A 72,089-nucleotide genomic window follows, 5' to 3' on the forward strand; every position below is an offset into this window, starting at 1 on the left:
ATGAATTTGCCTCTCTAGCATGTGCATTCGAAATGCAAAGGTTCCCCCTCCCACCTTTGGAAGTGGCATTATAACAGCAGAGAAGGGGGTAAGTGTGTTTGTGTGTCTAAAATAAAATAAATGCTTTAATACATTTTAATACATTTTAATGGGTTTTTAAGACTAAAACCAAAACAGCACTTTTTGGTTCGAAAAGCCTTCGGAAAAGAAACAAAAGGTAGCTACCCTAATACGATTTTGACAAAAAGTTGGTGGTAGGGAAAGGGCTGTAGCTCAGTGGTACAGCCTCTGCTTTGCACACAGAAGACCCTCTGTTACTCCCCAGCAGCTCCAAGTAGGGCTGGGAGAGACCCCCACCTGAAATCCCAGAGAGCCGTCAGTGTAAACTGTACTGAGCAAGGTGGACCCAACGGCCTGGCTTGGGGTAAGAATGTGAGAATTTGAGAATGTAGCAAAGATTTTCCATGGGAAAGGTGGCTGGATCCATATTCTTTATGGTTCTATGCTGCAGAAATGTCCCTAGCTCCATTGACAGGTTGCGGAAATCAGTGGTGGCTGCTTTCTACATTTTGTTTTTTTTTAAAGCAGTCAAATGACTCATTTTTGTAACCAAAATCACAATGTTCTTCTGTGACTTATGCAGGAGTTTCCTGGTTTCACAGTGTGCTTTTGTCTGGAAGCATGATTAAAACATGGGTACAAATGGAGGAGGCCTAACCTTTCAGCATCTGGGTTTATGTATGTTCCATGGTCGTGTAGAAGTGGAATTCCAGCAGGTATAGTTTATTGTCATGTCACAGTGCTGAAGGGGTCTAAAAACCTGCACTTGTTGAAATCCCCACCTATGTACTTGCTAAAGGTATAGATGACCTCATGTTGAAAGGTTGGCCATGTATTGTATTGTATTGTATTGTATTGTTGTGTTGTGTTGTGTTGTGTTGTGTTGTGTTGTATTTCATGTTTGTGACTCTCATCCTGAAAATTACTTATGCTGAGAACAAAGGAACAAAACAAAACTGCAACTTGCCCAAAGGCCCTTAGCTTGGTAAAATACAGTATTTATCAAATCAAGCCCTTAGTATGCTTTAAAAAAAGCCTGCAATTTTAAAACCACCATGCATATATTTGTAGCATTTAATCTGCAGCCATCTTTGTGTAGTAGGACATTAACTATGGTGGCCTGAATCAATTTGTGTCATTTCTTTGATGTATATGTTCCTTAGAGAATAGTGAAGCCAAATCATGGGAAAGTGGGCGAGGGGCGTATGAAAGACAGATGCACAAATCTATAATAAATACAGTGTGAAGATGTATAATGCAGAAGTGAAGCAATATGAGTAGAAAGCAGGGCTGATTATAAGGAAATATTGTACCACTCAAATGCTACTTGACAGGTCAAATTAGGCTATAATAGGAAAAGACTAGGAATGTGGTTGTTAGGTGAATAAACTATATTTTCATCATAAGGAAGAACAACTGAGGAAAGAGTTAAAATGCAGTTGGGAGACTTGGAGCCACAATCCAAATGTGGAAAGTAGTGCCTCTCATCTCTGCCTTAAAATTTCCCTAGTAAATTCAGGAAAAGGGCCTAGACTAGAATACCCTTTTTGAGTCCTCTGGGTACCTTCCCCACCTTTCTTTGGCCTTGCCTCCAAGTTAGTCATCCCCTCTACCCCTGTTAACATTAATGAATCTGAAACATCCATTCCAACTGGCATCAGAAGTGCAGTATATCACTAAGGAAGTTTGTTTCCTTGCACTTCAGGATGGAAGCGTGCATCCCCAACACTGTCAAAGACATATGCAGTGTCAGAAGTGTGTGCTGTTAGTTCCAGATTAGAGACGAAGTATGAAAATGTGTTTTGATGTGGACGTCCATACAGCAAGGATAGGAAACTTGCGGCTCTGCAACTGTTGGGTTCCCAACTCCCACCAGCCTCAGAGAGCATGGCCATTGAATAGAAACAATGAGAGTTCGAGTCCAACAGCATCTCGGAGGCCATAGGTTTCCAGTCCTCACCATACAGGACACAAAGTTATTAGGGAGCTGGGCTAGGGCTGTTGTTTTTAATGGCAGTGGTGGTTCTGAATCTCTGAATGCTTTATCCAAAAGCATGTTACATACAGCTACATGTTTAGACATGGTACAGCAATTGTGATGATAATCGCATATCACAAAAGGTGCTGTAATGTCAACACTATGGACACTCTGGGCACATTCCTCTAGCATAACCGTTTCAATCAGGTGTGTAAGATTTCCCTGCAAAATTAGTAGCTGGAGATTTGCCATGTGCAATCCACCTTAGACTGTTACATGGATAAGGAACCAGATATTTTTGAACTCTGATTCCCATCATCCTGCAATCAGCATGACCAGTTGCTAGGGATGATGGGTGTTGTTGTCCAACAATGTCCAACGCGCCACATTTCCCATCTCTAGTCTATTATTTACATTAAGATTTATTTCTTAGTGAGATGTCACTTTAAATAGTAAAAGGGGCGATATGGAAAATTATGTGGATAATAATTATATATATATATATATATATATATATATATATATATATATATATAATAACCATGGCCAATTTTGAGGATAACTTCAGTTCAAAATGGAGGCCTGGATAATGTAAAGAACTAAAATAAAATAAAATAAATCACCTTCTCTTAAAAACAAAGGAAAGAGGACTGAAAAACAAGATGGAAGCATGCATCATGTCACTAGCAAAAACCAGCCAATTATTTCAGCAAATGGGAAAGGGCTGTGTGTGTGTTTTATTGCTCTGGCTTTACTTTGTATTCTATCAATTTGCTCCTGAGCTATGCATGAGCTGAAATGAGCACAATCCACTTCTCTTGGATCTGTCCTGAAATGAATGGGTATTAAGCTTTAAGTAATCAAAAGAATGGTATCCCTAGCCACCTGCTCTAGCTTTTTTGTGTCCTACAAATCAGTGTTGAAATCAGCAATTGGATATTGGCTGGCTGCCCGCAGTACATAAGATTCACCCTTCTGTAAGAATTTAGGAACTGCCAGAAAATAAGAGTGAAAGGGGAAACTACATTTTTCCATTTAGTGCATCTGGCTGCAAATTAACATGATTTTGTTTCTAAAGGGGTGGGGGATGAAACAAATGACCATACAGAGCAGTTGTCATGGTTTATGTGACATTATGGTCAAATAAAGATTGTTCTTTTCAGAAGGCTTCTTATGAGCTCTGTGACAAGGTTACCAAACTTTCTCTGCAATGTATAACTACAGGTAGGGATTATTGGATATAGTCTAGAATTTACTCTTAGTTTGCATAGGTTGACTGGCCCAACAGGCTTCTCTGGAATCCATTGTGGGCCCTAGAATGTGTTCCAGAATCTTCTGCAACACTCACGTGTTCTGCATCAAACAAATCAATACAGAAAAGGTTTTCTGAGGTAGGAACTTTGAACTCCGTTGGATTATTAAAAGGCATCACCAATTGTATATTTTGAAATTAAGATGTATGGATATAACAAAACCACATATTTAAATTTAGTTATCCTACTGTGTATCCTCACAGTAAAGATGGCCGCTTACTGTGTCAATAGAACTGAGGTTTCCATTATATGTAGTTTGGCCTATCAAACTAAACTTTTCTTCCTATTATTTAAATTGGGGCTTACTCATGTCTCTGAAATCGTATAGCAAAGACATCAATGAAACACTGTGGAGACCTATTTTCCCCCCTTTAATGTTTGAGATGGCCTTGACCATCCATTCCAAACAGAAACAAGTTTCTCAGTTAAATGAGACTTATTTTCTAGATAGTGTGTTTAGGCATCTGACTTCAGTTTCTTCTTTACTGCCTAGTCAGGAAGGGTCTACAGCTGCTAGCAGTACACAAAAACAAAACTCATTTAAATGTGACTGGGAAAATAAATCTCTGTCATGTTGTATGATTGCCATCGAGCGCTTTAGCCTTCCTTGCTTTTCTTTTTGTTTTTAAGTGCAACTGACTAATTACATTATTACTAAACAAATCAAATGAATGTCGAGGTGTCCCTTCCCTATGCCATTTATTGCAAACATCCCAGAGTATTCTCTGCCAGTGAAATTCTACCTCATTCTCATTGACTTCCAGTGGTGGGCAAGAGCTCCCTCATGGTTTGTAGCTCAGTGATAGGCTTGGCTATGGTTTTCTCCAGAGCACAGGCCTTGGCTCACTTTGCCTCCTCAGTGCCCCTCAAAACACTTGGGGACTTTGACAAAAAATATTGCTTAAATATATTTATATTATATAATTGTACGTATGTAACAGTATTTACAAGAGAACAGGTCTAAAAGAGGAAGTGAGTTACAAATGGCCACTCTCACTTTTCCAACTTGTCATCCACACCGTGCTGTGTGGGAGTATCGCAGTATGGCCGTGCCATTGTTCAAAACGGCCACATCCTGAAGACTGGCTTTCATTCTGTTATATAGCCAAGCCAGTGGCAATCAAGTCCTTTTTCCTTGACCAAAAGGCAGCAGCTAGTTGCAGAGTATGATTCACAAATTATGCTAAGGTATATCTTTCTTTCTTTTTTAAGAAAAACAAAACAGCAGTTCTATCAAGTTCGTAAATTTCTTTAGGACATGCAAATTTGTATCAACAGACTCATACATACAACGACAAAATACCCATCCGAATCAAACAGTTCTAAAACATGTGTTTTTAAGGTAACAACATTGTTTGTTTTGTCCCTGAGTCCATGCTGTAAATTTTCCTTATACAAATAAAAAAGAAGTTAGAACTCAACTGATCCCAGGGGTAGCCAAGCCAACACAGTGCTTTCCAGATGTTTTGGCCCACAACTCCCATGAACTGGAGTCAGTATGGCCAATGGACAGGAATCATGGGAGTTGCAATCCTGCAACATCTGGAGAGCACTACATTGGCTGCCCCTGGCCTATCCCATAAACAATGCCATTGCAACACTCTCCCAGCCATTCATTCAGGAGCATTACAGCTAGTCACAACTTTTAAATGGTTGAAGTTTTAAAAAAATGCTTGCATCCTCTCATTGTTGTAACATATTTACAAATGTGAATGCACACCCACATACACAAACACTCACAGAAGTTATTATTTTAAGCACCTTTCCTTCGGCTTAACACAGGAGAGCACTATGTAGTTGGTATTTTTGAACACCGTTCTTGGGACTGATCACTGACTTGCCAGGATGAGAATGTTAAGATGGCTTTCCTGAACTGCTAGTGACAGCAAAAACAATGCAGACATTATACAGGTGTTTTAAATTGCAGTGTTTATAGGATGTAGACAAAGAGCAGGTTAACATTTTATCATTAGACTTTGGAATTCGCTCTGCAGTAAGGAGGTTTTTGTGTTTACCATAAGAACTCTAGATCCTGTTTTATTCTCAGAACATGGCTATGAGGCTCTCATTTCGCAGATGGGAACTAGATCCAGGTGATCTGAGAGAGAGAAAATAGCTTGAATTTCTGTTTTCAGCTATCGCACACTCAACCATTGCACCTTTTTTCCTTCCCAAAATTTGTACTGTTCTACGAGCTTAAGAAATTGGTTACATTTCTGTACCTTTGAGAGATTACCCCCTTAGCTTTGAAGTGATGTTGGATCATGGCCAGCATGTGAAGGAGAAAACATGGTTGAATGGTTTTTGTTATGAAACCGATCAAGTTTTGAAAGGGTGACAGGTGATGTCATCCAGCTCTTTATTCACCCTTCAGCAAAGCTATTTATTTTTCTAGGTAGCATTGTTGCCTCATAATGCCTTTTTTTTTTTTTTTTTGCTTCTCCTGCATTGTAAGAACTGTTTTGCTGGATCAAACCAAGAGTCCTTCTAACCCACCGATCTGTCTCTGATGTTAGCCAGGAAAATCCCACAGGGAAGCTCACTGGCAGGGCATGATGCAATAGCCCCGTTTGCCTTTAGCATGATGAAACTCTAGTGCTCCACTTGTCAGCATATTAAAAACATTAAAAACCTGTTCCAGCATTTTTAAAAACTAAGCCTGGGGCATGGATGGTGTCACGAATCTGGTCAACATAAACTACACAGGGCATATTTTGGGCTGAGCTCGCAATAGTCTTCAGAGTGGAAGCAATAATATTATGGGATAAGGACTTGTTGTTAGGGCTGACACTGCCATTAATTAGGCAGAGTGAGGCGACTGCTTCAAGCAGCTGATTTGGAGTATCATTAAAGGGCAACAACTTGTGAGCTGTTAAAGTATTTATCATCATCATCATCATCATCATTATCATTTTACACTCATTGTGAAAGGAATGCCACTACCCTAGGAGCCTTTTCGAAGGCCAAGTGCTCAAGTATAATTGAAAAATGGTGGAAATACCTGCAAAATTGTGCCAGTACAATACTTCTTTTTCCTGTTAACCACTGTCTGCATTTCTTTGTGTGCACTGCTAAGGCACCAAACCAGCAGAAACAATCGAAAGGTGCAAGTGCTCACATAATAAAGTCACCCAGTTATACGGTATCACCAGAGGACGTTATCACGCAACTTACTGTAGCATGTTTAAGGTTGTAGTCAAAGATACGATGCTAATTTTAATGGGGCACGAAGTAAGAAGCCAGGCCCCTTTGCTCAGAGTGAAACATTGCCATAATTTTTGACCCCCATAGGAGGGCAACATCTCTAGAAGGAATCTAACACTGGGACTGCCCCCCTTCCCCGAGAACACCTGCAAGAATATCCCATTGAAGTCAATATAATTTTTTCTAAGTGTGTTAGTTTTAGGCAGGGATGGGGAAACTGTGGCCCTCCAGATGTTGTAAGACTCAAACTTCCATCAACTCTAGCCAACATAGCCAGTGTTCAGGGATTATGAGAGCTACAGTCCAACAACACTGGTTCCCCATCTCTGTGTTAAGGTGTCAGAACCTCTTGGACATGTTGCAGAGGTGGGGACAGAAAGTGGCATTGGAGGCAAAGGTAAATAAGTGACCTAATCCAGTTTTTACTTAGAAAAACGGACTTTCTAACGTTCCTTTGGAGAGATGAAACAGTTTGAATTCTTAAGGACATGGGGAAAGAAGGAAGGAGATCTTCCAAACTCATCTACTCTTTGAAGCCACTGTTTGGAATACAGGTGTTTTCAGAAGTCTCTCTTTCTTTGCAAAAGTTCAATTACAATGTAAATCATGATTCACTGACAATGAAGCATAGATGGTGGGAATAAATTTCACCTACAGCTTGTAAGACTAAGTGGTAGTAAGAGGTGATATCCACATTTTAAACAGATCAGGTCTTCCAGCCCTTTCAGAGCTTTGAGGTGTGGTTTCCCCATCACAACCAGACATTATGGTGTGTCACAGGGCTGTAGAGCTGCAGACTTAAAGGGACAGAGGCCCTATTCTAGTGAGATGCCCCCTCCCAAAATTGATTTCTGCAACAATGAAAATAAAGAGTACCCAGTGAATCAAAACAGAAATTGCTAACATCACTCTCTTTCTCATAAATGACATTTAAAAAGCAGAGATATTCAATATTTGTGATTTTTTTTAGGGTGGGGAGGGGGATGTCAAAAGTCTTATTTCCAAAATTTGAATATTAAGCTATATAGACTCATCAACATACAAAATCCACCCCAAAATTAACCCCTAATGTTCCATATTAAATTATCACATTCAAGATGCAGCTTTCAATATCTTTGAATTGTCAGATTCAAAGCGGATCTGGGCATTTGTGTGATAATTCCCACATGCAAAACTCATTGAATTTGCACTCCCTGCCCCCCACCCCCCAATGTGTTTCAGCTCTTCAAATAAACCACCTTGATTTGTTCAAGAGCTGCTATAGTGGTAAAAGGCATTTAATGTGACGTGACAGAGGCAAAAAGATGTAAACACTTCACAAGTTTAGAGAAAGTGTTAATCTCCCTATTTTAATCAGACACAAATGAAACCAACATAATCTGTGGCCACCACCATACAGGTACATAGGACTCATGCTCAGGCCTGCCAGCTCTATCGCCTTCCTGGTAAGTTAAAGGAGAAGTGGAAGAATCAGTCATAAATTGAATTGCTCTGCTTTCAGTTCCAGGTCAAGTGCATTTGCCCCAGAACTAAAATTAAATCAATTAGCTTTGACATTCTCTATCTGATAGGTCGGCCCCACGGCTTTCTGCGGAAGTGTTAGCACTCACACATAAAACGGAATTTGGGCAACTGTCTAGTGTTATCTTCAGAAATGAAGAACCAGGATTTTGGCATGTCTTTCTCAACTGCTACTCCTGGAGGTAACATGCAGCTGGTGACAAGGGATGCCAGCAACCAAGTTTTGAGGTTCTGCCCTTGTTAAGGTGCTTGCCAAGTCCTCTGTACCAATAACTGGCTGAAACTGATGCCTCTTCAGCAGCAGTTAAAAGGCACAAAGGCTGATCCTATACGGGGGTTTTGCCATCAATTTCATAAGGACAAGGTGATGAACACCAGCTCTTCAAGAGTCATGAAGACAGCAAATAGGCAAATGCAGGTGGGAATTGCAGAAGAACAGGAAGAAGTCAACATTTTAGGGTGAGATCTGGTCTTTATTTACCTTCTTCGCCAGCAGGTCAAATGTATAGTAAATGTAAGTTTCCAACATCTGTTTGGATGAGTAGTTTAAATTTTGGAAAAACATTTAGGGTGACTTTTTTTTTTTGCTCATCTGACAGCAGTGGAACAGGCAGACATTCAATAGGGGCAACTTTCCCAACATTGACATGGCTAACAAAGCTGGATTTCTACTATGCTGTTCTGCCAAGGTATAGTGCCAGTATCGGGTAGGTGGAAGACAATTTTAGTCTGATTTGAGCTCAGATGGAAATCTTCCGTTCAGTTGTGTCATGTGAATATAAAGCTATTGACTTTAGAAACACAGCCCAGGACCCCCAGGACCACACAGCTAATTCCCTTAGCCAAGAGGCTTTAGGCTTATATTTCTTCAATAGCAGCCCCCCTTCTCCAAATTTCACATGGAAAGCCATTTTTGAAACACATGCAGAATGTGATATTATACAGTATAAGGGGTGGGTGGTTCTAAAACCTAGGGTTGCTCAACAACTTTTCACTTTTTGAAGTATGGCAACCCTATAAAACCACAGCACTGAAATGCTACCTTTTTCCCCTTTCAGCTGAGTTTCAGTACATAATTTACTTTCTTATTCTAAACATGTATCAACCTTATTTTTTAAAATGTAGGGTATATATAGACAGTACCAAATGATCATTATGAGGTTTTATATAGGAAATTCCTAAGCTCAGTACAGATTAAATATGACAGAAAATTGCAGATCTCAACCAGACTGAGCAAGTGTTTAAGAATCAATGGTCATTGTGACCATAATCAGGATGTGAACACTGTGATTAACTTGATAGAAGGGGTGGGTGGGGAAATGAATAAGAATACAGTACAAATGTTTTAAAAATTACAGTTTTGCTGCAGGCATTTCATATGGGATTGTTTTTAACAGGACAATGCTTGTCTAAAATAATTAGAGTGAAACCCAGTTATTCCTGAAATGGTCTTGATCAGGGGAGACCTCCTCCATGCATCTGGCTACCGAATCAAAGCTATTTATTCTCATAATCTATGTTTATTGGGTGCTCTAGATTGTAAAAGACTTTCTTCAAAGTGTGGGTACTCATGCTGTTCTCTAGAGGGTATTCATTCTACTCTCCAGGGTCCAGACCTACATGTCTTTGGCTTACACCTGGTCAACAACTTCAGATACCTTCTTCACTGACACACAGCCTGAACCTATGTATCCACTGAATTCAGTGGTGCTTACTCTCGAGAAAGTGTGCATAGGACACTTTATTTTACCTTCTGTCTTTGACCTACTTACTTCATCCCTCCAGCCTCATTCAATCTCTTATCTAACATCCTTCATTACTTCCTCCAACATACTTTATTACCTCTAAAATTATGTGTAAGCCCCTTTCTTTGCTGAGGTCCTTGGCATTAGCATCAACACCAGAATAAGATAACATGAATGAATATGAAGTGCTCTGCTGTTGGCAAGGATCGAAAAATGATGTTTCCCCACTAAACATAATATTAAGGCATGAGCCTACCATCCCACTGAAATCAATGGAAGAAATGCGACTATTTACATATCTGTTTCCCATTGAAAGCAATTGTCATGGACTTATCTGGTTGGTGCCCTTAGAACTCAACCTGATAAAAGTCCTCAGAACAAGAGTCTCTGTCAAACGTCTGTTTTTATTTTATTCAGATTACTTTTAATAATTTCCTTCCTTAGGACAAGGAAATATTTTCATTAGAGGAAGTTTGCCATGATCAGCCTCAGGAAAAAATGCATGGGGTAAAGATGCAAATTTAGGATTTTAAAATGTGTTGGTTTTTTTCCTTTTTAGAGGTTATTTTACACTTACACACATACGGATGTCCTTCTAAAACGTACCACATCCAACTGTGATCTGTACACATGGGTTTAAACACTTGCTCATGAAGTTATGGGGCCATGAATGATATTGCAAGAAAAACTAGGATAGCTTTTATGCAAGTAATCAGAGGGAGGAAGAGCCCACTGCATTTCAAAAAGGCCATGTGTGATAAAAAACAACGTTAATACAAGCTTGACCTTTCAATATCTGTGAACCTCTGCAGCACCGACAAACCACTGCTGGCAGTTACAGCTGCTCAAAATGAACTTTCAAAGGGTCCATTTCACATCACATGACACTACTGAACTGAAGATTCAGACACAATCCATCTTCTATTTGAAGTCAATGGCAAAACTCCCATAGATTTTCATGGGTCTTACAGCCCCAGTAAAATTAAGGATATGCCAGAATGCCTCATGACTAGCCACTACATCAGCCCAGTGAAAGGAACAAATATGCAATTTGTGTATTTTTAAAGGAAAGACATCTGTCATAAGATATAGTTTTAAGTAGTTCCATTGGGACTTGTTTGGTTTATTTGTTATTTTTGTGTTCCAGTTTGCACATGAACCTGGTATCTCAATTTGTGACACCACACTGTAGAGAGTGTGATGTCATAAAGAAAGGCACTGATGTCATAGGCTCCCTAGTGCAACAACAAGGGACCAAAGGAAATGACAAGGCCATTTGGCCCTACTATGTACGTAACTCACTGGAAAGAAATTGAAATGTGATATATTCACTGGAAGCACCAATTAGTCTAACACTGGTCATTTCTACAATAACCAGTGTGTGATTTCATGCCGCTTGGTGACCAAGAATATAACCAGAGATAAATGGCCTTTCTTGGTAACTAAGAGGCATGCTTATTTCTCCAACACTTCTTTAAAAACAACAACAACCCACATTGGAGTTTCAAAATAGACCTGCAGCCTAATTACTGGGACATTTTACTGGGTCATGTTGGGTTTCTCTCACCTTCAGATCCAAATCAAAATCCACGCTCGTGGATGGAGGGATGGGAATGGGGAAGATTAAACCCAAAAAGAAAAGGAAGCTGTAGATCAGAAAATGTATTTCTTGCTGAAAAAGGGGTGTGGGGTGGAGATATAAAGCCCATGAAAAGCCCACAAAAGAACAACTATTGAACGTTGCCAGTTCAGGAAGAATGTAGGAGGTTTTCTCAAAGGGGTGAGGGGAGTGGGTTTATTTCAGAAAATGGACGAAGATGACCCTCTTGGCTGAAGAAAGCATTGTGAGGAACTGGTGAAGCTGAAAGTTAAAAGGATAATGCCCCACAGTGTAGACTTCCTGAAGTAGCTTAGTAGTTGTATCGGCGCTGGCATGGCTGGTAGACAAAGCTGCCTTGGTGTTTGGCCCGTCGCGGGCGGCACTCTCTGGTGCGGTTCTGCCGCTGCATGACTTTCTGACTGAACTTGTGCTTCTCCGACAGCTGCTTTGCCCTCTGAATCCGACGCACTTGGTTGACCTTCTCCAAGATGGCGGCCTTGGTGGCAAGAGAGGTGGAGTGGTGAGGGGCATGACGCTGCAAACGGCGTTCAGGTACCTCACTGCAGAAACAAAGGTACACAAGACTCAGGGTGGTTCAAGGCTCTTGACAGGATTAGGCCTACTTGAGAGGACCTACAGTTCTCAGAAGACTTCCCCTACAGTTGCAGAAGGCCTTCTTCATCAAAGCTATCAAAAGCAGTCCACTCATAAGTGTAGCGGGGAAGCAGAAATAGTTTTGCCCTCCCAATGCGCCTGCCAAAAAACATGGAACCAGTTGTATGCAGAGACAATTCATGCGATCTCCCTCCTCTCTGCAGGGATAGGGATGGAATGAACTGTCTGTGCATTTGAACATGTTACACATTACACTGTATACATGGTGGAAACATATGAGCTTCACTGCCATCCTCCAGGTCTCAGGACTATTTCTACACCTTAGTCGCTTAAATAATAAAAAAAGTGTGTGTAGGAAATCAGCTATATTTGAATGCATTTGCATTTACAACATCAAAACAGTCAGATGCAAGAATAACACACCCAATTCTTTTAAAATGAAGTTGTCATGTTCAATGATGGAGGAAGTAGAAAAGGCACAAGTACAGAACTCATCAACATTCTGCTTCAGTGGATGTTCCTGAGTTATTCTTATTTATTAAATTTGTATACCACCCTTCATACCAGGGCAGTTTACAGTAGAAAAATGCAGAATAAGAACACAAAATACATAATAAAACAAAAAACCAATAACCCCCTCTCTCACATAGTATTATGAGCAGGGGGGGACACTATTTTTTTCCACACAGGTAAAAAAAGGTAAAGGTAAAGGACCCCTGGATGGTTAAGTCCAGTCAAAGGTGACCATGGGGTGCGGCACTCATCTTGCTTTCAGGCCGAGGGAGCCGGCATTTGTCCACAGACAACTTTCCAGGTCATGTGGCCAGGATGACTAAACTGCTTCTGGCACAACGGGACACTGTGACAGAAGCCAGAGCGCACAGAAACACCGTTTACCTTCCCGCCACAGCAGTACCTATTTATCTACTTGCACTGGTATGCTTTTGAACTGCTAGGCTGGCAGAAGCTCCGACAGAGCAACAGGAGCTCACCCCGTCGCGCAGATTCGAACCAGCAACCTTCTGATCAGCAAGCCCAAAAAGGCTCAATGGTTTAGACCACAGCACCACCCACACAATACTTAATTTCATGGACATCTATATTTCTAAACATTGTGGCAATTGTTACTTTGGACACTATTTGTATATGCTCTTCAACAGTTAATGAATTAATTTTAGAATGATCCCAGATTGTTAGTGAAGACTCATTTGCCTAAATAAATTTTATTATTATTATGGTAATGAAATCTGATAGTGGGTGAGGTTGTTCTTAGTAGCCAATGTCTTGGCCCATTTCCCTGAAAGATCTGAGCTTACCCTTCAGGGATGTGCTCCTCAGGATTCTCCCTTTCCACAATGATGCTGCTGCTGGTGACATAGACGGACATACTGGGATGTTCAATCAAAAGGTCCTCCATGGGGTTGCTCTCCATGCTGACGGGGTCAGGACCTTCTGCAGTAAAACAGGGGGGAGGGGTAACAAACCAACTCTCGTCCATCAAGCAGGGGTCAGGCTGAGAGGGCATGGACCTGCTGACACAGTCACTGAGGGAGTGGGGCGAAGACGTGGTAGGTGGAGGGGACCCACGGCGGCAACGAGAAGCACAAACAGAATCCTTCTCACCTACCCGCCGCTCCTTACTGGAGGCTGAAGCGTAACTATCTAATGAGAGACAACAAGAGTCACCACCCACACAAAAACGGGAGGACAGCCAGAACAAGAGCAACGACAGCAAAAATAATAATTAAAAAAATTCAAAACCAAAGCCAAAAAAAAAAAAAAAGGTAGTTACCGTTGTTCAAAGCCATGCAAGGGTTGTGCAAGGCAGTGCAGGGGTGGGGAGAGGATTAAGAGGGGAGAGGTGGCACACACATTCAATATACAATGGATGGGAAGGAAGGGGTGAGGGAGGGAGAAGAGAAAGGGGGCATTATTAGTACAAATGACACCCCAAAGGCATTTTTGTAATTCATCCCAAAACCTTCCCTGAGGAGTCAGGGCTGGCTCAAGATGTTTTGCCACCCCAGGTAGCTGCGCCTTGCCACCCAAGCGGTGAGCCCCAGCAGCACTTGCAACTGCAGCTGCACCCCATCTGAGATTAGTTTCCCAGCATCCTTTGCAACAACGGCAGGGAACCTGGAGGTGCTCCTCTCAGAGTGTCTGTTGCCACGTCAATGCTCCTAAAAACATGGCGGCCCCCAAGAGACGCTTTGGGTTGCTTGTACACACAGTCTTGCCTTGCAAAAGTGTGAGCCACCATGCTGGTTGAAGGAGGGGGAATCAACAAGAGTGACGACCCACAAGCAAAGCAAGGAAGTCCTCCCACGGTGGGTTATCAAAGCGCCAGAGGAACGTGGAGCTACAAAGAGCGTTGCCAAATAGTAAGAGTAGCCTAGCTCTCCCAAGATGGTGAAAACCAGACATATCATACCCACATGTGCTAATATATTTAAATGTATGCATATTTAAAAGGAATTACTGGTTCAAAAGAAGAAAGAAAAGAAGTAACAGAAGAATGAAATGGATGGCAAAACAATAAATAAGGTACAAGAAACAGGCAGGCTGGAACAGATGGCATCCCTAGTGGAGAAGGATAGAAGAAAGAGACCTCACCAGTTCATCTCCCTTTCCAATCTATCCCAACAGATCCAAATCCAGACACAGTGACTGGGCAGAGGGAAAACAGAAATGCTCCATTTGACATTAAGACAACAACCCTACACACAGTGATGTGCCACCAAGTCCCACTGACACACACACACACACACACACACACACACACAATTTTAGCACCAATATTGCCCACTTGAGTGAGCACAATTATCCACCAGGACTTCCTTTTGTCTATCCTAAATCTTCCAACTTTCTGCTTCATTGGGTTCTCATATTATGGGAAAGCGAGAAAAACATATCTCTAACCTCCAGGTAAAGGAGGAAAAGCAAAGCAGGTCTGGGTACTAAAATCTGTAGAGCTGGAATGCAGAGCAACTGCCAATCACTATGGAGAGAACTCACTAGTTCACGAGGGGCACAACAAATCATTGCTTCCTGCTGTCATAATTAAGGGGACATTGGCATACTCAGGAAACTTGGCAACGGGCTAACCACTAGGGGCCGTAATATGAAGCAACAGCCTAGTCAAGAAGACAGCAGCAGCGTCACACTTTGGATGTTGTAACTCGGACACTGTTGTAACCTGTTCTGCAAATGCACAACCTTCAGAGAATGTGGAGAACATGTTCTGCAACTTCCCACTAGCTTACGGGAAACTGGCTTTAAAAAATAGCCACGGAGAAGCTCATAGACCAGTGATGAGCAATAGAATACCATGAAGGTCCATCAAGTTGGGAGAGCAGTAAGCACAAGCTACCAGCATCCGATTCTCCCATGCAGACTCCACATCCCAGGCCTTCCCTGGGGGTACCCTGATCCTTAGGAGATGCTTCGCAGGGCATGCAGGGGGAAAAGGTGGGGCATTTCCTTCGCACAAGCGCTGCATTCATGCAACCTGTATCAGCACACAGAAACATATTTGCACATATTCATCTCCTGTTACCCTTGCCTCTACCTTTCTCTATTGCCTCCTCTGCTTGAAACATAAACCAAGCAGGGACCCATGTTTTAACTTACATTATCCATCAAAGTTTACATTGATGATAATGTGTATCACATACATAGATTAATGTGTGCTCCTGTGCAAATTGAGGTTGCCATATGTCCTCTTTTTCCAGGACACATCCTCTTTTCCATGGGTATGTAAAATGAGAGTCACAGTGATCCATAGTTAAAAGTAGAAGCCGGCAAATGTGTCCTCTTTTTTGCTCTTCAAAATATGGCAAAATATGCAAATAACATTCATTTTAGTGGGCCTTAGGTCACAATCATACCATACATTTAAAGCACTCTTATGTCAGTTTAACAGGCATCTTAAAAAATCCTGGCAGCTCCAGTTTGTTAAAGGTGCTGGGAATTGTAGCTCCTTGAGTTGTCTCCTAATAAATCTTGACACCTTTAACAAACTAAGACTCCCATGAATTATTATTATTATTATTATTATTATTATTATTATTATTATTTGGGGGGTGGGAGCCATAACTGTTAAAGTCTTTTGAATGTATTGGTAGATGTGACCCTATACAAGCTCCTTTCTTTCTTTCTTTCTTTCTTTCTTTCTTTCTTTCTTTCTTTCTGCCAATGTGAGTTACTCTGGCTATCCTAGGTCATCTCACAGAATATGACCAAAATGTCAAAAGGCATGCCTGCAAAGTGTTTGTGACAGACCTGAGTTAGCCTCCCCACACTGGATATCATTCCCTCTGACACTGGATCTGGCACTATTATTAGATATGTGGGGAGGTACTGCCTAAGGGCTGCAAAATGGGTTAGAGGGCCAAAATGACATCATATGTCGGATCTGTGAGTGGATGTCCAAACTTTTTTGGGGGGTGGGGATGCTACTTGAATGATGTTGTAGGTCCATCCAGTTTAGATTAGCAGTTGCACTGGAGGAACATGTGTTTAACCCTTTTCCCTGTGCAGTTTCCCTCTTCTAAATCACCCCCAAGCTGCTATTAGCTCTGCTAGGAGAAAAACACAATGTCTCTCTATCCAGCTTCTATTTGGCCCTCTAGAGAGGTCAATTAACAGAGCAACTCCTCTGATCAAAATCAGAGCTCCCCGGAGCTACTTTAAAGTTAAAGGTTACTTGGGAGATCCATTGTTTGAAGGTTAATTGAGGACTGACCATGGGGAAAAATAGTTTTAATAGTTTTTAAAACCCTGGCGCACACGCGCACACGCACACACAGTTTTGCAGAGTTGCCAAGTTGGGGGTAGCTTGTTGTGAGAAAATCTTGTATATTTCAGTACGAGAATGCAAAGTGTCTCATTCCTCTTATGGATGCCCCTTATTCATGCATATGTGCAAGAATTCTCAAACATTTGGCAACACGGCTGCATCTCATTGGTCCAGCTGACTGGCCCTGTGTCTCATAGGATGTTACTCAATCTAGACAGTATTAGCTCATCACCAAAGATATAATTCAGTGGAAGGTGGAAGTTCAGCAGGGGCCTTGGTTAGGGCTTGTGCAATTCCAGTACCAGGAAGAAGGTGGCAATAATTAGCCCTGATTGACAGGAGGAATGCAGGATCTTAAAAAAGAAAAGAAAATGTAAACAGCATCGCTTCTTGGCAGGGTGTGTAGCTGAATGAACACAGAGATCAAAATACCAACAAACATGCTAAGTGTTATTAAAGCAGGAGTGGAGAATCTGCAGCCTTTTAGATGTTGCTGGACTACAACTCCCATTATCCCTAACCATTCACTGTACTGCCTGGGACTGACAGGAGCTGGAGCCTAACAGCATCTGCTGGACCACAGGTCCCCCACCCCTTGAACTGAAGTATTTTTAGATTTTTGAAACAAAGGGAAAAAGAAAAAAGTGGGGTTGTTGTGTTAAAAGTTTCAAAATGTGCCCCTAATCTAGACAAATTAAAGAAACTGTTTTCCTTCAAGCATTTTCCTGATGTGCCCATCAGTCTCACTAATCCTGCTGGTCATGCCAACTTTTGCTAACAACATCATTGTCAACAAAATGGGCTAATTGGAAGAATACAGTGGTACCTTGGGTTAAGAACTTAATTCGTTCTAGAGGTCTGTTCTTAACCGGAAACTGTTCTTAACCTGAGGTACCACTTTAGCTAATGAGGCTTCCCGCTGCTGACGCAGCACAATTTCTGATCTCATCCTGAAGCAAAGTTCTTAACCCGAGGCACTATTTCTGGGTTAGCGGATTTTGTAACCTGAAGTGTCTGTAACCTGAAGCATCTGTAACCCGAGGTACCAGCATACAGCATAGCAGTTAAGAAGTTGGAGAAAAGGGTACCCATGGTTAAGTGCTCACGGAGAGATCTTGAATTAAGGCTCTGATTTCGGCATCAAGACTCAGGCAATGGGACAGCATCCTTCACCGCACCTGAGAGCAGCAGACTAGTTAGGGGGTAGGCTGCATGGAGTGGCACACACAGCTCTGCCCTCTAACCCCTGGCCACCACTGCCCACCACCCCAGCATCTACTGCCTGAGGTGTCCCCTTCGCTATGTCTAATGGCAGGCCCAGTCCTATTCCTTTCTTCTATTTTATAGCAGTGTGGAATATCAGTCAAGGCTAGAAGCTACATCCTCTACCTCAGAAATTTTCTCTCTCTCTCTCCTAATCCCTGATGTGCACAGACTGACCGTCATTAACTTGTGTTATAAGGCAATGACACCATGTTGCTTCTCCTCCCAGAGGCCTGCTTATTTCTAAAACCAGGCCAAACCCTGGTTCAGATTAAGCTGTGCTTTAAGACAGGGGTGTCAACTTGAATAAAATATTGTGGGGGGCCCAGGTAAGCCCCATCCCACATAATCAATCACATGATGCAGTGCACACCCCCCGTTTGAATGGGAATGTCCATCAACTTTGTGGGGGCCTGCCCCTTCAAATATTTTATTGTGGGGGCCAAAGCTCCCACGGTCCCTAGGAGTTGGCTCCTATGGCTCTAGATCAGATAAAGGAAACCTAAGGCACTTCAAATGTAGCTGGGACTCCAACTCCCATCAACCCCAGCCATCATGGCTAGCTTTCTCTGCTTCTCCACCTTCTCCTGTGCACCACATCTCAGTTTCCTAGCCAGGCCTTCCTTCTCTGCACTAGGCACCTTTGTATTCAAAGCATGCAACGAATGAATACACCAGATGTATTTCTCACTCAAATATGGCCAGCCTCTTTTGTTCGCTCTCTGTGTGCAACAAGTTGCACTGCATCCAGTAAAGGTGAGGACAGGAAGTAAAGCTGAAATCGGTGTTGCGGCATCTGTTGCCCGGCAGTATTGCTAGATGTGGTTTTCCAAGGTAATTGTGTTTTTCTTGGTGTGGAGCAAATGTCTTGGGACAGCCTTGTTTTGTTATTAGTCTGGGCTGTGGAAGCTGAGAGAGGATGAGCAAAAAGAGAAGCTGAGTTTCTGATCACTGTAAAGCTTTGAGAAAGGAGGAGACCTAGCGAAGCCTTTTCAGATTATCAAGGATAGAATGTTAAACCCACTCAGAGAGTAATCCTAACTGAATACAGTCAGATTTATGCCCACATGTTCATTATTGCTGTTCAGTGAACTAGGAGAAGAGAAATGCTCTTCCTGTCCCTTAACTCAACATTCACACATTGAGGGATGACCATAGCTCAGTGGGAGAGCACCTGCCAGGTTTAATCAGTGGGATTTTTTGTCTCACTTTTGTTACACAAGAGTGCCCTTTCATTTGGCTATAATGCAGCAACACTGGGGAAAACATCACAGAACAACTGGTAAATCAAAACGATGTGCGGATAGTCAAGTCAATCCACCACTAATGCACTATTATTGTGTCAATGACATATTGAAAGTACACCTGTAAAACAAAACAAAACACCTCAGTCTGCAGGGACCCTCAGGCAATCTCCAAATGCCAGGCAAAAAGCATTTTGAGGACATAACAAACAGGGCTTGCTTTCCAACTGATAGGTAGCTTTATTCTTAGCTCCCTCTTAGGCTATCTAAAAATATCTGTAACACAAGCATGAGCCTGGTGGATGTTTTTCCCCCCACATGGCAATGGATTGTCAGCAGGAACAGAAAAGGGTGGATCTGTGTGACGCAGAGCATTGTTTACTTGGGTTCTCTCTGCTAAATTTGCAAGCAAAAAGGGTCATAGATTGGTTGCCACTGGGTGCTGAGTCATCTGACTTCCGCTCAGCAAAATGGCAAAGGCAAAAATCAGTGACTAAGATGGAGGAGCTTTCACTTGCCTGAGAAACTAGCAGCTAGGCACCCACGAAAACCTTCAAAACGAAGGATGTAGCCTTAAGCACACATACTTGGGAGTAGGTTTTGAATAAACTTCTTTGGATTTGGTAAAGGAGACCTTGAATTAGCACTGATTCTTTAAAAGTGGTATGTCATGTGAGTTATCAACAATATCAAGCCAATCTTTTTTAAAATAAAAGAAAGTACAAGGTTCTCCTAGAAAAGTATTGGAAAGAATTGCTTTCAGAAAAAGCTGTTTTCCATGACTCCTATGCAAAAACCAGCAGCTAAAGTTAAACATGATCACCTGCTAGCTGCTCCAGATCAATCCAGTTTTAAAGGAACAGCCACAGAGATGGATTCAAAAGCTGGTAACACAAAGCTGGAGCCTATGAAGAAGGCTGATAGGGCAGAAAGCAGGGAGATAAATACTAGGGAGAGCCAGAGCCAATAACAGGCACCGCCAAATAATTCTTCTTTTCCCCCTGTCCTTGTTCCTGCTGAATTCTACAAGGGCAACACTTGAGACTAAGGAGAAGGAGATACAGGCAGTGCTATCCCTTGGACTGGTTGTAAGCAAGAAGTTAGGCAGGTGGGGCTGTCTGAGGGCAGACTGAGGTTGGTGCAGGGGCGGAGGAAGGGGGTGGAGGGGGCGGGTCGCCCCGTGTGCCACTCGGTGTGGGGGGGTGACAAGATGGCCCCTGCCTCCCCTCAGCTGTAGAGCAGCTGACGGCATGCACAATCCGTATAGGTGCCACTCACGCGGCGTCCGTACAGGATACCACACATGTGCATTCCGTATGGGATGTTGCTCGTGCAGCAGCCCATATGGACACCATGTAAGCGGCAGCCCATACGGAGTGTGCATGTGCAGCATTCCGTACAGACTGCGCACACACGAAATGCCGCACATGTGCACTCCATATGGGCTGCCCCACCCCGGGTGCCGGAGAAGGTTCCTCCTCCACTGGGTTGGTGGGGCAGTCCTTCATTTGCCCAAATGGATCAACTTTCATTTAGTATGCTGTAGATGTAGAATCAGGTTTCATGAATGGAAGTTTGACACTTCTGTGTATTTTGTTTATATACAGTGGTACCTCCGGTTACGAACTTAATTCATTCCGTTCTTAACCCAAAACCATTCTTAACATGAGGCACGCTGTCGCTAATGTGGCCTCCCGCTGCTGCTGTGTTGCCGGCACGTGACTTCCGCTCGCATCTCAGGGCAGAGTTGGCAACCAGGAGCATCTACTTCCAGGTTAGCAGAGCTCATTACCTGAAGCGTTCGTAAGGAGGACAGTAGGTAACCCGAGGTTCCACTGTATTAAGGAATCAATAAAGAACTACAGCCAGGCTGCATTCAATCAAGGTAGAAGATGCTTATAAATAGACCTCATCACTTAAAAAGAAGGAAGGACGGAGAGAGAAAAATACTTTCAGCCGCTAGGAAGAAAATGTCTCCAGCTATTCCATCACCAAATAACAAGTACTTGTGGCTTTTTTAGCATAAAGCGTGTGCTCAAAAATAAAAATGCTGACTGCAGTTTGACTTCAAGAAAGATAACGTGATGCTTTCAGATTTTATGAAATCAGCCTGGTGGATTCATTCATTGGTGCCAGCCCATTCACTGGAAGGACAGGGCATTTGCTGTGTGAAGCTCTTGCAAGTGCTGCTATTGCCAGGACTGGGAATTAGAGTATGGATTGGGAACAATGGCACAACTGAATCCTGAACACAAGATCAGAGCAAAATTATAGCCAGCCTAAAGCCAAGGCTCCCTAATGGCAAGGATAGCCTCTATCACAATTGTTCTGTGATGAGCAAGGAGGTAGCTCACTCGCCAGCTGAGATCCGCCCTGGAGCCTGGATCTGCCTGCAAAAGGCAGAGCTAATCTGCTGGCTGCACTTGGCTGCCAACCCTTAACTCATTCTTTCTCTCTGCTTCCATTTTAGGCATATAGAACGGGCTCAGCACTGAGAGAGAAATACATGCTAAGTTGGGAACAGGATAAGTCAGGAATAGCCAGCTAGGGAGTTTTGTGTTTGTTGCATAAGATGAGCCCAAGGGAAAAGCAACTGCCCAGATGCCTGCTTTCCTTCCCTTGTTTGCTGCTGTATCATGCAACCAATAAGGCCAGGATAGTTGGAGAAGAAGGACAAGCAGCTGGGTTGCTGCATCACCGGAGCAGGAAAAGACAGGCAACAGGCAAGATAACTGACTCATAGAGCTACAAGAGTTCTAGCTTGGTTGAAAATTGGCACTATACACCTGAGTGTCTTATTCAGAACCAGGTTTGTGAGACACTCCGGCATCTGCAGGTAGCTGTGACTTCCAGGCAGAACAGAAGCACCTTCCACCCTAGGTAGTGTAGCCAAAATGAGGATACATTCACTTTGCTAGGCCATAGCAAAGGTCCATGCAGTCCAGAATTTGGTCTCCAGCTGTAGTTAGCCGCATGACCTTCTCATCGTGTGTGTGTGTGTATGTGTGTGTGTGTGTGTGTGTGTGTGTGTTTAGAAATTTTTCAGTTATCCCCTGATCCATGGAGGGCACAGTAACACCTTTCATTCCAAAACCTAGAGAACCAAAACTACTTAGAAAGTTCTGCCTTTTTGTAGAACCTCTTAAACTGCCTTTTGCAAACTGATCTGAATTTTGGGAAACACTACCAAAGCCAAGGGTAGCTCAGCTTACAGCTGAGTTCTAGTTTTAGTGCTCAGCGTTGAAGGTTTGAAGAAGCAGAGACTATGTGGGTGTGAGACAATAAGAAACAGGGGAAGGAAGAAGACAGAGTACGAGTTAGGGGTAGCAGTCAGCTAAGCTCTACTCAGAGTAGACCCATTTAAAGTAATGAACATGACTAAGCTTGGCCCATTAATTTCAGTGGGTCTATTCTGAGTAAAACATAGTTGAATACCACCCAGTATTATTTCGTGGGAGAGAATTGGAAAAATGCAAACACAAATGGTAAGCTGCAAAGAGGGAGGCTGGGACAGACTTCAAACTTGTTTGGAGAGGACTCTAGCCACTAGGCAACCACACACCTAAATGGTACTGACCCCAGCCACAACCTCTTTCCATGGCTCCTTCATGGCGCCTGCGAATAGGGGCCTGGAGGCTCCCCACACCTCCTGCTCAGGACTGGTGGCCTCTTTCTACCCCTTCCTGGCCAGTCCTGCCCCACAGGCAAATCTTGTCCAGACTGAGCTTCAGATCCTTCACACACTGACACTGCTCTTCCCACAGAAACAACTGCTTATCGTTGAAGAAAGCTGAGCTGCTAGCCCTCAGGAAGGAGCTCTATTATCTAGTAGCAACAAACCACAACTCCTCAATTCTCCAGTTTGAGAGTTATGGCTCTTAAGTCAGGGATAGGGAACCATTGGCCCTCTAGATCAGGGTCTCCAGTTGTTTTTGGACTACAACCCCCATCTTCCCTAGCTAGCAGGACAAAGTGGCCAGGGATGATGGGAATTGTAGTCCCAAAACAGCTGGAGACCCAAGGCTGGGGAAACCCTGCTCTAGATGTTGATGAACTATAACTCTCATCAGCCCCAGCAAGCATGGCCAACGTCCAGGGATGATGGTAGTTGAAGTTCAGCAACATCTGGAGGGCCAGAGGTGCCCTGCCCCAGCACCCGTTCTAGGTTGACCCTGATCATTCCCTCTCATATTTCTCACCTGGAAGATCAATAATGAGCCACCCATCTTCTTCTTCCTCTTTAGAGACAAACGGCTTAGGTTCCACAAGGTCCTCAGGTGCGCTGCTGTCACTGAAGAAGAGGCTGGTGAAGCGCTGGAACATGGCTGGAGAATTATTTCAGAGGTGGACTTGGGAACGAAAGGTGGGGATGAGTTTGTAGGCGCTGGCTTGAGCGTGTGGAAGCTGGTGTGGAGGCAGGAGCACGAGTTGGGGAGTGTTGGGTGGATGGATTCCTTGCCAAGGGCGGGAGCTGCTTGTTTTCCTAAGCGGAGTCTTATCTGAGTTGAGTTACGTAGATAGTGCAATCATAAGGTTCTTCACTTGGCTTCAGTGCAAAGGCCTGCCAAAGAAAGGGAAAATTCATTCAGGCCAAACACTGATGGAGTCACGAGGAACTCAGATGGCCTGGAGGAAGGGTGAGAAGGGAACCCTTGCATGAACCGTCATCCCAATTCATCACGGCCATTTCTCTTTATTCTGCCTCCTACACATAGTGCCTTCTCAACTGCATTCCCACTGGGCTGCCTGCTGGGCCTTCCTCACTTTTACTATAGAAATAAACGCCTTGCAAGACGGCTGAGTTGAGTTCTCTCACCCTACAGGGTGCCCCAGGCAAGGAGTAGCCTGTTCACTTTGATTACGGTTAACCTACTTCCCCTCACATGCAGGCAAAGAAAACAAGTGTGGCTTCTCTTATGCCAACCCAGATGTTTTGGATGCCAACTCCCACCAGCCCCAGCTAGCTGGCGGGGGCACCAGGTGGGCGAAGGAGGCCCTAAGCCAGGGGTTGGCAACCTAAGGCCCATGGGCCACAAGTGGCCCTTGGGGAAAATTTAACCAGCCCACGAACCCCCACCACCTGTTCAGGGACCCCGGCCACCTGCTCTGTTGGCTCCCGTGCGCTGCACTAAACCAGTGCAGAGCAGAGCGGGGACCACCTTCTGCAACACTGGCTGGCTTCCCATTGGCTGCAGGAAGCTCCGCACAACTCCTCCATGCCGGAAGGAGCGCCGGAAATGGCGTTTGTGCATGCGTGCATGCGCACTCCGGCCCACCGCGGCGTCTGTGGAACCATAAACCAGCCCAAGCCACAAAAACTTTGCTGACCCCTGCCCTAAGCCTTGTGGTGCATGTGCTAAGCACCAGTCAGGAATACTGTAAGGAAAAGTAGATCACCATTGTGTGAGTTTCTGTGTGTGCCTGTCACAGCTCAGACAACCGCCGCTTTCCATATTCCCCCGACCACAGCAGTGGGAGATAGGTGGCATGGTTCATTTATATTCAGATATATCCCTGCCTAAGATCTTTGTTCCTCCAGCTCTTCCATCCCTCACCATCTTAGGAGGTTTCTTGCTCCCTCCAAAGACTTTGCACTTTCTCCCTTGCTGCCCCCATGATATAGCATTCCTGAACACCTCTGTGATGCTCTTTCCCTTTCTTTAAATCCTTCCCCAAAGCCCACCATTCCTCTAAACCATTTGGCACAACACTGCCATTCCCTTGCTCCAGTGTAATTCATCTTGTAACTAAAGATGCCGTTCAGTCTTCCTTTTCATTGCACAGTCATGAGGATTTGTGCTCTTGATGCCATGGGAGTAGCTGTACAAGAGCCATATGAGCTATAGGAGAGCCAGTGTGGTGTAGCTGTTAAGAGTGCTGAATTAGGCCCTGGGAGACTATGGTTCAGATCTCCACTCAGCCATGAAGCTCACTGGGTGGTCTTGGGCCAGTCAGCTCCCCTCAGCCTAGCTTTGGTTTGTTCTGTGATGCTTCTTCAAATCCACCACATTATTGCTGTAGGGGCTATAGCACAACTAAAGGAGGACAACCCATACCCCAGCCCAAGAACAAATGCTCTGGTTTTCATGGCTTGCTTTTGCTGCAGTATAGTCCATCTGGACAGCATAACTGGTAGCATTAAGAAGCATCAGAAGGACTGTTAATAAAGCAGAATAAATGCACCGCCCAGTACACTATTATTATGCCAAGCACATGTTGCAGAATACTATCCAATATTCTTAAACCCTGTGCTATGCTGGCTCTTAACTTGTCAAAACTCAGTGAATGAGGTAAATAGCTTACTTTCTTGGACTCAGCTATACAGCTGCAAATAAAACGTTTTAAATGTGCTGTAAAGCGCTACACACAAATGTGACACTAGATGGCAACAGTGAACTTTGCCAAATTCAATGTATTTTTCAAAACTTTTTTTTTTCAAAAAAGCATTTTCACAGCGTTTTTTATATGTGTGTAGATTCCACCCTTTTGTCTTTTTAAGTATTTGAAAACTGGCAGCACATTCATCCAGAACCAGAGGAGAGACATCAAGATCCAGTTTTTCTTTTGGGATCTTAGACTGTGATGGATCGGATCTCCAATAATCCTTTAGAAGAGGGAACATTTGGATTTGTTTGTCAGAGAAATTCCTTCCTATCACTTTGCCTTTATCTGCTCAGCTTCCATCTGTTCCTACAGCAAAGGGCTTCCATTAATCAGCGCAGCCTATTTAATCAGCACAATGCATCACTAATAACTGCACCCACTTATTACAAAGCGCTGTCTGGTCAGACCGTGGGCAGGGCTATAGCAAATCAATCTGACATGCAACCACCCCATGAGGGATCTGCTGGAAGTCTCAAGACCATAGAAAACAGCATTTTCATGGAGGAACAAAGTGCTCCTATGTTGTTGCCACAACAATCCTGTGACGTAGGTTAGACTAGAAGAGAGCGAGTGGCCGAGCAGTGATTTGAATTCAGAACCCTACTATATCACATTATCTTTCCCCAACTCTGTTGCCCATGGAGGCTAGCCTTAAGGCCTTTTTATGTGCCCAGGAAAGCTTTCAATTAGGGACTTCGGGGATGAACCTACTTACTCCATTATGCTATACGGTTCCTTTCCCTGCATATCAAAGAACATAAATGCTCTGTTGGATCAGGCCAAAGACCCATCTAGCTCAGTGTCCTGTTCTCACAGCAGCCAACCAGATACATATTGGAAGCCCACAAACAGCACCTGAACACATCAGCACTCTCCACACTCATGTTCCCCAGCAAATGAAGTTCAGAGGCACTAGTTTTACCCTTGCCCTTACCCCACTCTTTTCCCAGGAAAAAGCCCTGCTCTTTAGTGCTAAATCAGAGCAAACGTCAATCCAGGGAAAACACAGCTGGTGGAATGTGATTTCCCAACCAGAAGTGTCAATACATCCTGACAGCTTTCCAAATAGGTTAATACTTGCCCCACATCTTATTGAATTGATGCCTTTTTCTCCTGGTTTTCCTCCATCCCCTCTGCCTAACTATAGAAGTTATCTCGCCACATCCCACTGATTCTGTCCAATTGGATTTGCAAAGGACTATGATTTGGCTCAAAGGCAGATGGTTGCTCCTTCCTCCTTCATAATGACCCCTTTCCTATCCAGAGCCTTTAGTTCAATGCCTTTTGGGGCCTATACACGACAGTGATGGCTTGCTGCAATTACCTAGGCAAGGAGCTGCAGTGGAAGCCATTATGATGGCAGCAAACACATATACAACTTGGCACCAATGGATGGATCCTGTAGGCATGGCAGGCAGCACAGGAGAAGCCTGGTAGGGTAGTTTATCTCAGAGGTCTGTGAGACAAGTAAGTTGGCATTCATACACAGCATATAGCTGGGACTGTATTTGTTTCCTTAGAAATGTGCCTGACTTATTTCAATGGAATTTGCTTGAGCTCATTGCCTTTTGCAGTGGTGAGCTTCTGTTACATTGGGACCTGCTGGTCAATCTCTAATCATTTGCAGTAGATGTGCGAGGAATTATGTTTATGAATTGTTTGACAGCAAAAGCAACAGAATCATCCCTCTCCGCCTGAAATTATACTACTTGAAATGAAGAAAGATTGGGGGTAAACTGGAATGGGTGTTTGGGTGGAAGGACTGTGAACTCTGTTTGGTTCCAGTACTCAAAACAAAGTCCTGGACTCATAATTATTTAATGTATGTCTTTTGCACCAGGCACTCTCTCAGTGAATCTTGGGGGTCTAATTAGAAACAAAGTAGATCCCACTGGAAGTGGCTCATGGGGTAGAGCAGAGCTGCTATTCCAGCTTCCCAGCAGGTGGGTCACGTCATCTTTCAGGATGTGGAGCGGAAGGCAGTGAGGAGGTCAGCACAGTGTAAATGCACTGGCGGAGCCAATCTAGTGGCACTGCTGGTGTGTTTGCACCATGCTGACATCCTCACCACCTCGTTCTCTCTCCCTTTTCCTTCTGGTAAGCAACAGTGTCTTATCTGTCACTAAGCTAAGATAGAAGCTCTGGTGAGGTGGAGCAGGGACAGGCAGGGATGAAGCACACCACTTATTTCACAGCAGTGCTGCTGCTGCTAATATCTGCCAGTCTCTTGCATGCCAAATAAATAAGATCTCCCCCCAACAGAACCCACCAAATAAACTAAGCAGAGGAAGGGATAGGTTACATTTGCACAAATGGCTAAGGATGAAATTGCGGTGTTTAAAATTTTTGAAGCCACTTTATTATGACCAACCAAAACACTGCAAAATGACAAGCAAGCTTTTGAGTCCACCAGAACTTTCCATCAACAACATTTAAATAAAGTAGATATCACACCTGAGAGTCTTTGCCAACTGGTTCTTACTGATATAAGAGCCAGTGTGGTCCAGTGTTTAGAGTGCTGGATTAGGCTTGGGGAAACCAGAGTTAAGATCCCCACTCAGCCATGAAGCTCACCGGGTGACCTTGAGCTAGTCACTGCATCTCAGCCTAATCCACCTCACAGGATTGTTGTAAGAATTAAATCAGGAGGGGCAGAGGCATGTATGGCACCTTGAGCTCCTTGGAGAAAAAGATAGGATATAAATGCAATGAATGAATGAATGAAACTGATCTTTTTATAATTCTCATTGTAGTACTGCGTTTTCTGTCTGTATTCCACCTTGCAACAGAATTACTGATAGAACTATGTGAAAACCAGCAAGGGGACTTAAAAAAATAATTGTGGTGCTGGCAAGTTGCTGTTAGCACAAATGCTGGGATCTAATGTGAGCCCTGCACTTCGTTCCTGAATGCTCCGGGCTCCTTTCAAAGCCCACTCAGCTCCAGCCTTGAGCAGAGTCCTTCACAAACAAGCTCAGCTGTGCTCTTAGGGGGGACAATGATGGATTTTCTGCCTTTCAACCAATCAGCAAATCCATCCTGAAATTCAGTCACATTAGTGACATTGAAAAGAGGATTGTGTGGGGCCGGGGGAGGGAGTGGGAGGGGAGTGTATGTTCATGTTGCAAAGAACTGAGACAGCTGAGAACAGGAAATGTGAGCAATGCAGATGGAAAATACACAGGAGGTGGGGGTCAGGGAGACAGCAGTTCATCCAGAGAGCACAGGGAATATTTGAGGGGCTTCCGGCTGGCAGGTCTGCCCATGATAAGACATTGCCTGTATCTTGCCATTCCCTTATCACAGAAGCAAGAAGGGAAAGGATATTTAAGGGGGTGGGATGTTCATCTGGGGGAAATGTAATCTCTGCAAAGTAATGAGAGGCTGCCTGATTATGAGAGATGGAAGAATTGGCTTTCCCTCCAAGAACTTTTGGACTACAACACCATCATGCCAGACCATTGGCCATGCTTCCTGGGACTGATGGGGGGGGGTGTAATCCAAAGCTTCCGGAGGAAGGATGCCAAATTGGGGGAGGTTTGCTTTATATCATGAAGCCACTAGCTATCAGAGATGTTGCTGGATCAAAACTGATCCATCCAGTTTGGTGTGCATGTGGCCTAAGGTTCTCTACCTTTGATATATAGGATTCCAGTTTTACAAATTATATGGGTTATATCCTAACTTGGGGGGGGGGGGCGAGTATTTCACTCACTTGCAAAGATCCTGATACTCAGTACGTATTCTTTTTCCTGCCTATGCATTGTTTGTTGCACACCTCAACTTTTCCTCATCCCTGGATTGGCCTGTCGTAGTCTTAATTATCAAATAATGCACTGTGTGCACAAAATGATTTTGCATGGTATCACAAACCTCCCTAATCAGGTTTGGAAAAAGAAAAGACCATCGAAATCAAGACATGCCCCCATGCCTTTTGCAATGGATGTGTTGCATGTGCATTGTGCACTCTGGGTAAAATGGGTAAACAAGATTCCATCCCTGAATAATCCTCTATTGGAATATTCTGACACTTCCTTTGCTGAAACCAAAGAGCCTAGCATCTACTTATTCAAATACTTTTTCAAGAGCTTCTCATGGGGCAAAAAGAGTTGCATCGGTTGAAACTGGAGAGGCCACAGTCATCTCTCCTCCCAACCCATCACGAATTTCAGCATCATCTTTCAGCTCTTTCTTCACCTCCCACAGTACAATCCACAATTCGGAAAGGCTACAGTATGGACCAAACACATCTCTACATCATCCACTTCCTAGTGGAAAATCAAGTTGTGCGGCCCACACTGCCTTATTCTCTGTCTGTTCAAAGTTAGTGTGGGAGAAGCCCAAGTGTCATAAAGGTGCTTTACATTTGATTTAAATATACAGTGTGCTTCTGACCATACCATCTGTGTTTGGCAACCTTTCATTATATACATTTTTACACAACCACAATATTTGAATTATCAAAGAGTTTATATAAATCAATTCCTACTATTGAGCTAAAAAACATGGTCTGGTCTGCCATTCTTGGCAGAAAATGAAATGAACAAAATTTCTATCTGTTTCTGACCACACAGGCCATTGCTTTGTTTTATACTAGCCAGAGTGTAAATCTGCAGGACCTCTTGAATTTCATGGGTGAGATCAGATTAGTATGAATGTATGTTATTTGATCTAGTTATCCGATTAACTCATTTATACAGTGGGTGAGACACCAACCCTGCAAGGCATAACACCGCAGGGGTAACTTCAGTTATAGAACTAGGCTCCTGGCAGGGGGTGTAATGAAGCAAGAAACGATTAGCCTCGTTGAACTGCTCGGTAAACAGAATACAGAGGCCCAGATTTCACTGACTCAGAACCACCAGAATAGCCACATGCTGTGGGCATGATTCAGAGAGAGCGCGCGAGAGAGCCCGCATGTCCTACCTTACAGAGGGGAGTCCTCTATTTGCAGGTGCCCTCCAAGTGTGGTTTAAAGAAATGGAACTGTAAGGAGGGAGAGCAGGGCCCCTGAAGCTGCCCATCAACAGCTCTTGAGCTGCTGGTACACAGATCACCTGTTCACAAAGCCTTAAGTTAAGGGTGGAAGAATCTGACCATTGCCATCCTCTCAGTTCCTCAGGGTTCCAATCTTAAACTTGGTTCTCCATGTTTCTGCAGCAATTTGCAAATTTTATTTGATTTCTTAAAAATCCTCGTGAAAATTCTTAGTTATTTTAGTGCAAATTTCTCTAGATGAAAACATTTTTGTATATCGTTTTGACTAATGTATACTTTTTTTGCAAGCAATTTCTCCTAATGTAATGCATTTTGTATCTTATTTTCACACATATATATTCATTTTTATGCACACTTTTACCTAATATAGGCATTTTTTAAAAAACCCTGGTCGGTTGGAGAACTGGATCACAAAATTCGGATAAATGCAATTTTCAAAGGATGGCTATGTTTCAGTTCTCAGACCATCAAAATTGAATCAAAAACTCAATTTGATAAATTTGGCTTTAAATGTGAACTGAATCAAATTTCTCCCCCATCCCCAACTATGGTAAGATGCACTGAATTTCTATTTAAATTATAGACATTATTTCTAAATTTGCATCTATATTTATTCATCTTTTGCCCGATGTGGGGCTCAAACCCATAAACTCTGAGATTAAGAGTTTCATGCTCTACCCAATGAGCTATCCTAGCTAAAGACTTGTGCCCAATGTTTGGTGTATGTCCATGAAAGGTGCACTACTAATAAATTCTTTTCCTCTTTCTTACCTTTGTGGCTAATTCCCTTCGCAGAAAAGGCACTAAAAACCATCAATAATCCAAGCTGACTTTCAGGGTAGTAAATATGATGGCAGATGCCCATAGCAGAAGTTCACAGGATTACATCATGAAATGTCCAGCAACATAGCCCTGAAATTTCACCAGCTCTTTTTTCACAACATCCTCCTAAATGACTGAACTGTGAACAGAATCTGCACCACTCTGACCCATCTTTAAAGCCCTTCTATAAACACACAGAAGGCTAGTAGTTCTATTGATTTTATTAACCAAAGCTTTTAAAGCAAGAGTACTGTTTGGCATTTATAGGCACTGTTTCTAAGTGACTTATCCCTCCTAGACATCTTTAGAGCAGTTTTGCTCCCTAATGTATAATAACCTCCCCATGTACTGAAACCACCAAGTAAGGCTTTCCTTTGGGTGCCCTTGCCACCTCCAGAAAGGTGGGTGATCAGAGGAGCAAGGGTCTTCTCAGTGGTGGCACCCTGTCCTATCTTGTGAGCATTGGGGTTGGAGAGGGAGACTAGAATGGAACAGAATATCCCAGTGGGGCAAGGGATGAGGAGAGGCAGACATCACTGGCTGGCTTGAACACGGATCAGAAGCTCCCCACGCTACAACATATTCTTGCAGATCTCACTTGAAAATAATTAAGTGTGCACAGAATTACTGCTTTAACCATTACGTTATGCCAGACCTCTCTTGAATATCTCAGTAATACCTTTTAAACAGTGGGAGTTGGCAAGCCTTACTTGCTTTGGGAACTGAGAGAAAAGTAGGAAATGTGACCGGGGGAGAAAAAAATTGCAGTGGGACTTGAAGAGGTACTCACTACTGAGCAAAGCATGCTGGGATGTTGTATCCTGTGTGTCTTGATGTGACCCAGTTCTGCAGCAGTTTGGCCCAGCATAATGTGGGAAATAGGGGGTAACTGAATGACCTCCCTGCCCCCGCTTCTCCCTCCCCCCTTCGTATAAATAAGAAAGTGACATGATGCAGCTCAGACTGTATGCCAGTAAGCCTAGCAGGGGCCATCTGCTCACAGTGAGAGGGGATTACACTTTCAGGCGGCAAAGGCCTTTCCAACCCCCTCCTCCAGCACAAAGGAAGAGATGGCTGGTGCCACCAAGCTCTGCTGGGGGAATCAACCTTTTGTGTGTAACTGCCCCTCCCCATTCACCGACAAAGACTCCTGGTAATCTCAGCTTCTTGCCACAGGGTGGTCACTGCCAAACAATGCATGGGAGAAACTGCTAACGCACAGTGAGGTACTCTGTTCTTCTGTTGAACAGCTATCAGAGGGCTTTTTCTCCCAGTGTTTAACTGGAAGATTTCCACACAGCCTCTGCTGGGGGAAGAACATTCAGGGACATCTCTTGTAATAAGAGTTAATCCTCATGGGTCAATAGACAGGGATGATGGGAACCTAGAACACCTAGAAGCCCAAAACTCCCTCATCCCTAAAGGGTGGGTAATTTTTATTCTTATGTATTCTAAAAGCAAACCTTTTTAGATCCAAGACTGAAGTGTGCCTCCTGTTTTAACTGGGGCTGTGCATGTCCCGGTTACAGTAATTTGGGAAATGCTGCAATATGCAAAGGGCGGTGAGAATGCAATATCAGCTGGTGTTTCCTATCAAAAAGTTGTTGTTGTTGTTGTTGTTGTTGTTGTTGTTAATAATAATAATAATAATAATAATAATAATAATAATAATACCCTGCCCATCTGGCTGGGTTTCCCCAGCCACTATGGGCTGTTCCCAACAGAATATTAAAAGCACAATAAAGCGTCAAACATTAAAAACTTCCCTAAACAGGGCTGCCTTCAGATGTCTTCTAAAAGGCAGCTAGTTGTTTATTTCTTTGACATTTGATGGGAGGGCATTCCACAGGGTTGGCACCACTACCGAGAAGGCCCTCTGCCTGGTTCCCTGTAACCTCACTTCTCGCAGTGAGGGAACTACCAGAAGGCCCTTGGAGCTGGACCTCAGTGTCCAGGCTGAATGATTGGGGTGGAGACACTCCTTCAGGTATACTGGGCTGGGGCCGTTTAGGGCTTTAAAGGTCAGCACCAACAATTTGAACTGTGCTCGGAAATGTACTGGGAAGGAAGCTTGAGATGCTATTGGCATAGATGGAATCTAGCTTAGCCCTAGTTAACAATAATTTCCTTACTCTGTTTTACAATGCACAGGGATTGCATTTTTGCACATCCTTTGCACTGGATGGTAACTGTTCATGTTTTCACAAAGGGAAAATAAACACACACCATAACATCATCTTACTTCTTGTTACCAGGACTGTGTGTACTTTGCAATAATACAGTACTTTTTGCGGGGAGGGAACTGCCTAAGGAACCTAAATTCTGCACCCCGAAAGGCTGAACTGCATAAAAATTATACATTTCAGAATTTCTATGTGTGTACAGGTTTAGGTTGCCTGGGGAGATAAAGTTTCAAAAAAAAAAGTTATGACGAAGTACACACTGCCCTGTGACTGAGTAGAAAAGAGGATAATGTTAATTGTTCATCCTGTTCACAAAGAAAAACAAACACATAAATAATGAATCATTATTATACTATATATAATATAGCAATTATTATAATGTATGAAATTATTATACTGTATATAATATAATATGCAACATAAAGATGTATACTAGGTAAATGATACAAAGCAAGGTAATTTGTATAATTCTTGCCAAAATAAGTTTTATTTTCAAATTTTGCTATATTGCATAATTTAGGAAATGGGTGAAAAGCTATGCTGAACATAAAGCCTGGCCTCCATCCTTTGGAAATCTTGTTCAGCAAAACTCCTGACTGTCAATAAACACCTCCTACATATGTTCAAACATACATTCAAAGCCATGAGGGCTAGGAACTTGAAGAAGGTGAAGAAGATGAAAACCAAAACAAAAAATCTGAGATTCTCTGGATCCTGAATCCAGCATAGTGCTAAGGCAAGGATTTTTGTTTGCACAACATAATGTTCTCCCCATCTCCTGCCTTTCAGTGCTCCCTAAATCTGTTCTGGGAGTTTCCCTAACGATCTGGAGCAGATTTGGGGAGGGGGAAATGGGTGCACGCAAACTGGGTGGGGAGTACAAACCAAAATCCTTGTGTTGACAGGACAAGGTATTTGAATTCTGAGTCCAGTCGGGTACTGTGTGCTTTTTCCTTCTCTACCCCAATGGAAATGCAACATAATTACTTGCTGTCAGTGCCAATGGGATGCTCTTCAAGGCCTCCTCTATCTCTTGGAAGGTTGTGCCATTGGCTTATGGTTTATCCATTTGCCATATTTATAGTGTGTGTGTGTACACATATATACACACGTGTGTGTGTGTGTGTGTGTGTGTGTGTGTAGCATAACTGCAAAAATAGGATGAAACTGCATGCCCAAATGAATATCAGTGCTTTGACCAATATGTTTGAAAGTCAAATGTTAAATTTGAAAGTCAAATGTTAAGCTTTATGAGATATCGGTTTAGTCCCAAAGGAGAGCAGATCACACTCAAATGTGATTTTGATCCTCCAGGGCCAGGATTAAAATATGGCACCAGTCTATTAAAAAAATTCTGGCGGTTTGGTGAGGAGGTAATGGATGTGGCAGCAGGGATCCCACAGATATCCGTGCGGCCACTGTGGGAACATGATGCTGGACTAGATGGGCCACTGGCCTGATCCAGCAAGCTCTTCTTAGCTTCTTATGTATTTGTCCTTCCTGGAAACTGGATATTTTTTTCAGTTATCTTCTGCATATAGTGAGACTGCTTTCATGATGTCAGGTAGCTGCACGTTATTTTGATAAATCCAAGTGAACTCCGGAGAGGTTTTCGTTTGGCAAAAGGAAACTAAAACCAGAAAGAAAATGAGCTATTCTCCTTCCTCTCAACCTGGCATATATTGTTATCCTTCTTTTGTGAATCACTGGCTCTCCATAATAACCCTGTTAGGTAAGACCAGGAGGGAGGGAGGGAGAAAGCACAATTGAAACCAAGACCAATGAAGCACAAGAACATTACAAAATAGGCAGGAAGGAGTGGGTTGCTCTTGTTTTTGTAATTAACAGGGACAGGACTTCCAGAACTGTTACGAGCTTTGCAAATACCTATTTAGAATCAAGACGTTGCTCCCCCAAAATAAACCCTTTCCAAATTCTTTGGAGCCAAATGCCAAGACTCGCCAAGGAAAACATTCCAAAATAGATCTAAGAATGCCTCCACTGTCATCATGACACTGTAGAATGGCAATATGTGCTTATGATGCTTGAGAATTTCTATCTTCATCACCTCCTACTCAAGAGGGGATGGCCATGGTGGTTGGGAGGGTGGAAGCTTCATCTGTCACACTGGTGTTTATACTGCAGATTTGATGTGTCACAGTTTAGTATTAGATTGCACAATCTTCACCCCAAACTTCAGAATGCATAAAGGCACAAAAACTCCCATTTCTTAATGCAGTGGGCTTACCCCATAACCTTCAAGGACAGTGGCTGTGTACTCATACAGATGGAAGCTGGATTAGAGGGAAATTCACCAAACCTCAATGTTTCATAGAATTATAGACTCATAAAACTGTAGAGTTGGAAGGGACCACAATGCAGGAATCTCAACTGGGTCATACATGAGAGATGGCCATCTAACCCCTGCATAAAAGCCTTCAAGGAAGGAGAGTCCACCACCTCTCATGGAAGTCTCTGTCAAACAGTACTTACTGTCAGAAAGTTCTTACTGTTGTTTATTTGGAATCTCCTTTCTTGTAACTTGAATCATTGATGCAGGTCCTACCCTCCAGGGCAGGAGAAAATAAGCTAGCTCCATTCTCCATATGACAGCCCTTTAGATATCTGAAGATGGCTATCATATCTCCTCTCAGTCTCCTCTTTTCTAGGCTAAACATACCCAGCTCCCTCAACCATTGCTCATAAGGATAGGTTTCCAGATCCTTGATCATCTTGTTTGCCCTCCTCTTCACACCTTCCATATTGTCAATATCCTTCTTAAATTGTAGTGCACAGAAGTGGACACAGTACTCCAGGTGTGCTCTGACCAAGACAGAATTAGAGCAGAACTATTACTTCCCTTGACTGGGGCACTTCTTGTTGTTTAGTCGTTTAGTCATGTCCGACTCTTTGTGACTCTATGGTCCAGAGCACCAGGGTACAAGGCTTCTGTTAATGCCACACTGTTGACTTATGTTAAGCTTATAAGCTATAAGACCTCCAGATCCTTTTCACATGTACAACTGGCAATCCGGATGTTCCCCATCTTATATTTATACAGCTTGCTCTTCATGCCTAAGTGCAGAACCTTACATTTGCCCCTATTGAAATTCATTTTGCTGGTTTATAGCCAGTTCTCCAGTACGTTAAGGTCATATTGAATCCCAATTCTGTCTTCAGTGGCATGGGTACACCTCCCAGTTTCATGTCACCTGCAAATTTGATTAGCATCCCCTCAGTACTTTCATCCACGTCATTTATAACAATGTTTAACAACCCTGGACCCAGAACTCTGCAGCAGTATGCTGCACCCCACTTTTCTCCAGGATGACAAGGAACCATTAGCGAGTACTCTGTGGGTTTAGTCAGCCAACCAGCTACAAATCCACCTGACAGTTACCTCATCCAGTCTACATTTTACCAGAGTATCATGAGGGACTTTGTCAAAAACCTTACTGAAATCAAGATACACTACGTCCACAGCATTCCCCTAATCCATCAAGTCTGTAGCTCTATCAAAAAAACAAAGAAAACAATGAGATTTGTCTGGCATGACTTGTTTTTGAGGAACCCATGCTGGGTCTTAGTAATCACAGCATCCTTTTCTAAGTGCTCATAGCCCTTTCCTGGTATTGAGGACCCACAAACCAGGTTTAATAAGAAATGACAGGGCAGATACAGCTAACATCTGCGACTGTATACCATTTCCCAAACCTGCAGCAGCAGCACACTGGATGCAGAGTAAATGGGAGTGTGTACACAGCTGCATCATAGCTTCCTGTCACACAGCTGTAAAATGAATGGTCATAGATGAATATGGTGTCTGCAACTTTGCAGTTTGCTTATGCATTTAATCTGCAGAGTAGCTGATATGCAGGAGTCTGTTACTTGTAGTCCTATGGATACAAATGAACATCTAAATCTTTTCCCTAGAGCCATGCAACTACAGGGGGTAAAACTCGGAGCGGTGACTACACTACAGTTTCATTGCAACAGCCATCAACTTTAACACACAAATCAATAAAGGACCAGGCACTTCAGCTCCAACACTGGTGCCTCTGGCCTTTTTGTCACCCACAAATCAGGTTTAATTATCACTTGTGAAAAACAGACACCAGACCAGCTGAACATCAAAAGGGAATGTGATAAACTTCCTAACCATATATACTGTCAGTGCCAGCATTGCCCCTCTTGCAAGTTATCCAAAGCTGGACTAGTCTAAGGCCCCCAAAAGAACCTATGTTAAAAGCAGCAAGCTAACCAAATTATTGGGCATGACTGCATGTGTGCTGCATTAATTACACTGGAGGGGGCTCTAACTGTTTAAAAAATCTCCATAGCAAAGCAAGGCCTTTCATGTACTAATATGCAGGAATGAACAATGGTTTCAAATGCTGGCTAGGTGGTGTGATGATTAGAGCATTGAACTAGGACCTAGAAAACCAGGGTTCAAATCCTGATTTAGCCATGAAGCTCACTTGATGGCCATGGGCCAGTAACTGCCTCTCAGCTTAACCCCACCTCACATGGTTGTCCTGAGGATAAAGTGGAGATGTGAAAAAACACCTTGAGCTCTGTGGAGGAAAGGTGGGACATAAATGTAATAATAAATACATCAACACATTTTCTGTTGGGCTCACATCCTGAATTCTCCACAAGCAGCCCAGCATTCTTTTGCACATTCGGCTATTCTGCTTTAATAGTGCGTAAAGAATTTTGCTTTTCTGGGAAGATATGGACACAGGAAGCTGCCTTATATTAAGTCAGACAACTAGTCCACCTAGTTCAGCATTGTCTACACGGACTGGCAGCAGCTCTCCAGGGCTTCAGGCAAGGGATCTCTTTCAGAGGCTGAGGATCTAGCCACAGCCCTTCTGCAAGCCAGGCCGGTGTTCCACCACTGAGCTACTGCCCCTCCTCTTCTCAGCTACGCCCACAATTAAATTATGTGTTAAAATATAACATGCTGAATGAGCCCAAAATCCAAACTACCACTCAAAGCTATAAAAAAAAGATGATGAGTAAAGTGGACCAAAGGAGAGGCACACCGAGCCCTAGTCATCCTTCCCTTAGGTGCTTTATTTGCTGTGACACCGACCCTACGAGCTTCTTGCTCGGCAGTGCAAATACAAAATAACATGACATTGCTCCATGCAGTCCTCTGCCCACCGAATTATCAAAGAAATGCAATGCACCGATCTTCAGCGCTCTCCAGTATATGGCAGCCTTCCACACAGCAGGTCAAAAGAGGACAACTTCAATACGCGCGGGAGGGAAGGATTAGAAAGGGCCGGCCTTGGTGACGTCTCAATGTCATATGCAAATGACAGCGACGTCACCCCAGGCTTCCAATCCCAGGCAGCCAATGGGGGCGGGGGCTGAGATCAACCTTTAATCTTAATCCGCTGGTGGAGAAACAAGTAACAAAAGAGGCAAAGACAAGGGAATGTTAAGAATCAAGCAGGGCCGTGAAACTGACTGAGCGCAGAGCGGCGGCTGGTCCTCCAGGTCGAGGAAACACGACGCCTTGTTTGTCGTTTCAACAGCTCTGCCTTTTGTTCCCTTTTACCTACGTCGAGAGGAGAGACCCGGGCCCCGATCCTGCCTCCTGCAAGCCTGACGAAGTGGGGGGACTCGCATAGGTCACGAAAGCTTGTTGTTGTTACGCCACCACAGCGCATCCGTTCGCCCTTTGCTCTTGGCGCGGAGATACATTTCCATAGAAGGCCGGACGCTGCGGGTTCTCGCCTTCCCTGCCCTCCACCGCACCCCGATCCACAAGTGCACGCTCGGTTTATAAACTATAAGCCAAGAGGCGATCCAATAAGGCACGTTCGTAGTTCGCTTGCAAAGAGTCACACACAAGCCAGAACTCTTCCCGTTTTTATTTTTTGAACAAACACCCGGCGGGAGTGACGCCAAGGACAACAAATCGAAGTCCGCATTTTGCATTAGGAGCCCATATGCAGCGGTAGCTGGCAGGATTGCAGTGGGTAACAAGAGCTTGCTCTCAAGGAAACAGCTGAGCGAAAAAGCAGGCAGCCAACCCACCCCACTGATCTGCAGTTGATTATGATGAACATTTTCCATTCGCCTGTTATGACCTCAATGAGACAAGCTCCACACAAACAAGGGGATGTTTTGCCTTCTTTCCGCTCCTTCGCCTCTCCCTCCCCACCCGCATCACCTTCCCAGTGTATTATTAATATCTGCAACATTTGGTTGTTGTTAATAGCCGGAGACAGTCAAGACAAAAGGCTCTTTCTGCATTTTGAAGCTAAGAAAGAGAGTCAGTTACAAACCAGTCAGATCCCGAACCCCAGCCTATTATTCCTGGCTGTCTCTTGCGCAGCCTTTTGTTTATTACCGAAGGCTCTTCAAAATCATAAAAGAGCAACCATGATCATTAATGATTCTGTAATTACTTACATTCGGGGATCCGGTTTTAAAGTGGGATATTTTACTCTCAAAAACCTACGATGAGAATACTCAGATATATAGATACACGCACCACATATGTTAATTTTTCATTTGCAAGCCAAAGCAAAGGACGAAGTAAACAGGAGCCTTTCTTCGTCGTCTCCCGCCCCCTTCCAGACCCCCAGTCTCTCTCTCCCTGGTGACTCTAGAGGTCAAGATAGCCTGCTTCTAAACTCAACACAAAGATCTGTCCCTCCTGAGGTTTAGAAGGTCTCCTACCTCAATATAATGTATTCGTGAGTTCCCTGCCAACCAGAGGATGAAATCGCAACGCGTCCATAACAACATATTGAGAAACATAAAGCGAAGCACCCGGCCGCATAGAGACTGTCAAATACAAAAGGGAATTCAAATGGCACACCAGAAGGGAAATCGATATCTGAGATGAACGTCCCTCTCTCTCTCATACACACACTACATGCAAAGGATGGACTCTTAAAACGTCGACAGCAGCAAAACAAAAATAACTCGCAAGCTCCCTTTCGCCACAAAAATACAAGTTTGGAAATAAACCAACCGCCCTGGGCAAAGGGAATTGGGGGAGCGGGGGGGGGAGTAGAACAGCACTTACCTTGCCTTTTATGTCATCAAATGTTTTGTAAACAACACCACACACACAAAAAGAAAACCCACAAGATTATTATTATTAAGCACCAGCTTTAGGCAGAGTCTGTGAGGTAGTTTTAATTGAAATCAATAATAGAAACGATTAAAAAAAAGACCCTCCCCCCCAAAAAGGATGCAGGAGGAGGAAGAGCAGGAGGTGTGGTGATGTGAATGGTGTCTCAGGTCTTCTCAGAAGATATGCACCATTTGCAAACTGCAAGCAGCTGCCCTCGCGTCCGGACGCCCTCCCTCCCCTGGCTGTAGTCTTGGTATTATTTTTTTTTCTGTTATTGCTGAATCCCCGGTTGATCTCGGCTCAGAAATTAGAACGTTCAAACAGCTGATCGTGGCGTCACAAAGGGGCCCGCCCGCCGCCGGAGCGGCAGCCTCTCTCTGCAGCCAATGGGAGGCGGACAACGGCTGGAAGGCGGGGCTTTGGCGCAGCGGTGGGGGGAGCTCTTAGCGCTCCACGTGAGCGCTGGGACCCGTGGAGGGGAAACGGGGAGGGCTCGCGGTGAGGCTGTGGTAGAGGTAGGATCCTGTGCACTGCTGGGTGCCGTGTGGTCAGTGGGGCCCGGGATTTGCCGGGGGAGGGCGGGGAGCCGGAAAAAAGAGGACGCATCCCTCCCGAAAAGACTTGGGGTAGATTGAAGAAAGTGTGTCCGGCTGCTCCCTGAAAACTTGTAACTCGAGCGGGTGGAGATCGGGACCATTCCAAGATCTCCCTCTGCGCTAAAGTTTCCCCATCGAAATAAAAAAAGTTTTTCTACAGGACTGTCACGGTTGAACTGCGGGACTGTCGCGCTTATTGAAGTTAAGAAATAGTTATCTGTTAGGTGTGGCTTGTATGTATGTGATAGAAGATTGGTCTGTAGGGATTTGGCCCTCAGGAGTTGGAGTCCACCGACATCCGATCATTCCTGACCATTGGCCATGTTGGTGGGGGCTGGTGGGAGTTCAGCAGTTTCTGGAGGGTAATATGGAGGTTCCTCAGCCCTGGTCAACAGGGGAGATTTGTGCCACCTGACTGACAGTGGGACGTACACTGCCTCAGAAGATGGTGGACTCTCGTGTATTCCAGGATTTTGAGGCTGGAAGGCCAAATCAACACAGACTGTGGAAACCTCACACTGGACTTCAAGCATCTGGCATTGTGTGCCTCCCCGTTCTTCCTCCAGACTCTGGGTCCTTGGTTTCCAAATGAGATGCAAAAGCTGCTCTCATCAGAAAAGAGATTTGGGGACCCATGTCATCAGCTGGTGTTGGTCCACTGTGCTTCATTGAGTCCAGGGTCAACGCAGCTGTCTACCAGGAGATTTTGGAGCACTCCATGCTTTCTTCCGCAGACGAGCTTTATGGGGATGCTAACTTCATTTTCCAGCAGGACTTTGGCACCTGCCCACACTGCCAAAAGTACCAAAACCTGGTTCAGTGCCCATGGGATTACTGTGCTTGATTGGCTAGCAAACTCACCTGACCTGAACCCCATAGAGAATCTATGGAGCATTGCCAAGAGAAAGATGAGAGACATGAGACCGAGCAATGCAGAAGAGCTGAAGGCTGCTGTTGAAGCTTCCTGGTCTTCCATAACACCTCAGCAGTGCCACAGGCTGATAGAATCCATGCCACACCACATTGAGGCAGTAACTGATGCAAAAGGGGCCCAAACCAAGTACTGAGTACATATGCATGCTTCTGCTTCTCAGAGGTCCAATATTGCTCTATTTGCAGTCCTTGTTTTGCTGATTTCATTTAATATTCTAATTTTCTGAGATTGTTAATTTGGGGTTTTCATCAGCTGTATGCCATGATCATCACAATTATAACAAATAAAGGCTTGACATATCTCGCTTTGCATGTCATGAGTCTATCTCATATATTAGTTTCACCTTTTAAGTTGAATTACTGAAATAAATGAACTTTTCCACAATATTCTAATTTTCCGAGTTTCACCTGTAGTTTCAAAGGTGACACTAGACTCTTCATTGGTCTGGTGCCAGTGATTCAAATGAAGGCCAAGTCCAGATGCACAAGGTCACAAAAATAAAACTTTTAGTAGGACTAGCCCATGTGCACAATGCCATATTCAAGATTTTGAGATAGCACAGCTCACCATCTGCCTGCATATTCATGCAATGGGAGAAAACCCCTGGAAGAGTCAAAGATGTATTTCTGAGTGAAAGCATACTGTTAATACATTATTTCAATATTAAGATGGTATTAGAGGGAATTCTTGCTGAATTTGTTAGGTTAACTTTAGATGCTTCCAGGCAGAGGCAATATTTCACAAATGAGATGTTTAATTCTGATTGTATCTGTGCATGCATGGTTTGTCTTATGCTTCCCACAGTTATACTGCTATTTCCTGCCCACATCAGTGGGGAGTTGATTGAATATTTCAGCTTTGTGTGTTCTGGCTCCTCCCCTCAATTACCTCGCTCCCTCTCTCCACAACATATTACTCGGCATGCACACAGGTATTTCTGCCTCTGTGAGTGTGTATCTTTAATTTGTTTTCAAGTGTGCAAGACAGCAAGAGCAAACAATGCCAGCCCTTATTAATGTTGTTTCACAATGAACAGAGTGGAGAGTTGTGCTTTATTTATTTCTTTAGGGGCGTCTTTGCAAGCATCCATTTCCATTGGACTTTAATAATAATGCAAGAGATCTTGCACAAGGCCTCTGTATTAAAAAAAATACTTTTAAAAAAGTCAGGGTGTACGTACTACAATTACAGTCTGCAAGGTTGAGATCTTGAGACAACAGCTGCTCCCAACTGGGTTGTTGAGATTCCTATGTGCCTTCAGCATGTAGCAATTGACACAGTTACTGGGCTGCTGGAAACAAAATGGCTAGGTTGTGCCCAGGTGAGGAGCAAATGGAAGTATGGTATAGTGTCAGAAGCCACTCACTGAAATGACACCACACACCAAAAAAAAAATAGCACTAACAAGTTTCCATTCTATTGGTATAGAAATTTAGGAGAAATCCTGTATTGGACCCTTAACTGATCTGAATCCACTGTTTCATTGTGTGCACGTTATCCAAAAATTAAAACAACATAAGATAAGATAGATTTAGGATACATTCAAAGCACTATGATACTTTTTTTTTATAATATTTTTATTAAGTTTATGAAATACAGAAAAAAGAAAAAAAGACATAGATAGAAAAATACAGTAGAGAAATTACAAATTTCCATAATCCTTTTTTCCAACACATCTATTGGACTTCCCCACATCCTCCAAACCCTGCATTCTCTGTAATACAAAATATCAGCAATTTGTTAACTTATTTCCAAGCTTATTGTATCTTTCATTTTATCATGTTGCCTAATTTCAAAACTATTGTAACCCAAATCTTATATGTTTTAACTTAAACATAATAAAGTTATTTCATTATTCCACCTTTGTCTTCTTGTACCTTAATTTCCATTTCATTAATTTACCGATGCTGAAGCAAGAATTTCTAAAAAGTGCATTTTTTAACATTCATACAACTTGTAATGTTTTTTCAAATAGTCTTTAAATTTTTCCCAGTCCTCCTCGATTGTTTCTTCTCCCAAGTCTCGGATTCTGCCAGTCATTTCAGCCAGTTCCATATAGTCCATCAACTGCGTCTGCCATTCCTCCAGCGTGGGTAAATCTTGTGTCTTCCAATGCTTAGCAATCAGGATCCTTGCTGCTGTGGTAGCATACATAAAAAAAGTTCTATCTTTCTTAAGTACTCTCTGGTCCACAGTGCCCAGAAGAAAGGCCTCCGGTTTCTTAGGTATGGTAAATCTAAGTACCTTTTTTAGTTCATTATGAATCATCTCCCAAAAGGCCTTCACTTTCGGGCAAGTCCACCAGAGGTGAAAGAATGTCCCTTCCGCCTCTTTACATTTCCAACATTTGTTATCAGACGGGTGATATATCTTAGCAAGTTTGACTGGGGTCATGTACCACCGGTATATCATTTTCATAATATTTTCCTTCAAGGCACTACATGCCGTAAATTTCATTCCGGTGTTCTATAACCTTTCCCAGTCTTCAAACATAATGTTGTGCCCCAAGTCCTGTGCCCATTTTATCATGGCGGATTTGACTGTCTCATCCTGTGTATTCCATTTAAGCAGCAAATTATACATTCTCGAAAGTAATTTATTTTTTGGCTCTAACAGTTCTGTCTCTAGTTTCGATTTTTCCACCTGGAATCCAACCTTTTTATCCACTTTAAAAACCTCCTGGATTTGAGCATAATGCAACCAATCTCGCACCTTGTTTTTCAGTTTTTCCAAGCTCAGCAGCCTCCAATTGTCTCCAATTTTTTCAATTATTTCCCAATATTTAGGCCAGTAGGCTTCCATGTTAAGTCTCTTACGTGCCTTGGCCTCCACCGGTGAGAGCCACCTCGGAGTCTTACTCTCCAATAAGTCCTTATATTTTGTCCAGACCATCAAAATTGCTCTTCTGACAATATGGTTTTTAAACAGTTTGTGAACTTTAACCTTGTCATACCACAAATATGCATGCCACCCAAAAGCATTATCAAACCCCTCCAGATCTAGGACATCAGTGTTTTCTAATAAAATCCAATCTTTCAACCAGCAGAAGGCTGCAGATTCATAATATAACCTCAAGTCTGGCAGGGCAAATCCCCCTCTTTCTTTCGCGTCAGTTAGTATTTTAAACTTTATTCGGGGCTTTTTGCCCTGCCAAACAAATTTGGAAATATCCCTCTGCCACTTTCCAAAACATTCCACTTTGTCCACGATCTGTAGGGCCTGAAACAGGAATAACATTTTCGGCAATACATTCATCTTTATAGCTGCTATCCGGCCCAACAAGGAAAGTTTCAATCTTGACCATATTTCCAAGTCTCTTTTGATTTCTGACCAACATTTCTCATAATTATCTTAAAACAAATTCAGATTTTTAGAGGTCAGATACACCCCCAGATATTTTACTTTTTTAACCACATTTAATTCTGTTTCTTTCAGGAACTCATCTGTTTCTGTAGTTGTCAATTTTTTTGCTAGAACCTTAGTTTTTTGCTTGTTCAGCTTAAATCCCGCCACCCGACCAAAATCAGAAATTAATTCTAACACTCTTTTAGTGCTAGAGACTGGCTCCTGTAATGTTAATACCAAGTCATCTGCAAAAGCTTTCAGTTTATATTGTTTCACTCCGACCTCAATTCCTTGTACAGACCGGTCCTTTCTAATCATGTTCAATAGCACCTCCAGGACTGAAATAAACAATAGGGGGGATAGGGGGCACCCCTGTCGTGTCCCTTTTTCTATTTTGAACTCCTCTGTCACCACATTGTTAACAATCAATTTAGCTTTTTGCTCTGAATAAATTGCTTCTATTCCATTTTCAAACCCCCGCCCGACTCCCATCCCTTCCAAATTTTTCTTCATAAACATCCAAGAAATGTTGTCCAAGGCTTTCTCCGCATCAATAAAGATTAAAACCGCTCTAGTATTAAGATTTGTTTGTAGAAGTTCCAAAATGTCAATGATGTTTCTTGTATTATCAAACAAATGCCTACCGGGGAGAAAGCCAGCCTGGTCCTTATGGATCACTTCATTAAGTACTTTTTTAAACCTACTTGCTAAAATATCCGCAAAAATTTTGTAATCCACGTTTAGGAGTGAGATGGGGCGGTAGTTCTTAAGCTGGGTCTTTTCAGTTTCTTGTTTAGGTATCAATGTGATGAAAGCTTCTTTCCACGTCTCCGGTGCCTTCCTCCCCTCCATAATCTGATTGCAAACCTCCAACAGAGGTTGTATCAAATAGTCCTTCAAAACCTTATAATATTTGGAGGTAAGTCCATCAGGGCCTGGAGATTTGCCTAATTGAAGGTTCTGAATGGCACTTTCAATTTCTTGCTGGGTGATATTACTATTCAGGGTAGTTCTCATTTCCTGAGTTATCTTTTGTAAAGCACTATGATACTTTTTTAAACAGCCATGACCCCACCCCCCAAAAAAAGAATTCTGGGCGTTGTGATTTGTTATGGGTGCTGAGAGTTGTTAGGAGACCTCTGTTCTCACAGAGCCATTTAACAGTCAATCCCTCTTCACATGGAATTCTGGGAATTGTAGCACATTAAGGGGAATAGGGGTCTCCTAACAACTCTCACTAAGAATTATCCTTTGGGAGACGCCATGACAGTTTGCAGTGGTCTCGTAGTGCTTTAAATATATAGCCTGGATGGGCCCTTATTGCAGCAAAAGAGTGGTATTCAATTAAGTTGTACTCGGAGTAAAGGTAAAGGGATCCCTGACCATAAGGTCCAGTCGTGGCCGACTCTGGGGTTGCGGCGCTCATCTCACTTTACTGGCCGAGGGAGCTGGCGTACAGTTTCTGGGTTATGTGGCCAGCATGACTAAGCCACTTCTGGCGAACCAGAGCAGCGCACGGAAATGCCGTTTACCTTCCTGCTGGAGCGGTACCTATTTATCTACTTGCACTTGGACGTGCTTTGGAACTGCTAGGGTGGCAGGAGCTGGGACTGAGCAACAGGAGCTCACCCCGTCGCAGGGATTTGAACCGCCGACCTTCCAATCGGCAAGTCCTAGGCTCTGTGGTTTAACCCACAGCGCCACCCGCGTCCCTGTACTCGGAGGAGACATGTTGCAATTAATGGACACTACTAAGTTAGGTCCATTAATTTCAGTTGGTCTAGTCCGAATAAAACTTAGTTGAATGCCACCCTAAATTGATAAAGCAGCCTCTAATCCGCAAAAGTTTATGACACAATACATCTATCTCAGCTTTAAGCTGCTGCAAGAATTTGATATAGTGATGCTGTAAGTAAGAGACTAGTCTGCCTACCCCTTTGCATATTATTATCCAAATGCTGGGTGTTGTTCTCCTCTCTAGGGGAAGTGACTATCGTAGTAGCAGCAAAGATACCGTAGTTTCAGCTAAAAACAGCTGAAGAGCCAGGAAGTGGTGGAAATGATAAAACGAACCCCCACTTGCCTGGTTAAAAAGGCAAGGAAAGAAACAATATCTTCCTTACCAGAAAAACAAGGTGGGGGGGGGGAGGCTGCATCTTGAAGCTCCCCACGTTAGCTGTGGGGCTGAGGGCAGGTCACCCACCTCTTGGTTTTCCTGCCTGTATGTTATTGATGTGAGTTCAGTGGCCCATATAACTTTGGCACATCCTCCGTGAGCTAGGAATTTCAAGCCAACTTTAGCAGTTGACTTGAGAATAGTAGACAACTCTACATCAGGATAGGGGATTGGATCTGGCTGGTATGCTGGAACTTTATCTTCCCCCATGAGGCAGGAAGGCAGGACCCCCCCCCCACCTGTCAGCCACAGGACATCAGTGACATCGGGTTAACTATTTTTGCCCACGTGGTTTGAAATTAAACCATGCACAGTGCTTTGAAGCACCAGCAGTTAGCTGGTTGTTGTGGCTTCAAAGCACCATGCAAGGCTCTCTGCAAGCATCAATGATCACCTGGGTGAAAATGGGTCAATAGATGTCATTGCAGTGTTGGGTGATTGACAGGTGCATGGGTCCATGGGGTGGGAGGGGCGTGTACTGGACCAAAACAGCCTCACGAGCCTAATAAGAGTTCTCCACTACTGCTCCAGCTCCAGCTCCTGCTTGGTGCACATGCTGCCAGTGGTTGAAGCTGAGCATGTCCTCCCTCTTACATTAAGACAGAACATACATTAGAGAGAGGTGGTTTATCTGCATAAACATGTGTATTAGCAGACTCATTTAAATAATGACGTAACCAGTTTGTAAATAGAGCTAATTTGGCAGTTCCCTGTGCTCTGTCATTAGAATCCTGTGAGTTCCCGGACATCATGTGGACAAACTAAATTAACTTGCCTTCGTTTATGTGGTTGCCTTTCATTAAATAACTCTACTTTGCTCTGGCACAACACATTGTAATTGTAGAATCATGGGTCAAGAACAAATTAAGCATTGCTTATTACAACGCCCTCTAGATGTGCAAGAGCATTCGTTGTCCTCCACTTTTAATAACAGAGAAGATGCTGAAGTCAAAATGTTCCTTGATTATTATTTTTCAGACACCACACAATATAACTGCAAGTGTTGCCTCACCAGGATTCCAGGGGCATAAAATTCTGCAAAGCAAGGATGAGATAGTTCACGAGGAATATTAAAAAAACACACACACACGTATGTTCGTTCTTCGCAACAGGCTATGCTGCAACATGAAACATGCACAGCACCGGACAGAGCCTCATTTGAATGCCCTCCCAGCTTGAAACTATGAGCAGATGTAGGCTCCAAAGTTTCACCATCAGCCAACTTCTTTCCACCACACATACAAACACCCCCAAACAGCAAACATCTAATTAATAGGGATCTCTTTTGTACTACATTGAGCCAGATCTATCAGGTGGTACTCTATATAGGTAGGACCAGCAAAATGTTACTATCACACTGTGCCAGTTAGACACACTTCACACTTTCTGTGTGGTGCGTGCTTCGGGTTTCTTTGCATCCTTTTACACTTTGCAATGCTTATTGTGAGAAGGTAAAGGTAAAGGGACCCCTGACTATTAGGTCCAGCCGTGACCGACTCTGGGGTTGTGGTGCTCATCTCGCTTTACTGGCCGAGGGAGCCGGCGTACAGCTTCCGGGTCATGTGGCCAGCATGACTAAGCCGCTTCTGGCGAACCAGAGCAGTGCACGGAAACGCCATTTACCTTTCCGCCATTTACCTATTTATCTACTTACACTTTGACGTGCTTTCGAACTGCTAGGCTGGCAGGAGCTGGGACCAAACAATGGGAGCTCACCCCGTCGCAGGGATTCGAACCGCCGACCTTCTGATCGGCAAGTCCTAGACCCACAGTGCCACCCGCATCCCATTGTGAGAAAGTACCTTACGCTAAATCTATTAACGCCAGATCTTCAGAAATAGCAGCACAACCCTAAGCGTGTCTGCTTATAAGCAATACCTATCAAATTCAGTGGGGCTTATTACCAGATAAGTAGGGTTATGATTGCAGTAAGGTCCATTAGTTCATCAGTGAGTATATACTGATATGTACTGTACACACATATGCAGTTTGAAACTAGCTCCTCTGAAGCCTTGTATGCACACCCTAATATACCATTTTACAAAATAAGTTGAATCTGGAAGAAGTTAGTTCTCAATTCCCAGTGAAATCAGCAAAAGCCCCTTCCATTTCAATGAATCGTAAATAACTTAGTCTTGATTCAGTATACCTAATATTGTAACATCTTGTACAGTGGTACCTTGGGTTACATATGCTTCAGGTTACAGACTCCGCTAACCCAGAAATAGTACCTCGGGTTAAGAACTTTGCTTCAGGATGAGAACAGAAATCATGCTCCGGCAGCACGGCGGCAGCAGGAGGCCCCATTAGCTAAAGTGGTGCTTCAGGTTAAGAACAGTTTCAGGTTAAGAACGGACCTCCAGTACGAATTAAGTACTTAACCCGAGGTACCACCATATTTTAATGCAGGGACCTTCGAATTGGCAAAAATGCCCAGTAGCAAGTGCCCATTTCAGGAATGCACAAATATTTCCCCCAATCACATTACAAAGCACCCTGAAGGGACAGAAATTCTAATGTCTGTAGAACCTGACAGGTGAAGAGTGCTGGCCTATCAGTAAATGTCTCACACTATCTTTGGCTGTGTGTACTTTGGCAGGGCTCTGTTTGCTCAGCAGCATGGAAATTTCAGCAAATACATATGCACTGTGTACCGTTTGTTCCCAAGAGCTACAGTATTATGATGATGATGATATAATCAAGTTATAAAAATGGAGCCCAGGTGGGGAAGCCCCACTCCAGGAGCAGCTAAGATCTGTCTGCTCTGGAAGCCATTTCTGGGTCTGGGTTAGTTCTTCTAAACTCCACCATTGTCCAGAGATTCAGAAGCAAGAGTAGCAGCTGGGACATCTGTGAGAAAGCTCGCGAACACCCTTGCTACTCCCTATTAAAACTGGTTTGCCCATGAGGCAGGGTAAAATGAGTGCCACAGGCGGCAGAAGTACATGAGGCAACACTGCCAGCCCCACCACTGGTACTAGGGAGGCATTCTGGTGTGCGGAGAAGCCAAATAACAAAAAGCTTTGCAAAAAGCCCTAGTTCCTGCCAAGTTCTGCAAGGGCCAGGGTGTTCCTGGGCACCATGTTGGTGCTCGGTTTCCCCACCCCCTGGGCAGAGAAGCCAAATGGCAGTGCTTTGCGGTACACGTTGCTCTTGCCAAGTTTGGTGAGAGCCAGGGCATTTCATCAGCAGAAGTTGCAGGGTGGGCAGTTGCAGGAGGCAGCAATTCCCATGTCACCTAAGGTGATGAAATGGGACAAGTTGCCCCTGCTCCCTAGTAACTAAGTTTGCCTAAGTTTGTTTTTTGAGTTTATGGCAAGGTGCCTCAAGAACTTTGCTTTCTAAACAAAAGCTCACAGTTAAGGTATTCCATGGTCCACATGCTAAGAGTAGATAAGGGAGGTAGTAGCTCATAAAAGGCTAATGCTATATTTTTGTGTTGTTTTTTTTAAAAAAGATGATATTAATTGTGGTTTGAGCCAGACAGATGTTTTGTTTTGTTTTAAAGTACAGACCAGGCCCCATTCAGATAGTTTGAGATGTTATCGCATTGAAGAGACACTTTAATATTTGTTGAACCAAATGTGTGTGTACATTCATGTGCACACATACTTTTAAAATTGCACAAAACATCAGGTGAAAATGACGATCATAAACTGGACAACACTCTTCTTGTTGATCAAAGGTTGCATCATGTCGTGAGTCAATGATTTTGCCCTTTAAAATAGTCTTCCTCCTTGCATACAGTGGGCTCTTGAATCACTTGATGGTGAGCCTCCAGGCAGCCTGGGTGTGGTGACTTTGTCACTGTAAAAGCAAACTCCAAATGAGTGTTAAGATGTTAGCTTTATTACATTTAGTTTCCTTCGGGGGCTCCACCCTCTGTTCAAATTTGTCACTATCCAGGAAGGTCAGTTTAAGGAGACTTCCAGTTTACTCATGTGTTGTTGCTTTTGCTGTTACTATTTTGCTGCCTGGGGATCCTAGAAGCAGGATTGTGAAGTTGCAGGAATTGCTCTAATAAAGAATTTAATTTACGAGATTAGACCCTGACCTTGTTGATTTATAGCACAATAGTGGACAGGGAGGGTTGTTCTTTTAAGGTTATTAAAATTTATCTTATTGAAAGTTAATCAATAAGGGGCCCTCACCTCAACCATGACATGATAGTCTTTGAGCCTATCTCACTTCATTTCAACCTCCAAAATGTCTTCATTTCAACCTCCAAAATGTCAATATTTATTTATTTATTGGTCTTAGATTTTTGTATGCTAGTTAATGGCAGGGATAATCACTTTTAGTAACACAGAGCCCTCACCTAGTCAAAGAATGTCTTTGTTTTACTGCAATACAGATAAGAAAAGAAGAAAAGCCTACTGGATTGGGCCAATGGTCCATCTAGCCCAGCATCCTGTTTGCACGGTGACCAGTCAGATGCCCATGGGAAGCCTGCAAGCTCCCTGTCCACCTGTGATTCCTAGCAACTAGAACTCATGGGCACACTGTGTCTGGCATTGGAGGTAGAGAATAGCCATTGTGGCTAATACTAGATATGTGTGTGCATGTGTGTGGGTGTGTGGGTGTTACGGTACATATATGCTCATTAAAATATTGATACTGAAGTAATTAAAGTACCTTAAGTGTCTTCAAGGAATCCAAGAACCCTGTTGTACATTCTCCAATCGTCTTACAGTCTGACAAATGTCTTTAGACATGGTGGTAAATTCCTCCTCTTCCATGTCCTCCATTGCTGCTACTGACTTTGAGGTTCTCCTCACATATGCCTCCACAACTTCCATCTCCATAGCCACCTCATTGCATTAAAGCTGAGAGGGTTTGGAAGCTTCTTGTTAGACTTTGTTAGGTGCGGCCTGGAATTGATACGTCTTGGGGTTCTGTTAACATGACAAGGTTGGTTTCATCTGCCTGTCCCTTATCTGGAGTTTCCATAGCCACACCTTCTCAGATGCCTGTAAAAGAGTTGGTACCTTCAGTGTATTTTAGCAGAGATAATTGTGCTCAGCTGAACAGGAACCTTTACTCTGCCCAATGCTATGCTTGTAATTAGCTGAATAATGCTTGCAGGGTCAAGTTAAAGAGTCTCGCTGGAAGTAGTTCCTGCCTCTTGTGTGCACATTGGCTACTTTGCAGCTGAAGACATCTGGCACTTTGCCTCATCTTCTGAAACTTCCTGTTCCTTTTGCTGCTTAAAGTCGCAATCCAGTTGGGCATCTGTAGAACCATGCTTCAAGATCTATCAAATAGAAGTGAAAACATGATGGTTGGGTTGTTGCTGTTGTTTAGTCGTGTCCGACTCTTCGTGACCCCATGGACCAGAGCACGCCAGGCACTCCTGTCTTCCACTGCCTCCTGCAGTTTGGTCAAACTCATGCTGGTAGCTTCAAGAACACTGTCCAACCATCTCGTCCTCTGTCGTCCCCTTCTCCTTGTGCCCTCAATCTTTCCCAACATCAGGGTCTTTTCCAGGGAGTCTTCTCTTCTCATGAGGTGGCCAAAGTATTGGAGCCTCAGCTTCAGGATCTGTCCTTCCAGTGAGCACTCAGGGCTGATTTCCTTCAGAATGGATAGGTTTGATCTTCTTGCAGTCCATGGGACTCTCAAGAGTCTCCTCCAGCACCATAATTCGAAAGCATCAATTCTTTGGCGATCAGCCTTCTTTATGGTCCAGCTCTCACTTCCATTCATCACTACTGGGAAAGCCATAGCTTTAACTATACGGACCTTTGTTGGTTGGGTACTTCTCCACAATACAAAGCTTCTTGTCATACTCCATGATGATATAATGGCCACTTTTAAGTAAAATTTGAGAATAAATTTATCAATCTAAGCAAGAACAAAGTTGCCTGTGGGCTGAAATCTAGAATGTCTTGTGAAAAAAATAACAAAAAATGTTGGAGTGCAATCTGATCTGCCACGTTGCTGTAGGTAAATTCATACCATGAATGCTGTACAGTTCATAAAGATGTTTGGTGGAACCTTTCAAGAATCTTCTGATTCAGTGGGCAGTTACTTAGAGGAGCTTGACAAACAACTTTATTTTGCTCGTGTTGCTTCTTGGCTTGCAAACAACAAGGAAGCACAAAGACATAGAGATGTTCCTGCTCCTCTTACCTTGGGCATTCTCGGGTGTGTTCATTCATTCATTCTATATAAATATTGCAGCTTCTGTGTAATGATCACAAACATCTTCTATCCAAAAGAGAACACTAAACAACAGGTGGGCCATAGATCTTTGAACTGCCACATCACTGAACTTGACTGTGAACTTTCTGTTAGTCTTTTTTCAACAGGAGTCAAGGACCTTATGGCCCAATCCTGTGCATGTTTACCTGGAAGAAATTCCTACTGAGGTTAGTAGGGCTTGCCAATGGGAACTCCTAGTTAACACGCATAGGATTGTAGTGTTAGTCTAACTTTTCTGCATACAATGTGAACACCAGTTTTATGGACAACCTAAAACACAGTGTCTCGCCTCACTTTCAGCTGAAGGGAGGAGATCATCAGGTCACGAACATGAGGAAACCCATTTGTTATGGAAACAGAGCCATATCAGGAAATCTGGGAATGCTATGGCAATAACATGATGAAAAGCAGCCTAGAAATACAATAAATCAAATCAAACATTGCACTCTTCCTCCAAGCTGTGCAAGGTGAATACATGGGAAATCCCCATTTTATCCTCACAACAAACCTGGGAAATAAACCAGACAAAGAGATAGTGACTGGCCCAAGATCACACAGTGAGCTTTGTGACTGACAATTCACATCTTCCTTGAACAACACTGGGTAGAGTTGTTCTAGAGTGTGATCTTTTAGATTTGTCCAAATCCTGAGAAATTTGTTACAATGTTATGACTTACGATAAAAGTCTAAATACATGTATGTAGTAGATTAACAGAACCAGAAATTAACAGATTCAGAAATGAGAGATTATTGGGGCAGGGCCAGCCCACTCATGAGGAAAGGTGAGGCAACCACCTCAGGTGGCAGGATCCACAGGGGCTGTAGTTCTTGATGTCAAGCTTTATTCCCTCCTTGTTTCTGATATAGATCTTCACCCATCCCTTCTTCCCTGGCAGGGAAGGGGGGGATCATTTTGGCATTTGCATCAGGTACCAAAATGTCTTGGGCCGGCCCTGTATTGGAGTAAGCAACCTTTGGCTCAGGCTCTGAAGCTGTTGCATCCTACATAGTATTTCTAATCATTGCCATGGATGGACCCCTTCTCCTCCTATACCTATGTTGACTCTAACATCCTATGGAACTTACTCCTTCGTTTCAGTCATCCTAGAACATGCTGGGGAAACCCTAGATTGATTTTAGTGTGATACATTCTCAGAGTATTTTGTTCTTGGATCTCTTGTCAGCACAATGGAAAGATGGGAAAGACTATTACATCATGATCTGTGGCTGGAAATGTGTGTGCTTGCATGTATACATATCCAAACACACAAAACTATTTCAACTCCCATAATAACTGTATCTCGAGGAATGAGAGGCAGGAGATCCCATCACCTTTGTCTGATGGATTGCAAAGCTTTCTAAACACACAATTTTTCTCTGCAGTTTGTCTTTTAACAGGCTTGACCCGACTGGAAAAGACATTTCTATTATTGCAATTAGTCCAACATTCTCTAGGAGTTCCCTTCATTATAAATCATTCCCATCGTCTGTGTTTTTCCCTTCCTGTTGTTTAAAATTCATGTCATGGGCTCCTGTGAAGTGTTTTGTTTATCTTTCCTGAGACGAGTGGCCATTTAGATAGGTCTAATCTCTCCATAGCATCATGGGTGTCTTATTTCTATTATTTTGTATGTTATCTGAAGAGGGGAAAGGATGCTAGAGAACAGCAAAGCCTATGTCCTAAAAAATTTGGGCACTTCCAGACTGTCACTATTTTGTGGTGAGATTCAGCTGCATACCCAAAAATTCAGGTTGTGTAGTTGAAGTGGATTTGGCGCTCTTGTGCAGGGAATATGCTTTCCACATCCACCTTTACATAATAAGGAAAGTAACAGGAAAATGCATTGGAAAGTGTGGAATAACAGTTGTTTGACCCAACATAATACGAAACTCCCTGTAAAGAAACCCGAATGTTCAATAAACAACTGCTGTCAGTTAACCTCATCACAAAATGTCTGCAAACAAATAAGGATGAATGTTCAGTTAGCAGGTCAGCAGGAAGTCTTTAGGGTACCACAAGACTCTACATTGATTTATCTGCAGCAGACTAACACTGGCAGCTAACACTGTTGAAGAAGAATACAGGGAGACTTGAAATAGTGACTCGCTAGGCTCCTTTGGAAAGATTGCAACTGATTTGAATAGGTAGTTTTTGAAATCTGAGTGGTTTAATTTGGAATGTTTTACTTATTGCATCTTTGCAGGCTTGTTCAGGCAGGGGAATTTGGACTAATGTGCCAAGAATGAAATTTATTGTAATCTGCCCTGGGATCCACAGATGAAGGGTGGTATAGAAATATAAAATAATAGATAAGTAATGGAAGGGGCATGATTTCAGTGCTGCTGTCAAAACAAGACTTCAGGGCCCTCACTCAGCGGAATAAGTAGGAGTGACCCCCTACCCAAGAGGGCTGGGCTTACCAAATTTTAAAACAGGTGAATGCATTTATAAATATATGTTAAATATAAATGTAAATATATTAATAAATAAACATGTTTATAAATAAACATATTTATAAATATGTTAATATTATTTATATGTTTTAATATAAAGAAGTATGCAAGTGTTTTAAATGAAGCAAAACAGAGATTTAAAACATTTCTTTTGCAGCTTTCCATTCTGCAATGATCCACTGGCCATGGCCAGTGTGAATGGAGTCATGGGAGATGAATGGTGCACATGACCTCATGGCCCCTACAGAGTTTGAGCCCTCACATGTTCAGCCGAACATCTGAGCAGAGCTTGTAAACAGCACAGGTGGTAAATGATACTGGGTAGACCACTGATTTCACAACCTTCCCTTCTTCCCCATCTCTTTGTTTATACAGCATATAATTACTAGCTTAGTACATTTACTTAGAAGAGAGGAAGAAGTCCCAGAGGAACACCTTCATGGATAAATATATTGCAGAATGTATTAATCCAGTGATTTCAGACTGACAGCATCTCCCTGCAGGATTTCAAGATAAGATTATGAAAGGCAGGTCTCAAAGGTAATTTGGGCTTCAAGTAGTGAAATAATCACACTCCTTCATTGGAGGTTTTTAAACAGAGGGTGGATGACCTTTCTGTCATGGGTGCTTTAGTTGAGATTCCTGCATTGCTGGACATTGGACTAGAAGGCCCTTCTAACTCTACAGTTCTATGATTCTATTATTGTAGACTGGAGGAAATAGATAGCCAGAGAGAAATGATATTGATGGATTAGTCAAGGGTGGTGCAAAAATGCAGCTCTCTGATTTTCAGCTTTGTGTACTGGCACCTGGTCCACATTGCTGTAATAAGTTTTATGAGTCTGTATGTAGAAAAGATGTGGCTATATTTGCCTCACTGTGACTTTGTGATAAACATCTGTTACTATCATTATCTAAGAAGGCTTAAGAGAAATAACATGCATGCCCTAGCATGCCTAAATTTATCCACCTGTTTGGCCCAGAGTTGTGGGTTCCTTAAATGAAAGGGAATATTTCCCCCTCCCTCTAAGCTCCATGCTCTCGTTTCCTCTACCACCACAGATCCTAAAAGGAACATTAAAATGACTTGCTTTGCCTATTTACATGAACTGCTTTGTAGAGTCATGCTGCAATCTCAGTAACGTTGCTGGCAATTTTTTATACCACCTTCCCCACCCCGCGCTGTCCCGGAACTCACTTTTGCAGTAGATACAACACTGGCTGGGGAAGAGGGGAGGAGGGCAGAGTCCTGCAACTCTGAGGAGGGGGTGGATTTTCCCCTCCCAGGTCATCAGAGTGAACATTTGATGAGCAGAGAGGGAATGATAGCTGCCATGCTCAGCTGATTTGCATGAAGCAACTGAGGAGGGATGTGGGCTCTGTATATGCAAGAGTGTTGGGGGGGCCACCTGCACCACCCCAAAGAGTCAGTCCAAGATGAATGTGGCCCTTTGGCCAAAAGGAGGCAGCTGTAGGGATAAGCCACAATAAAATAGCAGTAAAACAACAACAGCAACAAGCAGATCAAGGAGCAACAGGATCATATACTTTCAAGAAAAAGTGCTTTGGAAGAACAAGTAGGTGTTTAATGTCTATTTGAATACCTTCCAGACCACCTGTTTCTTAAGCATTCAACTTTACCATATTGGCTGTGAGTCCTGAAAGACTTGCTCCCTGCCTTGCAAGCCTTTTCCAACTAGCCTGGGAGGCTGCGGACGTGACTGACTCCAGATACAAATGCTGATGCCGCTGAGCAGAATCTTGGGCTGGGGTATTGTTTAGGGGAGAGGGGTTGTTGCTGTTGTAGATGTTAATTTTTTCTATTTTTATTTTGGATCTTACGTTTTAGGTGGAAATTGTTTGGTTTGGTTGTGTACTTTTTGATGTTTTCTCTACTGTTCATGACTCCTTCTGCTATGCTTGGAATTGTGCAATTTTTAAAATATGCTGTAAGCCTCCTTACAACCTAGCAGTTCGAAAGCATGCAGTGCAAGTAGATAAATAGGTACTGCACCGGCGGGAAGGTAAACGGCGTTTCCGTGCACTGCTGTGGTTCGCCAGAAAGTGGCTTAGTCATGGTGGCCACATGACCCGGAAGCTGTACGCCGGCTCCCTTGGCCAGTAAAGCGAGATGAGTGCTGCAACCCCAGAGTCGTCCACAACTGGACCTAATGGTCAGGTGTCCCTTTACCTTTAAGCCTCCTTCAGCATGGTTTTAACTTTGAAAAGGTAGCATACAAATAAAAGCATTGATTGACTGATTTGCTTGAGAGGTTAGGTGCAGTTTCATCACAGCAAGCCTTATCTGACATTCTCCAATGCAATTTCTTATTACATTCCTTTTCTCAAAAAAGGTCTGATCTTTTGGGGAAGCAGGTTTGTTGTGCAAGACCTCCCAATCCACAATAATGGCAAGGCCTGGATTTGCTGGTATGTGATTGAATCCCACACAAAAATAGTGACAGTCTGGAAGTGTCCTTCATGATGGGGCCATATGAGACCCAGTTGGAATAGAGCTCAATCCTTGAGTGTTACACTTAAATAAATGCTTTGAACATTCCAAAAGACACATAAGCTCACTATTATTATTAGTCTCTGCACTGCTGCTAATCACCCTGGGTCCTGCTGCTTCTGCTGCTGCTCTTGAAAACCAAACCCGGCACAAAGATCATGCTTGTTGCTAATGTTGTCACATCCGAGCACTGGGGATTTGGGACTCTTGTATTTGCATCTAGTACAAATCTCATGGGTAAGCCGGCTCTGCTGACTGGAACAGCTAGGACAGTGGCGCGTTGCTAACTTTCTCTCTTAAGAGTATACACTGGTGGCTTTGTTCAGAATTCATCTTTTAAGCAGAGTCATAAGAGCACAAGAAGCACTTGCAGGATCAGGCCCATGGCCCATCTAGTCCAGTCTAGTGGCATCCCAGATGCCTGTGGGAAACATGCAGAACCTGAGCAAAAACCACCCTTCTGTGGTTTCCACCAACTAGTATTCAGAAGCATTTTTGCATCTGAGACCTGTGTGTTCATTTTGACGTCAATGTATAGCCTGTTGTCCCTCACCACTCACAATTGCACATATTGCCCCGCATTCTAATGGTGCTTTTGCCTGACTCCTTTTGCCTATTATGGGTGGAGCAGAAGAGGGCAGCCCAATAGCAACAACAACAATAATTAATAATAAGTTATTATTTATACCCCACCCATCTGACTGGGTTGCTCCAGCCACTCTGGGCGGCTTCCAACAAATTATGCATGGACTTTCATCTGCCATAGTAAGCAATAGCGATCGCTATGCATCTAAAGGGCTTTGGGTCACAGCCTGTGATGGTATGAGGTACCTGTCAATCATTTTGTTCTCATCCATAGCAAGAGACCGGACCACTCTATTAATAGCATATTTGCAAAAACAGCAAATGCTGACATGAAGAACTATTTTCTGGGTGTGGGGGAGAGTCCTGTCTCGGTTACAGTGAATGAGAGGGCTGGCTAGGATAAAATGACTTTCAGTGCCCTAGTACCATGTTGGTGACTCACCTAATTACCTTCCGGAGAAGAGAGCGATGACAAAAATGGGAGATAGCAACTTTGGGGTCATTCATGTTGATGAATGTGAAATTTGTGATCGTTAACATGTTACATTATAAAGAATTTTTTTAAAAAACAGCAAAGGGAAGAGGTTCTCATTAAGAAACTGACTCATTCCAAGGGAGAACATTGGCCCATGTAGCTTTGTATTGTCTAGGGTTGTCATATTTCAAAAAGTGAAAATCCGGACCCAAAAGCTGTTGAGCTTCAAAAAGTTGCTTTTGAACTTCAATTCCAAAATGGGTTGCCATACGTTCTGGTTTTCCTGGACATTTTGCCAATTTGTGAAAATCCCCCCCCCCATGCCATTTTCAATGGCCGAATCCCAGATATCTTCTGGGAAAACCCGGACGTTTGGCAGCCGTAGCGTACACTGATTGGCAGCTGCTCTTCAGGGTTTCAAGCAGACGTCTTTCCCAGCCCTGCCAGAAGAAACCAGGACTGAACCAGGGACATTCTGCATGCAAAGCATGTGCTCTAATGCTAAGCTATGTTTCACTTGTTACATATAAAATAAGACCCCAGTCCTCAAGGTTCTGAACAAGTTGGCTGGCATCCATCTGTCTCGGGAGACCATGGAGGAGTGTGCCTTTGGGGGTGAAGTCAAACTGCTCAAAGGTTACAGCGCCTGCTGTGGCTGTAGAGATCAATGCAGGAAAGACATGTTTTGTTGCAGTTGGGGCAGGTGAAGGCATCTGGTTGTGCGGCTGCAGATGCGCCATGGCGTTTCTTCTCTCTGTGCTCCTCCCAGTGGTCATTCCTCCTCTGGTCACTGCCATCAATACACAACCTGACTGTCTCCAAGCACTGTAGTTGTCTACAAGGGTTTCCCCTTTTCATATTGCTTCTAATGGTGGCTGCACAGTGATGGCCATGTAAGATGTGTGGTAAATGAAGACTCACAGGTTGTAGGGGAACCACCGGCCCAGAAATCTTATTAAATTACAACGTACGGCCATTTTAGCTTTGTTTTAAAAGTCTCTCTCACAAAAATGTCCCAAGTCTGCCACTATCAAGGAAGCCCAGAGTAGGAGGTTTTCCTGTTCTGCTGACTGTTTATTCTGCTCTCTTTCTGACTCCCATAGTTGTTTATCTTCAAGAGCAGAGTGGTCATGCAAAGGTCCTTCTAATCTCTACTTATGAATACTAAAATTCAAGACAGACTTTGAGGACTATCTGTTCTTTTGATAAACAAGACCATCCGGTGGGTATTCCAAGAATCATTGATGACTTTGCTCATCTCAAAGGGAAGGAGGAAGGTACAAGGACACTCAATCTGAAAAGCTGTGAATTTTGTTAGAGAAGGTTTGAAGTTATTTATCTTTAATAATAATAAAAAATTATTCTAATAAAACTTTGTCATGTCAGTTAATACCACAAATAAAGATGCATCTGTAATGTATATCCATTCTGAAGATATGTACTTCATCTTTAATTAAACTTCTTCTTCTCATAATCATGTTTCACCTCCAGTCAGAATGCATTGGATACTTGGTGTATAATCAAACTAAATGGGGAGGCCCCCTCCACAAAGGACCACTGCAAAGCATGGCCATCGCTGCTGCTACAGCATCTGCACAGCACACTTGGCATCCTGTACTTACTTGGTCATCCTTCCCTAGTCTATTTGGACTGTGAGCTTAGTCCACAATGTGTTTGGGTCATATCCTGTGGTCACAGTGCTGGAGTACAAAATAGAAGTGAGGAGACATTTGACACAGCTGTGCATATACTCAGTGCCTTGCTCCCAGCAGCAGACAGCATGGTGGGGCTGCACCATAGCTGTCAACTTACAGATTTGAAAATAAGGGACCAGCAGCCTTGAAAATAAGGGACCTGCAGCCTCACCTGTTCCAGGCACTCCAGTCTTCCTGTCCTCCTGCAGTCTGGTCAAACTCATGCTGGTAGCTTCGAGAACACTGTCCAACCAACTTTGTAACCAGAGGTTCAACTGAATAGAGTCTGAATCACATGCACCACAAGGCCTATGCAGCCTCAACTTAAGATGGCTACCCGGCCTGGCTTTGCACTGCAAAGTTTGCAGCAGCACATGCAACAAAATGGTGTCCAGCATTCAAAAAACCCCTCAGCTTGCATTAACTAGCCACACACAAGGCATGCAAGCTCCACCCCCCAGTCATTCTTAGGTGTAGTGGTTAAGAGCGGTAGTCTTGTAATCTGGGGAACCGGGTTCGAGTCTCCGCTCCTCCACATGCAGCTGCTGGGTGACCTTGGGCTAGTCACACTTCTTTGAAGTCTCTCAGCCCCACTCACCTCACAGAGTGTTTGTTGTGGGGGAGGAAGGGAAAGGAGAATGTTAGCCGCTTTGAGACTCCTGAAGGGGAGTGAAAGGCAGGATATCAAATCCAAAACTCTTCTTCTTATTGGGTGAGCAACACAGCCAAGCAACACAGTTGGAGCCTCCCCCCTCCCTGGCCAGCAGGGAGGGAGGGAGAGGAGCTGCTTCCTTTGAAATTTAAGGGACATCATTTAAGGGACATTTAAGGGACATCCATCAATAAGGGACAGCAGCAGGACATGGTGCTGGAATAAGGGACTGCCCTTTCAAATAAGGGACACTTGACAGCTATGGGCTGCACTGCTTGCCTGACCTCTGGCTGCCTGTGCCATTGCAGCGTACCAGGTTGGAGAGATGGAGGGGCACGTGGAATGGACTCCCTCAGAAGGTGGTGGACTTTCCTTCCTTGCAGGTTTTTAAACAGAGGTTGGATGGACAGCTGTCATTGCTGCTTTAGTTGAGATTCCTGCAATGGAGGATTGTGCAATTCTATTATTCCTGCTGGTGCATTTGCACTGTGCCAGTCTCTCTGCTGTTGCCGCACCCTCACCTTTTCTATCCAGGTGTGCTGCAGTGACTCAGTTGATTTGAGGTCAGGTGAGCCCCAGAGCCCCATCATGTTGTCCACTGCTGGTTGCTCTCTGTCTTCAATTTCCCCCAGCTCTTCTTCGACTATCTCTCCAAGGCTTTCCATTTTGCAATTGCAGAGTGGAATTTGTTGCATCAGTACACTGCCTTGAATGTTTTGCTCTACTAGTGATCTGACTGTTTATTAAAACAAACCCCAGTCTCAGTGTTAGGTAACATACTCCATTAAGCCATTAAGAAGGTGGGGTGGAGCCGATGGGTGTGATCAGCCTTTGAAGACAAACAGTCTCCTTCTCCAAGCTGGTGGAAGATGATCGATGGCTTTTAGCCCATTAAGAGACATTTGTGCCACATTATCTGTGAGACAACCAGCATGTTCAGAGACTAGTTCTACTAGACTAGGACTGGGAAAACCAGAGTTCGAATGCAGCCATGAAGCTCACTGGGTGACCTTTGACCAGGTACTCTTGTTCATCCTAACATAACTCAATGGGCTTGCAGTGAGATTAAAGTGGTGGTGTGGTTCAGAAGAGGGACCGTGTACGGTTTTGTGAACACCCTGAAGGCAGGTTAAGATATAAATGAAATAAATACATAACTATTAACGCTTTGGATTTGCTACCTAAATCTACTTGGAGTCAATTTAGAAACATGCAAAGGATAAATGTTTTAATAAATGTTTCCATGTATTCCTTTCCTTTCAGTACTGGCAGATGCGGAATTGCAATAGCCACTAAACCTAGCAGGCTCATTCCTCTGTTCCCCACAATATGGAGCAGAAAGTTCCGCAGAGAACTTGAGCGGACAAGAATGTAATTTGATGCAGGGAGCTGACAGAGAACAAGGGTGTTCTGGTTGTGGAAACAGATGGGAGGGGATACTTTTGTTAAGCATCTCCTGTCTGTTTCCCGTGCTTGTGGGATAGACTTTTTTCCCTTGTTATCTGTGTAGTGTCCTCGTTGTGACACTCAGAAGAGCCCAGATGGCTGAGTCTGATTAATCAGAGCTTTAGTTTTAATCTGTAATCAAACTATAAATTGGTCCATCAGTCAGATGAATCGATTTTAAAGCCTTCTGCTGTAGTAAGGGCCCACAGGGGTGGTTGACCCAGGTGCAAAATTATTAGGGGGCACAAAATTTCAACACCCGGTACTGCCTCAATACAGCTGTGCGCTTCCATCAGTGGGCTGCATTGACAATGGCTTTTCCATGTGAGCCAGGAAGTGACCTCTTCAGACAATGAAATGACTCTTCTTTTCTTATCTCTGCAGCTGAGATCTCCTGGGTGACATGGATGCCGTTAGGCAGTTGAATGTGCATGCATACTGTGATCTTGCACAGTGCCCCAAAATGTGCATTTTGGGGTGCTGTTCCCCCTCCCAAAAATTGTTTTGGGGGCTGCAACCTTGTGTGGGTCATGTGACTCACAAGGGAATGTGGACTTGGAAGATGGTGTCCCAGATTTGGGCCGGGTCATCTTGGAAGGTATGCTATTACATCCAGACAGATTGGAGCAATGTTTCTGTATGACACACACTTTCCTCCCTGTGCTGGATGAAATGGAAAATTTAAAGGTCGAATTTCCTTCTTGCTGACCCATAGCTAAAAGATATTCTTCATTTCTACTATTGCTACCCTTCTGTAGGAAGAGCTGCAGGAAACTAACGCTGGCAGTACGCAGTTAATGATGGGTGACTCTACCTGAGGGGATTGAACTTGTTTTGGAAGCCATGTTGGCACTGAATGATCCGTTACTCATTACTGTAATAGAAAAGATTCTCTGTTTCATATTCCCAAATTAATGAAAAATAAAATATTAAAGATGACCTTTCTAAAGATTGTATTGAGTGGCAGATTTGTTTATTGCCATACGTGAGATAAATTGTACATTTATACATCCTCAAAAGGCACAAATACTTATTTATCTATTTATTTAGAAAATGTCTGAATCACTTTACATTCAAAAGAATGTCAAAGCAATGTAAATATGCAAGTGTATTTACTGTAAATCTAATCATTTGTTAGGGCTTGTTCTCAGCTGGGTCATTGCCGAATCTGTTAGCCGCTATGTGCCAGCGTTGAATTTGACCTGAATTGACATCTGTTTAGTTACCTCCAATTCTTCTAATCTTCTGCTGCTCTATTATCTGCGCTCTACCTTCAGAAGCCTCAGGGCACCGGGCATGGCACAATCCCCTAAAATGAATCATTTGAGCTTCTGTATATTTCCTGGCTGGAAATTTTCCTAGTTGGAAAAAAATTCCACTGTATCAAGCTGAAATATTTGGCTGCGTTGCGTGCCTTTGAACTGTGTGTAATTTAATTGCCTTTGCCCATATGCCAGACTGTTTTGTAAACCAGCTACAATAAAATCTCACAATAAAATCCCACAACTCTTTGTTTCACAAAACCCTCAGCTTAGCTGGGCAAACATCAAGCTTCTAGTTTGACCTATTCCCCACCAGTAGCCTGATGTTAAACGTGTATATAGTATTTAGGAAAAAGTCATGCACTGACTTCAGTGGGATTTACTGCATTTAAGATCAGTCACACTGCTTTTGCAACTTGCTTTTATCTTTTTTGGGCCATTTGTTGCTCATATAAAAAGGTGTTTTCTCACTCGCCTCTTCTCTCTGTCATCTTGTGGATCCAATGTAGCTGCTGAAACTTCTGACTTTAAATGGCATGTCCTTTAATTTATATAAAGCCATTCTCAACTTGGAGCTCTTTTCTTGGTGCTGTCAAGCAGCACCAAACAGGAAGAAGGAGTCATCTATTTTAGTTTGTTGATGTCCTTGGGTCAACTGCTGGCTAGACACACATGCTTGTGTAATCCTATGGTGTGGGGGGAGAAGGGAGGAGAGAGACTGTAAATCACAGCCGTAATATTGGACACCAGGATAGCTATAAATGTCTTGGTGTGTATGCTGAAGAGAGCTAGGGGACACTAAAGTCCTCTCCTAATCCCCCAAGATTCCTAGCCTTGGTGTAGATCTTGCCTTGCGTGTTATGCGTCTCACACATACCATCTGTGAATATCTGAAATACGAAGAATATCAACATTGACATGGGAATGTTGAGAATCCCAGGTAAGTTTTGTGAAAGTCTCAAAAACTCCATTGACACACCAGTGAATATCTACTAAAAACGATTGTCAGCATCCACTTATGTACATCTGAAAAATGGGGCAACGTCTCTGTCTTTGGATAGTCACAAAATGCACCTGGGATTGTCAGCATTCACATGCGCATGTCGGCACCCACCAAATTTCAAAGATTCACGTGCATGCATTTTCGTAGGGTACCAGGCACTAACAGGAGGCACTAACAGTGCAATGGGGCTTACTTCAAGGTAAGTTGGTAGAGGATTGCAGCCTAAAAGCTGCCTCCATTTGAACTGATATGTCTGTGGCAGGAAGGGGTAGCGATGATTAACACAATCTGATGAAAATGAGCTTGGGAGGGTTACCAGTCATACCAGACATTCCCAGACTCTCATAAAAATACCAAAACCTGTACAATTTAAAAACAAAACCCTCAGTTTTCTCCTGCTAATTATCAAACCTAAAAGGTAGATATCATATTCTTTCTCTTCTCTGTGGCCTTCTAGATGTTTTTGGCTTACAGTTTTCATCATCCCTGACCACTGGCTGCAGCTGATGTGAGCTGAACTCTTGTTACACCTGTAATCAGTTTTAAAAGGAAAGAAAAAAGGAAAGGGGGAAAGATACGGAACGGGGAAAAGAAGAGAAAGAGGATACAAGGCCCTCTATCACAATTACTGTATAACTTCAACACACAGAAGAGTGAACCCTCTCAGTTAAAGTTCATATAAAAGTAAGGTTAAAAAAGAAATATAAGGAAATAAGAAGGGCTTCCCATTCTCTGCCAATTATGCATATGGCAATTATAAAAATTATTCAATGTATGCATTCCAGGATAACATCTAGCTGTATTATTCTTCAGCTCTCAGTTCTGCTGGACTCCTGCTTCTTTCCCTGTGGTCAGTGATCTTCAGTCTGATAACATCTGACCAAAAATGATACCTAGGGATGAGGAATCAGCACTTTTGTAGTGGAGAGAGTTTCATCAACTGAATTTCTGCTTGTTGTTCAGTTGTTAAAAGCACAAGAGCCCTGCCACAGAAACAACGGGAACCTCAGGTGGGAGAAAAACCCCATGTCTGCCTCTTAGGGGTCCGGGTGCTCTCAGTGTGACAAAATGCTTCAGGGCCAGTCCTATCATTAGGCAAACTGAGGTGACTGCCCTCAGGCAGCAGCAGCCCTCTGTAAGTTTCTCCTAAGTCCATTGGCCATTTTCCTCTGATGAAAGACAAGAGCTGTGAACGCTGCACAGCCTGTCCTCCCCCCTGTAGTGTGCTATAATAGATTCAGTCAGCAGTCTTATCCTGCCTGGAGATAGGGTGCCATCTTGCCCTTTGCCTCAGGCAGCAAAATGTCTTGAACTGCTCCATGCTTTGAGGAGTTATAGAGTGAAAGGCAAAAAGATGATATGGTGGGAATTCAGATCTCAGAGAGGGGAAGGGGAGCTGGAAGACTCCAAAGGAGAGCTTTCACATGTCCAAACATCCATCTGAAGGACCCTCTTCCCGCACTGAATAGATTCCAGTGGGGAGTGTGTTCATTGATGTAGGCCTGTGCTTTAAAATTCATAATCTGGCCTTTTGCAATAAAAGGCCTATTTCTGTTTCTACCTGTCTGAACACTCACCCTAGGCGGTTATTCATCCCAGCTGGCTGTACTTGCGAAGGTCACAGATACGTTTTCTAAAATGTGGCCTATAAATAGTTTACCAGTTAACATGGAGTGAAATGCTGACTAAATTAGGGCAAGCTGTGGGTCAAGCTGGCCTCAGAGGGCACTGACCAAGCATTCCTCAGCCTTTCTTCTAAGTTGCATTCTAAGTTGCTGACTTGAGTTGCATTCACATGTCAGTTTATTGCATTTTCCTGACATTCCCCTAGGTGTTCCTTTCCACATTATATTCCACATTCTATTATATTCCACACAATGTAAAAGCTACTTGCAGAAATATAGTAAAATATAACACAAGTTTAGCATGCTATTTGCATTCCCCCCCCAAGCAAGTAACATGCAAATGAGCACTAAATTTGCATTATATTCCACTGTATTTCCACAACTAGCTTTTCCGTGATGTGAAAGTTCAAATATATAATGCAGAAATTACCAGTTAAGGAAATGTCTAGAAAATGAAATAAACTGAGAGTGCAACTGTAAAAGCCACTTACAGAAATATACCAGAATATAATGCAAAACGGCATACACATGACATGTTTATTCTACTTTACCGACTTCTGTGTCATGTGAAAGCTCAAATACAATGTGGAGATTATCAGGAAATTGTTGAGAAAGCAGGATAAACGGCTGTGAGAATGCAGTCTTGCACAATGTTCCAGGAAGTCTCGTTTATGTAATGTGAAAGCTCAGATAGAATACAGAAATGAACAGTTAGGGAAATGTGTGGAAGATGGAATAAACTGCCATTAAAAAGCAGCCTTATACCAGGTCAGACTATTTCTCCATCTAGCTTAGTAATGTCTACTCTGACTGGCAGTAGTTCACCAGGGTTTTGGACAGACGCCTCTCGCATCACCTGAAACCTTATCCTTTTAAACAGAGATACAATGTGTGTGCTCTACCACTGTGCTACACATCTGATCCAGCTGTCCAAAGAATTCATAGTCAATATGTGTGTCTTTGCATGTTGAAAATCATGTCTGAAACACATCCAAACTGCTGCAGTTAAATCTATTAATAAATGGCTACAAACCATCTATGAAGATGTGATTCTTTACTGGGCAGAGATGGTGACTAGAGAATAAATAAGTATCTGTTCCCATTAGAGATGCCGCATGCCTGCCTTGTAAAGCTTGCCTTCCAATGTGTACAGAGTTATGATGCACCCACAAGTTCCTCTCTGGCTCTCATTCAAATACAAGTTGGAGAAGAGTCCTGACTCTCAGCTTAATTGGCCTCATAACAGGAGCCACTGGAGCCTCAAGAGAGGCCTTCATCCCTGGTTCCTTGATCACAGCCACACAGTTGTGTCCCAGGTGCTAGCAACATTAGGAAATGTGGTTTTCGAGGGGCACTCCAGTTCTTTGGATAAATGTCAGACTATTTATTTATTTACGCCTCAACGTAAGCATAAAAATAAATGAGGGAGACCAGGAGGTCTCTGTGGAGTCTGTGCTTCTATCACCACCAGACCAGGAAAAAGAGAGCAGGGCAGGCTATAGGAACTCTCTGGGGCTCATGAGAGGTTTGGGAAGGTGTTTGGATCCTGTTATGCTCCCAAGGTCAGTGGGAGCATGAAGAGTCCCAATTCGACCCAGAATAAACAATTTTTTTGTTTTGTTTTGTTTTGTTTCATAAGGTAATAGCTGAGTTTGCAAAACCTAATTTTGAGCCAGGTGTGTGGGATTTTACAGTCTTTTAATTTGCGTTTTGAACTCTCTGCTTTTGTTGTTTTGTGCTGTTTTCAGTATTATTATTATTACAGTGGTACCTCAGGTTACGTACACTTCAGGTTACATACGCTTCAGGTTACAGACTCCGCTAACCCAGAAATAGTACCTCGGGTTAAGAACTTTGCTTCAGGATGAGAACAGAAATCGTGATCTTGAGGTGCGGCGGCAGCAGGAGGCCCCATTAGCTAAAGTGGTGCTTCAGGTTAAGAACAGTTTCAGGTTAAGAACGGACCTCCAGAACCAATTAAGTACTGGACTTCCGGGTTAGCGCGAACGGCTAATGGCGGATTCCCTCCGAGCTCCGGAGGGAATCGGCTCCGCTGAAGACGGGTCTTGCCGTGCCGGCGACACGGGGACCCTCAGAAACCACAGGCGCGGAAGCCTGCGGACTTGGTGACTCGGTGGGCACCTTAAGCGCCCTCCCCGACCCACGAAGAGCCTTTTTAAAGGCTACGGAGAGGGTACGGAGAGTGGCGTGGTGCTGAGAGTAGACCGCTACTTCAGTGGAGCGAAGCCGCGAGCCATGGCCGGAGAGCGCTGACTTTCTTCCCAAAATTCGGATTGGATAACAAAGGACCCGTGAGTAGTGGAATTTGGACTTTAAAAAATTTTTACCTTCTGAATTCGGCACGATCGGGGGATGTGTTAAAGGGAAGTCCGCACCCCATCTACTTACAGACGATTTAAAGCAAGGAACGGAGAATTAAGGCGGAATGAATACTGTTTTGATGATTTAAAAGTTTTTCACAAATTTGATAGAAGAAGCTTTTGTGCTGGAGAGAAAGGGAGGAACTTTGGAACTTTGTGTGTAATCCCCCCCCCAAACCCGGGAGTGTCCTGTTTGTGTGCCGGAGGAAAAAGTGAAAGGAGTTTGACAGCTGTCAAAGGAGCTGTCAAACGGGTGGACAAAGTAAAGAATTTTGTTATTTAATAACTCTCTGAATTAAAGGTGATACATTTGAACTGAGGTGATTGGAAACAAAGTAGTGATAACAACAAAGTAACAGATTGTTGGATACCAAGTAACTGAAAGCCCCCTAGGGGGAATTAGTGACATTACAATGGCTGCAGAAGGAAAATTACTGGCGGAGATAGAAAAAATGTTCTTTCTCGTGGGAATCCTGCAAGAGCAGAGTATGGCTTTGAGCAAAGTATTTACGACCTTGAATTCTAAAACAAACAACTCTGCTGAATGCACAAAGGAGATGTCTGATAAAAAACCTGCAGCTGAGCAGGAAGAGATGCTCTTGGAATTGACAGAGAGGAAAGAAGGAGTGCAGACACTACAAGTGGAAAATATCAATCAGGAATCTACACTGTTAGAGTACGAGCAAGAAGACCTTTGGATTACAAATCTGCGAAAGATGAGAAAGAAGAAGAGGGAAGTCCCTGGAGTACTTGGAATATTAAAACTAAAAAGAATAAAGCAACATGATTGGGACTTTCCTCTTGAGTATGGAAAAGTAGATGATCTTTCGCAGCAACCACCTTTAAACATTCTGGATGAAAGAAAATATGATGTGACTCTGACTGAACTCCTTCGGGGTCTCAGGACCAACAAAGAGGACTACCAATATAGTTGGCAGAGAGGGACTGACAGAGAATTAGAGGCCTCGGACGTGAGGAATCCGGGCTAAGAACTATTTTTTGTTTGTTTTTTGGACATTTGTTTGGGAAGGGACAGAAACCGGGGCAGGGGGGGGAGAGAGAATAGAACTATAAAATGTTATGATTTGCTTATTTGGTTAATGTGACCTATAATCAATATAACAAAGGGAAAAATTTGTGGAAGGGAAGTTAGATCGACCTTAAAAAAAAAAGAAATTAATGATTATAAGAGAATCGGATAAGTTGAATATAGATAAACAAAAAGAATTAAATTTTAAAAGTAATATTAATATGTTTAAGAGGTTAGGTAAGAACTTGCTGAATTAATTATTGGAATTGGGATGTAAGAAGAGGGGGTGGGGGGAAGTCAATGAAAGAGGGTAAAGAAAATTAGGGCATGAAATTGTATTTGTTTGTTTTTGCCTTTGTGTGTGTGTATGTTGTTATAAAATGTAAAAACCCAATAAAAATTATTAAAAAAAAAAACAGAACCAATTAAGTACTTAACCCAAGGTACCACTGTATTGGTGTTGTTGTCGTTGAAGTTTATGTCTACATAAATAAATTTACCCATCAACTCATCCGCGTGGTGAATCTCTCATGGATGTCTGGGATGCATCTCTGCTAATAAACATATGATAGAAGTACTAAATACTCAACTACGTTTCACAAAAATGTGGGCATTTCACAAGTGGAAGAGGAGTCTGTTTGATCCCCTGCTCTCAACTGGTCGCCACAATTTACGGTCAGCATCCTACAAAGTTGTGGCAGCAAAGTGCCTCTTTTGGGGGTCTGTTTTGTGCCTCGCTGAGTTTTAAAGGATTGCTTTCTGCTAACTGAAGGGCTGCTGCTTTACAAGGCTGTCCTCCACAGATAGGAACTTCACCTGTTGCCTCATGAATGCATACCCAACCGGGACACCGACATACAGAGGGATTGAGTATCCCCCACAAGC

At 43.3% G+C, this 72,089-nt stretch overlaps 1 protein-coding gene across 5 annotated transcripts; it reads right to left on the bottom strand.

Annotated features, from left to right (window-relative positions):
• Positions 1 to 7,877: 7,877 nt before the first annotated feature.
• On the bottom strand, positions 7,878 to 41,121 carry TP53INP2 (tumor protein p53 inducible nuclear protein 2). Of its 5 annotated transcripts, none has more exons than XM_081866810.1 (4): positions 40,780 to 41,121; positions 23,541 to 23,902; positions 13,353 to 13,698; positions 7,878 to 11,981 (listed from the first exon to the last, which is right to left on the bottom strand). In XM_081866810.1, exons 2-4 carry the CDS (start codon positions 23,662 to 23,664, stop codon positions 11,732 to 11,734), a joined length of 720 nt encoding a protein of 239 aa, XP_081722936.1. In that variant the 5' UTR covers positions 23,665 to 23,902; positions 40,780 to 41,121; the 3' UTR covers positions 7,878 to 11,731. The 5 variants fall into 5 exon arrangements, with proteins under 5 accessions (XP_081722936.1, XP_081722937.1, XP_081722935.1 ...); XM_081866811.1 differs by lacking the exon at positions 40,780 to 41,121 and adding an exon at positions 40,428 to 40,573; XM_081866809.1 differs by lacking the exon at positions 40,780 to 41,121 and adding an exon at positions 26,807 to 27,043.
• Positions 41,122 to 72,089: the final 30,968 nt, after the last annotated feature.

This window comes from Podarcis erhardii, assembly GCF_964252035.2.
Source record: "Podarcis erhardii genome assembly, chromosome: 6".
Lineage (NCBI taxonomy): Eukaryota > Metazoa > Chordata > Lepidosauria > Squamata > Lacertidae > Podarcis > Podarcis erhardii.

Excerpts from the sequence above, each read along its gene's own strand:
- TP53INP2 (XM_081866810.1), bottom strand. The coding sequence starts at position 23,664 with ATGTTCCAGCGCTTCACCAGCCTCTTCTTCAGTGACAGCAGCGCACCT. Across the intron at positions 13,699-23,540 it reads GCTCATTATTGATCTTCCAG|ATAGTTACGCTTCAGCCTCC; the intron begins GTGAGAAATATG and ends GTCTCTCATTAG. Across the intron at positions 11,982-13,352 it reads GAGGAGCACATCCCTGAAGG|TGAGGTACCTGAACGCCGTT; the intron begins GTAAGCTCAGAT and ends TTGTTTCTGCAG.